Below are 72,089 nucleotides of genomic sequence, written 5' to 3'. Positions count from 1 at the left end.
ATACCGTGTATACATGTAAGCCATATAGTTATGTATAGCCTAAACGTGTATAGGTGATAAATCGGATCAAACAAAATACGAAGAGAAGAAAAACCCGTTCGTGGGTGGAGACTCGCTTTCATAAAAATATACAATTCTGACACTGACGAATTGAGACTTCATCTTTATAAACATAAATCGCTTTTGTGTTGTTATTATTATTATTTTCTTCTTAGTTTGGTACTCTTTTTTTTTTTGTTCCATTATACTCATTTATATTATTTATGTACATTTCGTATGTGTGTATTTGTCTCTTCTCGCGCTCATCTATGGGCAGTGTATTAGAAAAATATACACATACTTTGCTATATAGAGACTACGTTCTCCTCACACTTGCCCAGCATCGGGAGGATCCGTTGCCCTATTGTTGAAGTATACACGTGAGATATATCCGTTTAGTTACGCATCTCATTAACATAACGTACAAGAACGATATTAGAAAAATAAAAACGTTGACCTTTTCTCTGGCATTTATTTTTGTACTAATTAAAAAACGGTACACGCGATGCGGGCTGATTGTGCCGGTGGAGTTGTTGACGGAATATTATAATTTTGTAATTTATCGTCGTATTATTTTGATTTGACGATAATTTATTTTCTAATAATCAACTTTCGTTTGTGTCGCCGGCAAATGAAGTCTTACCAACGCGCGTATTGTGCGTACAATAATAATATTATAATTACACATACGGCGAAGTTTGTCATTTTAATGTTGTTGTTACGTGTGCGGCGGGGCAATGCTTTTTCCTAGTAATTAAGGCGGTACAAGGCGCTTTTATTTTACTCATGCATGTGCAATATTACAATGTTATCTGGCATTTCTGCGTACATCGATAACGAGATGAAAGGAAACCGCTTCTGTATAGGTAAAAACCGCGTATAAATCGATATAGATTCTCATGAGAGTTGCAAATTTTCAAAACGCTTTTTTCTAGCTATTTTTTTTTTCTTTCATCCGTCTTAAACGCCCACACGGTGTATCGACCACGGTCGCCGACACACTAGCTCATAGTAATTATAATATTATTATGTGCGCGCATAATTCGTTAGAGATTCATATTATATTTCTTTGTGAAAAAAAAAAATTAAAAAATTTAAGAAAAGAATCCTCAAAATAACATAAACGCCGTGGCTAATATGATTTTAATGGAGTGTCAATTTTGCGACGACGTTTGCCATATCTCCAGTTGGTTTTTTATTCTACTGCAGTTACTCGGCCGATGAAGGGACCGTTGAAAATGTTTTCGATCTGTTCGATATTCAAATTAACGATATCGATCGAATAACATGGCGGTTTGGTTTTTATTTTATTTTGGAAGACAAAACGGTCATATGCAAACAGCACACGGGGCCATGAGTCATTATTGCGCGAGGGGGCGGTAAATATAATTGCAAAGAACCCTGTCAAGGGGTGTCGGTGCTGGAACGACGAGAAATGTTTGACGCGCGCACGTATGCAAATCAAAGACCCACTAGAACAACGTGCTCGGTGCACAAGGGAGAGCGGAAGTATGTGTGTGTATATCTAGACGCAAAAAAAAGGGTCCACGTTTTACAGTCGTACACGCGCGTTAATTTTTTATTCGACTAACGCGAGATATTATTTTTTGCGGCGATGTTTGTTTGTTTATGCGAGTACTTATTGTAATAAAATTTTTTAATTCTGGTGCACCGTTGACGACCGCTATCGACCGAACTGGATATCGTGTTACGCGCGTCAGATCTGTTAATGGTATGAAATCTAAATAATTAGAATTATTTTTCTATGGTATTGAATAGACCAGACGAAAACAACAAAAAAAAAAAAATCTCCGAACAACACAATAATACGCTTTTGTATGATCGGGTGGGCGATTTGCCGGTTGACACGTTCACATGGAAAACTACTGCAGTTGTTCTAGCGACTTGATTAGCGTTGCAAGACCAAAGGCAGCCGTTATAACGAGCTGTTTACACACGTACAGAAGGAAAAAGTAAAATAATAAACTTTCAAAGCTCATAAGTCAGTTGGCTCGTTGCTCGGGAAAAGTGTCTATTAAACATTGTCGAACGAATGCGCATATAAAATTAGTTATGGGAAAACGACGTGTGTCGCTTCAAGGGAAGAATAAGTACACGAGACGAGTGTTCAAAAAAAAAAAAAAAGTGCATCTTTGACCGGTGTTCTGCCAGCCGTATAATTAGAGTCGGTGACTATAGCGCCGTGGTACACGAAAAAAAAAAAAGGCAAGCGAATTTCTTCGTACATCGTTTGTTATCCAAATGACAGGGCCCGAGATTGGGTGCGAGTCTTTGGGGAAAAAGATGTTTTATTATAAGATGGCTCGTTCCTCTCGTCGTCGGTAATCCAATTATTAACGCGCAAAAGAAAAATAGAGGAAATAAAATCAAACTCTGGCCGAGATTACATATTTTACAACGTCGTGAGGTCCCTCTAATCACATCGCTTGTTCAATACGCGCATTATATTATTATTATTGATCGCAGTGGCTATTTTTGCACCGTCTATCCTTTCACAATGAGCCGCATAGATCAGCCAGCTCGCCGCACTATAATAAGTACCTCGGGCACGACACGGCGGCGTCGGCCAACAACAAACTAACGTTATTATATGTAAAAATAGTGTCGCCCTATAAATTACAAGACGGTAGTATAAATCAAACGAGAATTATTTTACGATCGTATTGAGCCATATGCATTATTATTATTACTACCTCTTTTTATTTTTTTGTGGGAACAAATGCTACCGGATAGATTGGAAGGAACATCGCACTGATACCGATGGCGGCTAGGCGACTCGGTTTATCCGAATTATTAATCAATTGTCACGGAGGCATAACCCGATTTGTCAAATGCGACAGGTCGGGCCGCAACCGGTTTTCCACATGGGTTCACTAACCCCTCCTCAGCCGCAGTGATACTATTAATACGTCAAGTGTTGCTTTAAATACATTTTTCGATAACTACACGAATAAAGCTGCTCCGAAATGGAAAATTGACAATAACGTTGTTTCAATAACGCGAATTCACAGAGTCGACAGCTCTCTGGCAAGAGATCATTGTGTTATGATAATGTGCTGACGAGATACGGTATACCGAAATAGTCGTTTTGGATCTATTTCAAAAGGGATCTGCCGCCGTCACATGGATCGGACGTGCCACTTTAAACAAACCGATTATTAAAAACCGCATTAAAACGTGTTTAATCCGTGTACGCCATTAGTTTGAAGACGACGACACCTACAACTCCTCCGGGTCCGCATTTGCCGGGGGAGTCAAAACGGGGGGTTCCGTTCCGACCGCGTAAATTATCATGTTATAAGACTGCAGCGAGCAGAAGAGCGATGGAAAGAGACGCGCTATTTCAGTACTGCTGTCAACGCACTCGTCATGTATATTTTATAGTTGCTCGTATCATACCGGCGTACATTATGGTGGGAGTTTATTAATATAATTAGAGTGCGCGCGCGTGTGTGTTTTAAGTCTTTCTAAGCATTTTGACACAACTAACGTGTGTAATTATTTTCGATCTGTATTGAAAATAAAAAAAAAGAAGGCGCATATGTCACCGATATATTATATATGCGTATACATGTACACACCGTGACGAGTAGTGTGTGTGTTTTTGAAGACTCTCGCGCGGCGTCGGTCGCCAGGTCGGCGCCGAGAAAATCATAAATTTCCTACATTTTCGTCGTGCATTTCCCGGAGAAAAGCACTAAGTACAGCTGCTTTTAAACGAAAATGTGTTATGATGCCGGTACGTGACAAGATGAGTCTGTGTGTGTGTGTGTGTGTGTGTCCTTTGTTGTTGTTGTTGTTAGTGTTAACGCAAAATCCGTGGGACCGTTAGCCGGCCGGCGCGGCGCCTACCACGTGGGTAATCCCGCGGTGTGGTCGACACTCGTTTTGAAGCAGATACGCCGCGCCATCTGTCGTACGGCCTTTGTGGCGAACGGCCGTTGTCGGCAGATGATTCACAAGGAGATATACAAAAGATACCGCTGCGGGTTCATAACGAGGTCGCCCTCCAACGCCGAAATTGTCGTTTAGCAGTCACGATAATCGTTCGTGTACGACAACGTGTATTGCTAATGAGCGGAAATTCTAAAATTAAAATTGCCGATGAGTTGCCAAAATATAATATTCTGTTAACTAATAATTCAGATACATCGGAATAGTGAAAAACAACTTTATTATACACTTAGAGGCGGGATTAAAAATAAATAAATTGATGTGGCTAATCCTAATGACTTGATATTTATTCGTAGGTTATATTAACTCGGTATATTATTACTCTTAGTTTGCCAAACGACATCGCTGTTCTGAGCCGAAAATAGTGTTATTGTGTGATTAATAATAAATTTAATCGAATGACATAAAAAAAAAAAAGGAATGATAATAAAATATACAGTTTTTAAAGNTGATTAATAATAAATTTAATCGAATGACATAAAAAAAAAAAAGGAATGATAATAAAATATACAGTTTTTAAAGTTTAACATTAAAAATGAGATTAATAGTTTTAAACTCGCTAAGATTTGTGTATTTTCTTGATGACACGAATAAATAATTTATTGTGTTCTCTGCCNAGTTTAACATTAAAAATGAGATTAATAGTTTTAAACTCGCTAAGATTTGTGTATTTTCTTGATGACACGAATAAATAATTTATCGTGGTCTTCTCTGCCTCTTAAAGTAATTTTGTCGAATTCTATTTTGGACTATTCCCATTACACCCACCAACCTGATCGACACCCAGTGACGCGCAGTTCGGTTGACCGATCTTGACCAGTGGGCGTATTCATAATTTTAGACATGTGATCGTCCTAAACGACAATAACGACCGGTCGCGACAACATCGAGTTGGGCAATCACAACGACCGCTTGACAGAAAAAAACAATGGACTTAAACTTAAAGCGATGGTTCCAGTTGGAAATCGATTTTTGCGCCATGGGCTCGACATATTTCAGTGTCAATTTACTAAACAAAATACCTAGTGGGCTACACAGTGACAAATGTGAATTTTCATGGACACTTTTATGTCATACGTTTCGTGTAAAGGAATTTGATTGCCGCCGGAATTCCGTTGGAGTGTCGCCCTCGTATTGCCGGCCGGGCGCGACCGACTGCCGAACCAACGCCAAAAACAACAGAGTGTTGAAGATTTTTATACATTTTTTCGTCTGTCGGTCGGATAATAAGCGTTTTCAGTGCGAGGGATCTGTTGCGAAATTTAGTACGCTCTAACGCACTAGAAACATTGTCCCTCGCATATTCAACGGGGTCGATGTTAAATCAAATAAATACGACTGTAGTAATCGTTTACCTGTTGCCAAAACTGAGCCAATAAGTAGATGCGTTCTTTTTTGAAGAGCCAATCCATAGACTGCATAGCCTGGACGTCCATATCACGTGTTACTCATAATTACCGTGCGGAGACACAATAATTATATCGTACACGCCGCAATGGAATCGAACGCGGTTTGCTTGAATGGCTCAACGCGTAGCCCTNCGTACACGCCGCAATGAAATCGAACGCGGTTTTCTTGAATGGCTCAACGCGATCCGACAAAAGTCAGTCGTAAATTCATCACGGTTTGAATTTCCTGCAAAAAGAACGAGAAAATTATAAAACAAGAGCCAAAGAAAAATGTTTATAACACCATAAAACGCAACAGTTGCGTGAGTGCTACTAGATTGCATACCTAAAACGCCTGACAATAACTTTGCCTATTCGTTTCAGCGCTAATTGTTAAATTTTTATACATTTGTTCAGTTCACATTAATTATACGTTAGAAATTATTTTTAAACGAAATTTAATCATTTAATATTGCACGTGTCTGGAAAAACGATAAGTGTACGAGACTTATGAGTCAAACTCATGGTCATTGACTATCAATCTATTTAATAAGAAGAACTATCCGGTGTAATGCTGACGCATACAAAAAACTATGTATGGTATCGTTAAATATTATTTGATTTGAACAAATAGATTATAAAATAAAAGATGGTCATTGTATTAACTAGGTATATTAAATTCACGTGTCCTTGGACTATCAATGACAGAAAAAAAAAATACTATTGCCAATAATTACAGTTCCTTCGCACGACATTAGTGCAAGTCAAAAATTAAAAAGTAGTCAACTATATTAGTAATTACGGTGATTTTAAGTAATAATAATCTTCTAATAAACATGACGCACAAATTATCATCATAAAAATTAACTAAAAAAATGTATTTCATTAGTTAGTTTCATCGAGTTAATTATCTCGATTAGACATGTAAAATATTGACAAGGTAAAATTTAGAAAACATATTTGTCGGTGAACGGAGAAAAACTGTAAATATTTTTTTATCGTAATCCGAGTGCGAATTTGTGTTATGCGCAATAAAATAAAATTTCGATTAGCAGACCAAAATATAATTTTGTCAATCGTTTTACGACAGTAAGATAATTTGAGCGTTGCAAATATTATGGTGGTCGTCGACAACGTTACCAGAACGGTTTCCTCCGGTCAACTATAATTGAACAAAATGTACTTTATTGTTTTCGATTCTCGAGCAATCGCTATTGTTCGACGTAGTAAAAAAAAATTATTAATTGTTGAAATTTTCGAAACGAACTTTGCTTTTGCCCAATAAGTAGGCTATTGTTACAATAATATTTTTATTGAACTGTTAAATATTTCTGACGTTAGCGATTTTTAAAATTCGGTGCACTTGTTGTTTAAGAACTCGAGAGAATATTATTCCTTCCGTGTTGTTAATTAGTTTTGTCTTTAGCTTCAGACATAGCAACGCGAAAAAGAACAAAAATTATTTATCGAAAAAACAAAATAAATAAACAAACAAAAATCTACATCCGCGTGTTAAAACGGTTAATTGTTTTTCAATAGACTGAAATATCACATACACACGAATACTATAATAAAGAACAAGGTTCAAGCAAAGAGTCCGAGCATACCTAATAAGTTAATGTAAACATGGAAAATAATTGTATAATGTTTGTCGATTTGGCCGTGAAAACAAACAACTGATACATATTTTTTTTCTCTGACAACCCGAAAATTATAGAATCCAACTGGATTTTTATTGAAATTTCGCCGAGCTATATTTTTTGTTTATAGTTGAAAAAAAAAAAATTTGAAAATATTTCTATTGAGATCTAATCAATAGTATAACGAATCGATTGTGATGTTTTCATTGACCATGTATGATTTTCAATCATAATTGAGTATAGAGAATAATTGTGCAGTGATAATTAAAAAAATAATTAAGCTGACCTGTTTTTTTCTAATATGTATAAAATAAAAGTTTAGAAATTGATTGAAAAAATAATTTCAATAATTTATAAATATAAAAAAAAGTTGTGAACAATATTTTCTATGTAGAAAAAACATTTTATTGTTGAAAACAGATTGATTTGATAAGATTATTTTAGACGATAAATATTTAGATTTTATTTGTTCTAAAAAATATTTTCGGACGAGTTTAGCGTTAATTTTAAAGAATTTTTTTCTCTCGAGTTGAATGTATTATTAAAAAAAATCGTGTTTTTCCATGTGAAAAAATAGAGTTAAAACATTAAAAAAAAAAATTAAAAACGACCTAACTGAATAACATCATAACTTACTTGATATTGGTTTGAACCGAATACTTCGACAATCACAGTGAACAGATTATTTTTTTCAATAATTATTCGCGGAATGTCTTGAATATTTTCAATAAAAAAAAACAATCGCACAATCTTCTAAGACAAAATCACGAACACTACACTCGTACGGTATCGTTTCAAAATCATTTGATAAAAATTATGCGTTTTACAATTGAATATAAAAAAAATCTCGTTTTCCAAAATAATTATTAAATATTTTCAAAACACTGTCGATACGAAGGCGGCGGCGGCGAGCACGACACACACTCACACCACACGACTGCGACCAACGGAAAACAACGTACGCGTGTCGACACCGCGCGTACAATCAGTGACGACTGCCGAGCGACGGCCGGCGGCACCAGGTCCTGCGATGTCTCTCCTCGGCGCCTCGCCGGCACATCACACAGTTATCGCGGTCCCCGTACGCTCCTGCCCTCTATTGGCAGCCGTCGGCCACCGATCGCACGGCGCACAATCCTTTTTTTCCGTTTTATTCGCCTTCTTTTTCTCTTTCTTCCTCCCCCGCCGCCGTCTCGACCGCGCGAGCTTTTTATTTTTTTTTTTCTCTCGTTATACCTCGTTTAGCGTGCACACCGCTCGCCCAGTTGTTTCCTATTATTTTTAACCGTTCCCGCAGTTTTTCGCCACCCAACGCCCTTCAATTCCCTATCAATCACGCCCAGTACGCATCGGTCGACCTATAGATACTCGATACACTCAATCGTCACCGCACTCCCACGACAGACGCCGTGGCCTATGCAAACCACCTACAACGTCCGTTTGTAATTATGCCGCATTATATTTAAATTAGTTTCCGCGTCTCGCTACAGTCCCAATGAATTTCATTTTTCACATTATTACAAACAATTCAATAAATTACTATTGGTTTGCTTTGCATGCGTATATATATTTATTCGGATTTTAGGCTTCGAAGTGTTGATTATAATGCAATTGGTTACGAATTAAATTACTAGATAAATTATTTTTTTTTTTTTTAAATAATCTATTAATAGAAACACGACGTTAGATTCAAGTGGACGAATCAACTACTTGTCTGTGTATGATTTTTCAGTTTTCAATGCTGAAAACAAAATGACAATATGTTTAGCTATTTATTTTTAACATTAAAATTGAACCTTAGACTTTGCATCGGTTTTTAAGTAGCTCATTGATTTTGACTAGTTAAATATTTATGTGAAAAATGTTGTCATATTGTTTGGTATTAACACCTCAATGTTTTCAATACAGTAGTTTAATATTTAACAAAATAAATCACAGTTTACAAGTGGAATCATTAACACATTTTTTTTTTAACTAAAATTTCATAAAATTATAAGCGGAAATGTTGACTTTGTTATTAATTTTTATGTCATGACCATCAAACTCTTCTTGATAGGTGTTTGTTCATTTTTCAATATTTATACGTGCAATTTGTTTTATTAGATAAATTAACGATAACCAACCNCCTCAATGTTTTCAATACAGTAGTTTAATATTTAACAAAATAAATCACAGTTTACAAGTGGAATCATTAACACATTTTTTTTTAAACTAAAATTTCATAAAATTATAAGCGGAAATGTTGACTTTGTTATTAATTTTTATGTCATGACCATCAAACTCTTTTTGATAGGTGTTTGTTCATTTTTCAATATTTATACGTGCAATTTGTTTTATTAGATAAATTAACGATAACCAACCAAAATTACAAACCGCTCGCCAGACGGACAAGTATTGACTAACGACCACAGTGTCATATTGATTTCGAGGACAGCTGGTCCCACAAAAAAAAGCATGTCATCTGCCACAATTGTTATGCATATTTGTAAATAGTTAGATTATTTTTATTTGGTAGAAAAATAATAATATTATATTGTACATAATAAATATCGTGCAGACCGTATAGGCCGCTTATTATATAAATAACATGGTGCGTACAACATTGTTACAGAGATCATGTCGATGGGTACATTGATTTTACGATAATTATTGTCGATTATTTGTTTTGTTTACTTTGTGCACTGCACGAGTAATAATTTAAAACTTTAAAAATAATAAAAAATCCGTTGTCCTCGAATCGGTTGTACGACAATTCTCAGAAAAAAAAAAACGAGAATTATCGATAGTAATATAAACATGTAAAAATAATAACGGTCGTATCGTACCCAGCAATCTTTTTCGAAAATATTTTTTCGAATTACCGCAAATAATTATATTACAGTCCGTCATTATTACATACTGTCGTTGTTTTTTTACCAATTACAGTTGATTTCGATTAAACGGATTTGATGAAGCAATTTTACATATGTTAATATCCGCCGCAGCAGCACATCTCGGTAAAATACGGTCCTTCGCGTGTACCTGATTTTATTACGTTGTTTTTTCGCAGACTGCGACTGCATTAGACGCGCAAGTTATACTTATGTGGGGCCGATTTTGCGGTTCAATTATATTTTATTGAAGCGTACAATCCGAAATGCCAATAAACGTTGCACAGTCTAAATTATCCGTACACACTGCGGCAAAGGTTTTACATACTCTAAACGTTACCCGAGAAATCGGTGGGCTTGTAAAACGTTGCGGCGGTTTTGGATCTCGTTTGACGCGCATTTTGTACATTAACGTCTGAATATTGTTTCAACGGATCGTTCTACATTAATTAACTTTACATGCTCGCATCAGTTATTGTAACGTTCATGATGATTTTAATGTCGTAAAAAAAAAAAAGAACGAGTTCCGAGAAGTCGAATCGCGAGGATGAGACCGGACGGACTATTAAAGAAAAGTATACGGGACTTTTAGCGTGCAAACATGCAGTTCGCCCGAGTTGTGCCATTATCGTTAAAACGCGAGAGGTCTCAAGGTCGCATTTAAAACAATTTAATAATTTTCCTCCGATAGCACATCAGACGGCGTGTATATTTAATTCGATTACACGGGGTTGTTTTAATGGAGATAAAAAAAATCAATTCTTCCGAGCGATAACCGTTTGGAAACAATGTGTTTAATTCGACTTTATTCAAACAAACTACGACGTTACGGGGGCTCGCGTAATTCTCAGCTTAAACGATCTTACCCACCCCTGTCCAAAACAAATTATCGCCGACGAATATGAAATTGGATTAAAAAATTATTCAATTTGTTTGCCTGTTTTTAGTCCGGCGCGGCGGCGACACAGATATGACACACAGAGTTGATTATTACTCTCACACACAGCGTGCTCATCTTTTATACACTTACCCCTCCTGATCGGTCGAGTGTAGTTTAGTTGGGCAAACGCAAGGGGTCACGCACGTACGTGTGTGCGGCATTTGTGTGGGTGCAACACGCGCTCTTTCACTGCTGATGCACTTTACGCCTACCTATACTGACGTTATTAAACGATGTAATTATTTGCGAATAATTAAAAAATAATGTATGCGAAATTGATTGTGTTCGTATTATGTCTGTACGATCAGTAAACAAATGAACGCCTTTGTATACTAATACGGGCACGTGTAAGCTTCAGTCTGTTGTCGCTGTCGTTTGGCGTGGGATGAACTCTTTTTTTTTTTTTTTTTACGCATATTAAAATGCATTTCTACTGCGCGCCCTTGACCCACACGAGGTGACATCAACGAGAGTAGTGTCCCCTGAAATACACATGTGTACGTTGCGTTGTTTCTTTTGGCGGTCGCGAACGATAAGAAAAAAAAACGTGAACTCATAAGGTATTAATAATTAGATTTGAAAATAATAAACAATAATAGTCAAAACTATAAACAAGACGAATACAATACAAGTGCAGATAATCGATTTGAATAATAATAAAAAAAAAAACAAATTTACATAATACTAACAATTTTGCAATGTTTATACAGCGCAACCTCCAAGGTCACCGATGCCGAAATTGATCGTCAAGCTGAATTCAATTAAGTCACAAAAATCTGCTAATTGATATTTAAGGCTACGTCGGAAAATCGAGATGTTCAAAAAAAGAAACTCATCGCAGTAATTTGCCATCAAAGCAGTTTTTATAAGATTAGAATAATTAGCATTGACTCAATTAGTTTAGAAACTAATAGGCAAAACTTGGACAATTTCAATTCGAAAACCTTTTTTCATTAATCATTGCTTCCGGCTTGCGATTCGGACGTGACATTGACATCAAACGAACCATTTGAACAAACACATACACATAATGCAACACATTTGTCAAGTATTTGTATTATCAACAGATTATCAATCTGACGTTGTTAAATACTCGTTAGTGCGCCTCCAATGGCCGAGAACACCACCGTCTTTACCTGTGTTGTTTTTGAAAAGTCTTCCTGTATAATATCGTTACCGACTCTAGTTACATTATTATTATTATTTTTATTTCAATATTTGTTGTTGTATTGTTCTTGTTGATTTTTCGGTTACGATTATTTTATTTTCGTATCGTTTCGCGTCAACATTACACAATTACCGTAGTGCACTTTTGACTGAACTGAATATTTTGCATTCTTGGCAGGTCACATATGACAACTGCCGATGAGCTGTGGTGTGCATCATAAAGTACTCTGAAATGCAACCGATCGCTTCCCATGAAATGGATTCACGTGGAAAATGTGCACAACAATAAAATTCATAAGCTTTCGCAACACAATCACTTAAGGAAAAAATCGTATTGAATTTTGTGACGTAATATTAATTATAAATAAATGATTTTAATATTTATATTCGTGTTAATCGTTCAAATGTTCATCGTGCGCAATTATTCAAAGCTTTAATCGTGTTTGTAAATATCATAAAGAAGCAGGGAAGTTTTAACGGATTTTCACATTTAGCGCTTCATGTAAATCATAGAAAATTACACCAAGGAACTTGAGTATTAATTTAACGAATCGCTTTTTTGTACAATGGAAACGACAACCGATTAAACGAGTCTGAATGCTCAATTCAATTCTAACAAATGGTTAATTGAAACGGCGTAGGAAAAATAGATACGATTGTAAATTCATTTCCGGTGCGCGAAATGAGTCAAACCCACATTCGAACCGATTGCACACGAGTACACAACAAAAATAATCGATTGCGAAACGTGACTTGGATGCAACAAAAGGTGAAAAATATAATAAGTTAAAATTAACTATATTTGAACCCATTAATGATTGTTTTCACAATATTGTGCGGTCGTTGTAAAGATTGCGCGCACAAAATAGATGTTACCGCACAATAAAATGTGTATGTAGGCAAGCGAGTAATCAAGGAGCATTCTCCGGCGTACATAAAAATTAGTACCTACACTATTGTTCATTAGAATCTAAAATTTAATGAGACATTTACACCGGCACTTGCTTTTATTACTGTGTAAGATGGAATAAGACAGAACGGTACGCTAAAGCACTGGCAAACACCCATCAAACCAATAAGGAGGCTATGCGCGTTATTTGTAATTTTTAACAATATCTTAAACTTCTCCTCCTAATAAAGTACGAAATAACTGGCGTACGGTAGGTACTAGACATGTGTTATTAGATATTATTACTATTTTTTTTTTTTAGAAGTAAATACATCATCGGCAGTAGATCGGCGGCGACTACCGCCATGCGGCCATTTTGAAATCGCTGATCCGTAATTATCAGCAATGGTTGATGGGTCCGTTTTTTTATTCAATTTTTAACGGTCATCTGACTTATTATTGCCATGAATTCGAATGTACTTCTAATTCGCCGCCGCCACGGTCCGAGGCGTTCGTTTCCTTCGACTGTAATCACCATCGTTGTCCCGCTGCCCTTCTTGTAATAACTTCATAATTAGACCATTAACTGTCTTATACCATCTACTCTTATTATTATTATACCGATTTACACGGTGGATAAACTACTTATAAGTTGCTACGTAAATGCGTAGGAGTATATAAATTAACAATTAAGATACGAAGCAAGTCCAAGGAAATATGTGAAGCAAAATAAAAACAGTATACTCGATTGTTACGTTTACCACCACCTAATCTCGTTCAAGCCACGGCATAGGTTGTACAGAATGCATTACAGTACCATTACCTTTAACTGATGCACGAAACTAATAAGCCAATTTGTAATAAAAAAATGTCTATTTTTCATATACCACGAGTATTACAAAACAGATTATTTTTAATATATTTAATAACACATTTAAAAAAAAAATTGGAAAACTGTGATAATACAAAATATTTTATAACATTTGATATGAGTACATGCAAATGATTTTTATCTTTTTTTATTGTCCTATTCTTTATTACATCAATTAGAATTGTCCTACAAAAAATGTACATTATTATTTTTACTTGTTTTTAGCATTGTTTTCAATGATGACTATTGTTGTGTAAAAAAATATAATTTTTTCTATACATAATTTTCTATTAGGTAACTCATTGTATGTTTTGTGTAATTCGCTTATTACCTATAAGTGTAACAACTATGCAACAAAAACTATATTAACTCTAGTTACATAACAGTTATCTTTCATGCACTTAATAACAACCGTTACTCGTCAATAACTATCTTTGATCATCGTAGACGAATAAAATTAGATGAAATATCGTTCAAGCAAACTAGTGTTGATTGTTTTTTGAGCTTGTATTGTTTTCTTATTACATGTATATTTGAAAACTCAATGTTTTAAATTTAAGAACGGTACGAAAAATCAAACCGACCTTATCGTTGAGTAGCTAATGATATGAAATGCATAAAACACCTCAAACTAACATTAAGTGATGGACTATTTCCATTATGACTTTCTGGAGGCAGCGCGTTACGCAATACAATAAACGACGCGGACGCTGAGCAATCGTGTCGTTGTCGATATTTTTTACCGAGAAATGAATTCGTGCAATTGTTAAACGTAGACAACGATCTGAGAACGCCTGAAAAACTATGATAGTAATAATTGATAACTGTCGTTCGTCCGCACGGCAACGTATTGCTCTTCAAATTGTACAACGATGTGGGTAGAAAATTGACCGTGAAAATTAGGTTAGCCGAGTGTATACCGAACCCGTTTATTACAAATATTGTATTATTATTCGTATCAAAAAAAAGTTGTTACATTTCCGAACACGGCAATGCGTCTAATATGGTTTTCTAATTATTATTAGGAATCTGTGATGCCACAGAATCTGCACCTCGGCCGGCGTGCGACCCATACATAATTTCCAACGGTATGCCCGTGTACGATACACCGATTTATCGTTAAGTTATCATTAATATGTGTAATGTTTTCGAAATCTGGGTGTGATTTCTTTCCTGTACGGACGATTCGATCGATAGCACAGCTAAATTACACTGATTTAACACCTCGACTTTGTCATTATCGATTATCACCGGAATCCCTCCCAGTTAAACGTTCTCGAACCCAATCATTACTAGTTTTTGGAAATATACACAGCCATTCATCCCACGTTAATCTATGGAAACCGTATGCTATCATCATATTACACATGCCGGCATATCATTTTCCGAAAGACGCTTTACTTGATTTTTATCGTCCACAAATCGTGAGCGCAGTGGTATTGAATAATTTTGTTCGCGAACATATTTGAATACCATAAACTGGTACCAATTGATCAACTCTATTAGTACGTGTATGCTTAACAGTTAATAATAACTACAGAGCAGGTTTTTTAAAGAAATTTTTGTCTTTTTGACAATTATTATTGTTATTATTGTTACACTTTTTGTTTTCTAAGCAGCTAATTATAGTCTTTGCGTTAATGCATTCAATGTAACGTTGTTTTTTTTTTGTTTTGTACGCAGTAAAAAACATCTAATTGATAGTTCTTATGATTTTTGATACAATCAAAATTTCGCAATAATGTTATCTAAAACAATTTGTGCATTACTAGACCCAAAAGCATAGTTTTTGTTATTTATTTTCAATAATAAAAATAATATTTTTGATTATTTTAAAATAGTATTTTCAGAGCTTTTATTACGAACAATTTTTGTGGGTCGATAACTTTAGGACGAGAACTTATTGAGTTTTAATATATGGAGTGGGTACAGCTGGTTGGGTTCTCTCTATGTATTAAAATAAACGTAAAAAAATGATAATTTTAATTATATCAAAAATTATAAGATTTGTCAATAAGATCTGTTCCATTCTGTATAGTGGTGAGATGTTTACTTTTTTAACGTTTGATTATATAACTTAGAATATTTTTCTTTGAAATCATGTAATTAATTCTGTTTAGTGCAATTAAAAGATAAAGTCAGAGTATAAACTTAAAAATTTTTTAATTAAGTTCGTTTGTTAAAATAGGTAAATAACTTTGTCAAGTAACTTAACAGAAAAAAATAATTAAGGTCATTTACATTAATTTTTTCAAATTAAACGGACCAAATATCTTTCCTACAACTGTGCACAGTATAATATAACTTTATTCATAATTTTATATTTCTTAAGCTAATAATAACAACTTTGTGCCACTAATTGACCTATTACGCAAATTTGTCTCATACAATAAACTTTCAGTTAATGAAATGAATTTTTAACATTGTGCTATTTTTTATAATCATTTAGATTCTAAAAAAAAGTTTAACTAATAAAAAATGTGAATGTCATTTTAAGACTGCTGATCCTATTTTTTCTCATATTAGACTACTGATGTCTAATATCTGTTAATCTGCAGTTTAATTTTATAACACTTTTAAACAGGAATTAATGAAAATGTAAAAATAAATTCTATAATCTGTTAATTAGAACACAAACTTTATGGGATCGATGATCGTATGCTTAAATAAAATGTAATGTGGTTGGAGCGCATCCAAATGACTACTTTGATTTTTTTTAGAAACACTCGCAGCGCTTATACTGCTTTCAGATCGTGTGATATCCATTTATCGTTCGTTTGACGTTACTGAACAGTCGAATGGGTAGATTTATTTTTGAGGGATCTTATTGTGGATATGATATCAGATAGGGATAGTTCAGCAGTGTTTGTCTAGACCTCTTAAAATTTTTTTCATTAACTAATTTTTGAAACTCAAACATTTCAATTCTCTGGTATTTTTTAATGGATAGTGAAGAGTATTCAATCCACAGGATACGCACAAAATTTATGACGGCTGTTTAAGACTTAAAAATATCAAAAAAATCCGACCGCGCACACCTGTTTAGTTGCTACACCAACTTAAGATATCTAACCGCTGAAGAATATATTACACGAGAAGTTACTTCCGACGTTCGATTCTCAGCACGAAGAGGAGAACCCGTTTATGGATTTCCAGGAGCTATACGTGTGTAAATATTGATACGACCAATTGACTCGCTTAGTCTTTGCGCTAGTTTGTTTAGCACTTCTGCCGTCGACGAGTACCGCGGCTCGAGTCGGTAGTTGTGCGTTCATTAGGTAATATACTAATCGAGGGGGCTGAAGCTCTTCCGTCGGTGTTTTAATTTTTACGGCCAGATAAGACCCGTTTTCCGGTGTGTGTGTGTGTGCTGCCTCGTAAGCTGTATGACAATCATAAGTCATAAATAGATTTACCTACAATTATGGGTAAACGCACGAGTCCACAGGTGAAAAGCTACACAGCCGATTTGCAGGAGACGGACGCGTATATTTAGATAATATTTACATCCTTTAAACGTTCGTTATACGTGTATTAACCCTCGGGGTGGTTGTAGTAATGCATAGTATGTAGGTGTGTGTACTCGTAACTGTAGCAGGTGCACTTTTGTGTCCATACCTATCCGGTTTCGCTCACCTGTATGTATACGAGCACACAAATTATTATTTTATCAACGGCGGAACCAATTAACGTTTTAAAATATAATACTCGTGCTCAATCCTATTATTCACTAAAACTGTGTTATAGATTTGAGACCCCTAAACGATAATAATTATTGAGCATGTTGGCGATGACAAATGGGGTTAGACAGCAGTTATTGATTTGGGTTTATGAATAAAATTATCTATCAAAATGATCATGTCTCGTTCGGTGCAATACTCATTTCCACACGTTACCGCGTACACGTCTATAAACGGACAAGAGCCCCCGCGATGACAGATGAAGGTAATTTTCCTGTCTTTCAATTGTGTGCTTAGACACCGCGTGTAGATCCGGATCGCGTGCATTCGAGAAATAAAGAAGTCCACGAGGGTAAGCATAGAATAACTGACGGTTTTTTTTTTTGATCGACAAGGAAATATCTAGTAATTCGAGCTCGATGTGCGTGTGTGTATCTTATAGGAAGGCTATGTAGGTGTATGCAACATTAAGATACCGTTTTTTCCCTCGTTTATACAATTATACGTTACCTATAATTTTATCATTGTTATTTTTTTATTGACGATTCTATACTACTATGGATACGCATTACACTACGCGGCACGAAGTGACGTTCACCTGTCATCGGCAGCGTTGCGAAAATAATTTAACGGATTCATCATATTACACCAATGTTATCCATTTAGTGCGAACCATTAGGCTGATAGGTAATAAACACACTCGGCGTTTATCGAGGAAATGATAAAAGGATGAGAGTGGAAATTAATGCATGTAATTTGATTACTAATACAATATTTCTAAGTGTTTCTTATTATTGTGTCAAATCCAGTTTTATGTAAAATGTAAATTATTTTATTTCTGTATAATAATTCTGATTTCGCATCGTTCTACAGTATTTTAAATTTATTACATTAATTATAATAATAGTAATAATTTACTGTTAATTTAGATATATTTTAATTAACAATTTACTGAAATTCTTTCCGCATGGAAAATATTAGTTTGTTTTTACTAAGATATATTTTTTTAAGAAATGTTTGTAAATACTATAACTAGTGTAAAATTTTGATCAAGTTTCCTTATTAAAATCCTGGATTTGAATTTTATTGACGTTTATTAAAAACAAGCATATTTTATTTTGAACATGAAATAAAGTAAGTATAATCATATATATTTAATGAGGCAACGGTAAATTATTCATACATCTATAGTCATAATTATAGATTAAAAAATTATATATATTTTAGTCTAAACAAGTATTTGCGTCTAATATAGTAAATCATATTCACTATTGTAGGAGATTTTTGATTATTTATTCTTTTAGACTATTTTACCTTTTTTTAGGACAAATAAAATATATGATTTAAAATTATTGCGTCTATTAAATTTTTTGGGTAAGTTTGATGTGTTTTATTTAGAGTAATCTTCTATAAATGATTCAACTGAACGAATATATAATAATCAGTAAAATAACTAAGAACGGTGNGCGTCTAATATAGTAAATCATATTCACTATTATAGCTGATTTTTGATTATTTATTCCTTTAGACTATTTTACCGTTTATTAGGACAAATAAAATATTTGATTTAAAATTATTGCGTCTATTTATTTTTTTGGGTAAGTTTGATGTGTTTTATTTAGAGTAATCTTCTATAAATGATTCAACTGAACGAATAGATAATAATCAGTAAAATAACTAATAACGGTAACTATGACTGTTTAAAAAAATATAAACATTTGTAGCATATTTGTCATAATATTATTTCTTAATAATAAATTATGACCATTGGTAACATGTTGCATTAAAATAGTATAATTGAACACTAATGAACTTCTGTTGTTAATTAATTTTACGAAGATAATATTTTAGGGTACAAGAAACCTAATCATATTACCAAATATTGTAAATTAATATTAATGACACTTTTTGTACGTATTTTTTTATATTTTTGTCAATTAAAAAATGTTTGTTTAGTAAAATATTTGTCAACGTATGCTGTTGTTTATTTTTATTATTATGGGTTCCATCTATTACACTTATAATTTAAATTGTGTATACAGACTAAGTGTCTTAACATGTACTAAAAAAAAGTATTAATAGTGTGTAGTTTTAATGTTTTATTATTTTTTTTTTTTTAGTTTGTAATGCAATACTATTTTAAAACTAATGTTTATTAATATTTCCAAGTCTAAAAAAACGAATTTTTTATCTAATATGATGATGTCATTTACTGCGAGTAAATGTATTAAATGATATTTAACAAACTCAATAAACGATTAAATATTGTCTAAATCGAAATGAATTATCAATTATTGAGTAATAGTATCATGGATCCGGCCGAGCAATATTTTTGTACTTTAAAACTTGCATATTGCCAAAGAATAATTTTTAAATTAACAATCGTAATGTTATTAATTTTTTTTTTTAATTCATCGTTTCATTTCTTTTTTTCTGCGTTATTGACAATTTCACATGAAAATTAATATTATTTCAGGTGATTGTCCTCTTTCCTTATTTCTTCACATCAATATACTTGGAATGATGCGTCTCTTTTTAAAAAACACAATACGTACACTCATATGCTCTTAAATGATGAGAGGTCATTATACTCGATGTTTCTTTTCTTGTTTTCATTTGTGTCTATTTCGATATTTGATTTGTATTCGATTACACTGATTTTTCTAAAACACTTTGCAATAAAAAAAAAAACATTAGTAATGGTACATATTGTGTATATAAACGGTGAAATGTTTTGCTTTAAAGAATTGTATTTATTAACTATCACCGTTTCGTCTTCAATCGAACTGTGTGGAATGTACTTCAATGTCTTTCATCTTCAGAACTTGCACTGTTGTTCATCTAAGCAGCTGTTTCGGACTGGGTTACTGGGACCCAGAAACCCAGTGGCGCCGATCTGTCTACTATGTACAATGATCATGATGTGTTGTTTTATTATCCTTTTGCATATTTTATTGAAATTAGCAAATTATATTTATGAGGAATACAATTATAATAAGAGATCAATATCATAAGCATATAATATAAAAAAAAATATATTTTAAACGGAATAATAATTATATTAGGTAATAAAAATATAGTTGTGATACTATAAAAACGGTGTATGAAGATACAGTTGTATTTCGTTATAAATAAATATTTTTTATTATTTAATTTTAATTGCTCAGAATATTTACATTTAAACAGCCAAAAGAAAACGAACATAGAAACTATGAAATATACCTATTAATGAGCGCATTAACTTTTAATAAATTATAACTTGGACATTCCTATTGTTTTACTAGAATAGTAAAAACAGGATTTTATTAACTAAACCGAAACAATAATGGTGAGAATTAAACAATTTTTTCGCAAGTTCTAAAAAATGTACTGTATTATGCACTTGTACTAGTACAAAATAACCTAATTAATATTTTTGTAGTAGTTATAGCTTCAATGCTTAAAGTGAACACACCTGTACTGAAATAGATATATGTTGTTACAAGGTGAACACGAGATGGGTTTAAATGTAATTAATTTCGGAACATTACGATTAGGCCAGTCGGGCCGGGTCATTGTTCGGCTATTTGTAAGCCATATAGTGTAGAGGATGTCTCTTCTTTAAGCAAATTTTACATGAATATGTTTTACTACAATAATCGTCACATCGACGTGAGAAAGCTTGCCAACTGTTCTAGTAATTGCCCTGTAGTGTCTTTAAGGCGAATCGATATTTACAGAATTTTGATTATTCGCAGACCTTTACAGCATACGCCAAGTAACGACGAGAATATTTTTGTTTGCTCTTTATTGGCCTCAGTAAATTATTCTTCTTGAGGATTTGACCTCTACCGTTGTAATGATCGCAATTGAGGATATTTTATCGTTTTACCGATTGCTCGTTATGGTAACGAGGGTCAATAATAGTAATAAAACTGTTGCACCCTGCAAACCCGCATGACCACCTCTCATCGTATGAATATTCGAAGACAATTTGATATTTGCGGATATAATTCGACCATTGTTTCAATTAAAAGGCATACACGGCAAGTAGTAAAAAGCGATTGAGACGTCCGATAACGCGTGTCCGGTGTAGGAGTGTGTTTTTTCAGTGGCAGGTGAACCGGAGCGACTCGGTCGTCCGCGTCGTCGTGCATGCGAGTCGCACGTCCACCCGCAGCAAAACAACAACGGTCGGCTGTGCACTGGCCGTATTGGGAGAGGGTGGCGAAGAAGTGATGGCTGTTTTATTAACGTCTTCCGACACTCGTATAAATGCCCCTGGTCGGTGGTATCTGTGTTCAGCGTCTATAATCAATATAATGTATGGGTTAAAAAAACGAATAATAATAAAGGACGAATAATACGTATGTATAAAAGCACTTGAAATAGACAAATAACCGAACACAATCAGGCCCTCTGCCCCGCAGCCCGCCATCCCTTTTGAATCGCGTTTCCGGTTCAATTTACTACTCTGTACTGACGGACCGACCGGTTGCGATAACGTTCGTTTCCGTTTCTGTCCTGCTCTACGTGCACCATTACAATATTGCCGTCTACTTTACTACATGACTACTTTGACTGCGAAAACAATGGACTGAACCAGTGAATCGTAACGGCCGTCGATGTCAGTAAGTGGACGGTGGAAGAGTCGGGGAAGGTATTTGCATTTTTCTATGTTAACCATCAATTAATTCGACCCGACTGGTTTTTTAGGAAAAAACGACGCACTTAAAAAAAAAAATTCATCGAGTCTATTCAAACAAGTCAAGGTCTCACGTGCTACACGTTGTGTTAGCATATAGTGATTTTACGATGTTTTAGAGCTACGTGTGTAAATTTATTGTTATCTTAAAGAAATCAATATAGTAATTAGAATTTATTATGTATAACTTAACGAGAAAAGTACTAATCACATAGATAATTAAATGTTTTTAACACAGTAATCGATAATTTTCTAATTGAAAATAAAAACAGGAATACAAAAATGTCGAACATTTTTTTTTATTGTTTATGAAATTTATGCATGTAAACAGGGCTAACACCGAGAATGCTTATTTCACTAATTTTCGCCAATGATATATGAACAAATTATCTACCATGTAATAATGATTGTTAATTAGATAATTTTTTTTCATCGTTCACCTTATTTTTCTTAAACGTTATTGTTATTAGCTCAGAAAACAAACAAGTTGCACCGTTGATGAAAACAATTGGTATGAAAAAATATAAATAATATCAAGTATGTATACAATAATCTACTTACATAGTTGACGGGTACCTATTCATCGGAGTTTTACGCGCATACAATAACATAAACGAACAATTAAAAGTGCATGAACTATTTTAAATTACTTGAGTCGTGTGTATGGATTATCATTACATTGTTTCGCATACCACCACGGCGACCTTGTATAGAAAAAAATAATTTTAAAAACAATTTGTCTGATATTTTTAAAGTAGAAAATAAACAAATATATTACAACAATCAGAAGTCAGAACAATACTTAAGCGTTTAATACAAAATCAGTGTTTACCAAATCATAATGATTGTTATTATTATTATTTATTGTTTTGAAGTCTTGACTTTTAATGAAATTAAATATTATAAAAAAAAATAACAAATTGTTTAAAATATCAAACTGGTTTCGTCTAAACAAGTAAAAAAATCTTATCGTAAAAATCGATTACAATTCGTTATGAAAAAGTGAAATATTATCTGGCGCCATCACGTCTTAGGCTGAGAATGTCTTACGGAAATCCAACTGCGGACAGACGAGTCGTGGCGAATCATCCGTGAAATCTCAATCGCAGAAAATAGCGCGCTTATAATCTCTTTTTACTTGCCTACACGGTGTTGTTATTTTTTATTAAATTAAATGCTTTTTGGCTAATCTAATTTAACGATAATCCCGTGTCATAACAATAATACCTAAGCGCCCCCCACCTAGAGACAATACGACCGCATCGGCCGTACACGACTTGTAGTTATTGAGAACGGTTAAATGATATCGACTCGATCGCTTGTCATTGTGTGTATGCGAATCACCTGTTTTGTTATAGAGACGCTCTACAGGTGTGTGTGTGTGTATGTGTGTATGTTCATGTACCGTCTGTTCACGCGAGCCATAAACGGTTTCAATAAATAACAATAAAAAAAAAATTCGTATACGTTACTCTAGCGGTGTTATTATTTTTTTGCCGATACGGCTGCCGAATCGAATTTCCGTTAATTTGATCCCGTTCGATTGTTTCGGCCGACGCGGTGTTTTGACTGACTTAATACATTGTGTGCGATTGCTATCTACAACATTGTATGTATACAAATTACAAAACGTATGTTTTATGTTACTCGTGTGTGTATTAAATGCTCTTCTCTTCTCGGCCATCATCGACAATGGCATCTCCATGTGTACCATTCAATATGGCAATTAAATATAGGCATACTATAAACGTGTGTTTTCATTATGTTTCCTAAGAAGAAATAATAATCGTACCAAAAAAAATGCTATTTATGTTTCGCACGGGATCATTAATGTATATAAAGTATAATGTGTTGTTCCAACGGAGCGGAAAAAATAATAATGGTTAACAGCTCTATTTAGGATTTTAATTGGTTTTCAAAGACTCATCGTTCGCCGTATTTATACATCTTACACATCATAATGAACTCGATGAGCACGGCGATACAGTTTTGCGCCCATGGGTCACGCCGTATGTTTTATAAACATTAATTACAGCAGTTGTGTAATGCTAAAAATGATAATGATGACGTGAACGCGTATCGTGGTATTTAAGGTGCTGAACTAGTCTGCGAGAAAACCGTTCAATGACTCGCACAATAACGTTGCATAAGGTAAAATATTGGTTTACGAGTTGTGTAGGTGTAACGAGTGTAATTGAATTTTAATTATAATTTTGAGATGCTTATTGCCGATACGAAACCCGATCGTTGCGATTGTTGCTTAGTTAGTTACCGTTTTGCCTGAGCACGGCGATTGCTTAATAATATTTCGGCTGTATCAATTTAAACACAATTAGTAACGGAATCAAACGTCTCATAATCATCGACCAAAAACAATTATTCAAACGAGCAAATCGACCGTTGGAATAATACATCCGACATCCGACGCTTTTAATGTTTCCCGAAAAGTTTTTAGTACAAACACATAGGGTCGGTTTTCTATGCGAACGAGAGTATTGAGTATACTTAATACGTGTGTGTACACAAGTTTAATAAATAAGTCGTCGGTAACTGTTCACTTAATTATGTCGAACTAATGCAGCAAAAACAAAGCATATTATTATGTGTCCATAGGGTTACCTATAACACAAGAATGTTTTGTTTTACAATTAAGCGGGTTCAGAAATTTGAGGTTTGCGGTCGCCGCGAGGAAAGGGTTCAAAAAGGGTCACTTCAAAGGCTATTAGGGTTTGTAAATACCTTCATGTAGAAAATCGAGTGAACAACTAAAAAATAGGCGTATGCGTTTTATTAACTATTATTGATAAAATATTTAATTTCTAATAATCTTATGAAGTAAAAAAATTCAATAGGAGTCTCTTAAATGATACCAACGCTGTGTTACTTAGTTTATTTATTGTTACCTTTTTAACATTTATTTGTTTGGTTCTGTTAGTATAATCATATTCTAAAAAGATCTTCACTTGTCAGTGAATAATTTTTGTCTCCTAAAATAAGTGGTCAGAATTTTTACACTGTGGTCTTGGCACGTCATTGTTTTTGTCATAGCGAACTGTCAAGTAACTGTAACGGTACTAGGTAACGAAAAACAAAGATTGATTTTTTTCAAATTAGAAAGTTTCTAAAAACATGTCTCAACCAAATAATAGATACAATAAGATTATTATTTTTTATTGCCGCGTTGGCAGTTCCATGACCTTTTACTGGAGGGATGGATGTGTTTTTCATAGAATCTAAGCTTATAAACACAGTATAACCAACTCAAATAATATATGTTATATCTCGTTAGTCTTGTAACGATATGCGTAAGGTGGAGGGGGCTTAAGGAGAGCTTAGCTCCCCGAAAACGTACCGAAATAAAATTCATTGTTATATGAAAATTATTTTTGAAAAGGAAAACAATTAATTTAGCCCCTCTTCCCTCCAGTCAATGTGTGTTTAGAGTGGATAATGGAAACATTGTTTCCGAAATACGTATCCGCGACTTTTCAGTAATTTTTTGTGGCTTTTGAGTTTAATATTTTTTAGTTTGTAAATTAATAATATTTTTAATACAGTTTTAATTTTACTTAAAATTAATAGTCAAAACGTTTCCAATATATTGTAATGAAACAAACAAACAATTAAAGTAATATACTGTTTTTGTATTAGTAGTAGTAGTGTACTTGCAACGTTGAAAAAAATTGCTATTATTAAATTTAAATAATAACATACAGGTTGATTTTTTTAACGTTAACCTTTCAATTTTTCTTGAAATAATAATTTTTTTTTGGCTTGCTAAAAAACCATATCAATTTCTTAAGATTATTGTACTACGAATAGTTTCTCTTTGTAGTTATACAAAAGTAAGAACTTTCTATAAAGTAAATTTACACGTATAAACTTTAGTTATGTGTTCATAATTTTGGATGATACCTATGACTGCTTTAAGGTTTCCCATTGCTGCCGGGAGATGCAGCCACCCCTGATGCTCCTACAGGGCCCACTACTGTATTGCCGACAGAAGATATTTCATTATGCTGAATCACTTGTATTTTACAGGGAATAATATTGGACTCATGCCCGGTACTGTTTGGGTGTCAACTGATAGAAACGGCAAAGTCCGAACAATAATGAGTAATGTGTGGACTCGTCAAGACCCAAATAGTTCACTCAAAGGTAAATAACCGGGATAGAAACAGGAAAAAACAGCCATAACCCTTGGAAGGGTCATGTGCTCCTATCTCCGTCTGTTCGTGGCTGTCTCTCATGCGGGCGGGTCTTTCACCATCGTCGTCGTTTGCGGTTTATTGTTCGACAACGTCGCCGCCGCATAATAAGACAACGACCGACGTCAGCGTGGGTCCGTATGTAAGTGTGTGTGGATACCCATTTTTAATCCTATTATTCTCTCATTATTGTCGTTTAATCAACGAAGTGCTGTATAGAATAATAATAATAAAAATAATATGTATGTTAAAAATAATCTAAAGAAAAAAAAAAATTATTAATAATAAAAGACGCGCTTTCAAAACAGACAATACACGGCCATTAATACCGTTCCGTTTGTATAAAAGCGAATTTTTTTTCCTTACATTTATTACGGCCCGTAGTAGTGTCTCTTATTATTTATAATTTCTTGACGAGTACGGACACGAATATAATATGTATAATCGGTTTATATTCAAAATAGACGTTTCAAGGACAAGGACCTATATGAGCACACACACAATAATGTTCACATAAGGCCTGTCGTCGTGCTCGCATTATATCCTCTTGTTATTATTGACGATGTTTTTATTCAAATTTCGTCCGGCGGTTTTACCGGATGCTGTTGCGGCCAAGTCGACGACAACGCCTGACACTGCTGCAGGGAACCCGTACCTGGTCGCACCCATCACACTGGTCGCCCCTTAGGTTCCAACCCTTTTCTTCTTGTCGTGAAGACTGCGCGTATTTAATTTAGGAAGATGTGCTCTATTTGGGAACTATTTAGGGCGGCGACGATAGTAAATCGTATTTATTGTTGTTATTATTCAATGCCATATTTTATCGCGGTTTCTAACGTACGTTTCGTTTTTTTTTATTGTCAATCCGGAAATAAAAAATGAGAACGACCATAATCGACCCCTTTTATCGGCGAGTGCGTCGTCCGACACTTACAGCATCTTACCGATTGTAAACCAGTTTTGTCACACGACGCTGTGTAATGTAAACAGCAGTTGTAAAAAGTTACGGAGCCCAGTAAGTATACAACACCTATATAGGTGTTGTATACCTTTTATGCTAATAATAAATTCAAAAAGCAATTTTAACTTTATGATTTTTAATCTTTACATTAAAAAATAATAATCAGATTAGCATAAAAGGTAATTAACGACCAAAGTACAATCATTAATAATTAAAATTCGATTATTTTAACTTTTAATAAAATCGACTGGCGGTTCGAATGATTTTTAAGAGCATAATTAAAACACTAAAAATGGATAATTTAAAATACTTACCAATTATGTGCAATCGAAAAATATATGGCCGGAAATTAATATTTTGAAATGGATTACTATGATTAAGTTGTTCGTGAAATATTGATTACGAAAGTAAACTGACAAATACAATATATAGAGTGTTCACTAAGTAAGGAAACAAGTTAATTGTTACAAAAAATGAAAACAATAGATACCCTTTTCCTTACTTATTGAACACCCTATATATAAATAGTTTTAGCTTTGCCCAAAGCTCAGACTTAGTTTATTGATTTATTTTTAAGTGTTCTTATTTTTTTAGAGTCGTTTAAAATTACTTACACAATATCTTTAAAAAAATGTATTAATTATATAACGTTCATTGAGGTTATTTTCGTGTATTCTTTACTTAAAACCAGAATTGTTAAACAAAAAAAAATGAAATTAAGGAAGTAGACATTTGAAATTAATGTTTCAAAAATATTAAAAACAATTTAGTAATTGAATTCTAAAGAATTCGTATAAGACGTTCAAATAAAAATTATATACTTTTCAAATTTTGTTTTTCTAATCAATTAGTTCGTCTGTATATGGAAGCATTAAACATTATAGACAAAATGAAAGTAATCCGTTTTATTAAAACTTCTTGTATTAAAAAAACGAAATATTGATAGATATACAGGTGGCCCACCATTCACTGACAACTTAAATAACTTTTGATCCAGTTAATATCTTTAGCTGATTTTTTTTTAAAGAATAGTTATACATTAGGTTCATAGCTATATCTCAATAATTATTTTTTTTACATTTTATTAAAAATATTATTTATTTTTAAATTTTAAACAAAATGTAAAAAAAATCTAAAATAGCTATTTTGTAGAGTAGAATTTAAGAAAAATTTTAGTAAAAAAATATCTTATTAATATTGAGTAGTAAATATTCTGTAGCGTTTTGAAGTTTGTGAAAATTTGAATTTTCATGTATTATTTTACGGTATTAAACATTGAAATACGTATTGAGAAAAGGACAGAAGAAAACGCTATCTTTTCATGATTATTGTGTATACATATGATGATAATGTGTATACATTACAAACTTGGCATTAATACCATGATAAGAAATTAGATAAGGCAATTATTACTTATCACTCTCATTCAAAAGTATATTGAAAAGATAGCGTTTTCTTCTGTCCTTTTCTCAATACGTATTTCAATGTTTAATACCGTAAAATAATACATGAAAATTCAAATTTTCACAAACTTCAAAACGCTACAGAATATTTACTACTCAATATTAATAAGATATTTTTTTACTAAAATTTTTCTTATATTCTACTCTACTAAATATCTATCTTAGATTTTTTTTTTACATTTTATTTAAAATTTAAAAATAAATAATATTTTTAATAAAATGTAAAAAAATTAATTATTGAGATATAGCTATGGACCTAACGTATAACTATTATTTAAAAAAAAATCAGCTAAAGATATTAACTGGATCAAAAGTTATTTAAGTTGTCAGTGAGTGGTGGGCCACCCTGTATACCACTGCCTCAGAATCGATTGCACAACCAAAGCAGTAATGTTAGCTAATTACCGTTTTTGACAACAAAGTATTGCACCATTACTAACAACTGGCCACTGAGTCAACTGGTCTTAGCGAAGTACTGTCTTGTCTGAGTACAGTTCAGTATTGGCAGTCAGTACTTGGCTACGAACTATTTGAAAATCCTTAATTATTGTAATAAAATGTAATGTTTGCAACATTTTAGATCACGTAGTTATGCGAAAATAAACTTAGCTTAGCTAAAATTAGATTGGACAATGGTTATAATATTAAAGATAAATAAAAATGGGATTTAAATTAATTCATTCGCTCATTCTTAACACATATACATTCGATACAAACTCTAATTTCAATTAGAACCAAGAAGATCTTAAATTTATATACTCCGATAGAACGAAAAATATTTTCGTAACAATAAACTTCCCAAAAGTTTTACAGATTTTATTAACGCTCTTATATTTTTAAACGAAGCGAGTTGCAAGTGTAACTGGACTTAAGTAGTTGCTTAAGTAATAAATTTGCCGAATAAGTGCAATTTTTAAATCGAAACTCCATATGTTTAAGTAAAGAGAGGGGCCGGATTAAGGCCACCTTAATCTAGGGCGGTACCTTGAGATGAACCCTTATAAAAAATATCACTACAATAAAAAGAGTGATGAGCAAAACAGAAACCAGCAAAACTCTGCCACTAATTATGACTAAATTTGAGATAGTTTCCTTATGCTAGTTGGCTCTGAGGCGTTCCTCTTATATTACATATTCGATAAAATCCACAACGGTTTACTTCCAGATATATTTTTTGAATTCATTTGTATTACTTTTCATATTTAATTTATTAGTAGATCATTGCATAATAGTAGTAATACAATTAAAACACATAGTTGTTTACTCGACATTTTTAGAAATATTTTGTACAAAAAATATTGCAACTATACCGTCTACTGGTTAAATTCAAAATACAAAATATAAAAAAATTGTTCAATAATGTTTACCTAAATAATTCTAAACAATAAATATTTCAGTTTTTTTTCTGAGATTTTTTCGCTTAAATAATAATAACAGTATTAATAACATTCGACACCGAAAATCTATTGTACATCTGATAAATTATAGCGCAATTTAGCATAGAAATTTGAGTGCTAAAGCCGTTCTTATGTAAATTTATTAATCCTTCAGAAGTATCTGTTTTGATTTATTTACGGATAACAACCGGCATCGGTCCCCTAGATCTCTCGTTCCAGATATTTTCATCTTCGGAATATTATATGCAAATGTTATTTTTTTTGAATGCAAAAATATGTTCCCCCGGGCCGCGGCCGCCACTCGAACGCCACACTCTCATCGACTGCAGCAATACACTACCGCATAATTATTACTATTATTGTTATTATGTTCATTCTTTTTCTGTCGTATTGTTGAGCCTATATAAGAATGCTATGCTAAAGATTTACGGCTGTGCGAACCCGATCCTTCGGGATTATTAAAATGAGAGGAAATCTGATTTCCTCGTCCGTTAATGTGATGTTCTCCTATATACAACGGACAAGGACAGTCTCTCCCCGTGTTTCACATCAATGCTTTTGTATAAGAATCGGCAAAAAGAAAATAATAAAATCCGAGGAATTATTCAACTGCTCTTGATCAGAGATGTATCTAATCCACCGTGGAAAAATATTATCATTATTTCTTTTTTGATAGATTATCATATTTTTGAAAATAAATAATTCTTTACCCTCCGTTTTTTAAAGATTTTTAACGCATTTCGCTGCTAACCTATGTTAATACCATATTAATCACAGGATAAATAAATTATGCTAGATAAGTGTATTAAGGTGTAGAGAAAAAATTTGTGTCGTGACACAAGACAATGTAATTGATTTCATAGGAACAATTTCAAACAAATTTTTGGAGGTGCTTACTATTTATAAATTCTTCAAATAAAATTGCTTTTTATATAATTTTTTCATGTGGTTTCTGAAAATTTGGAAGGACTAAGTTTTTTCTAGGTTCTCTATTGGTTTTTACTAATTTTAAATCATTTATTAGGCAAGAAACGAACATTATAAAAAGATCTTATTTAATTTAATGTTACATACGTATAAAAATATTTGTTGGTATTTTTGGAAATTATTTCTACAAATAAATTATAAAGTGTATAACAAGTTAGTGATTATTGAACTAAACTAAAGAGATTATAGATTATATTAACATACACAAAGAATCATTTAGAATTTTACTTAAATAAATATTAGTTTATTTTGTTTTGAAACGAGTTTCTGTGGTTTATAGAGATTTTGTAGTATAATTCTTGGCTATTATATTAGCATAATTGTTATATTGTTATAATTCACTCAGAAATAGAAAGTATATAATAATGTCTTGTTAACTATAGGAAAAATCGCGTTTACCAAGATCGACTGTCGTCTTGTCTGTCTTTTAGGAAGTTTTATTTTATTTAGTTTTGTAGACAATAAGGAATGGACTAATATATTTCTGTGGTACGTTATTTTATTATCTTTTTGTTTAGTTATCACTATTGTATTACTTCATTGTTTTTACTTTGCCTCATTCAACATTCATTGTACACAATAGAACAATTTATGTAGTGTTATTATATCGACAACCGACCAATTGTTTATTTTATCCTTACGAACCGGTAGTTTCTAATTAGTTATAGGCTATTAGTTACAATTTATCTTATCCCTAATTATCTATACAAGTTAAATTACTAATAGTGATGCAATTTCCCCAAAAATAAAGGATTTTAATGACTCTATCCTAACTTAATTGTCATAAATCATAAAATTATTTTTTTTTGCTTTGATAAGTTTATACAACGAGTTAATAAAATAACATTTCTTGCTCATAAACACTATCATTTCTTTTAGTTTATTCTAAACATTAAATTATTTTTATGGGCATTTCATACATTTATCACGATATTGTAATTTAATGTTAATTAATTTAAAGAAAAAAAAAATTATAAATTGTACTGTTTCACTTTAAAGTATGCAGAGCAATGCTTGTTAAAATATAAAATACCATGTGACAATTTTGTATATCTAGTTTTTATAATTTAGAAAATGAACTAACTTTCTTAATTCTTTGATATTGAATTGAACAATTGCAAACAGTGGTAGAATAAATTATAATTTCGAAAGGGTTGTATAGCTTAGAGAATCAACAAGGGTTCATTTTCACTGTACTTAAATAAGTACGTGGTTCGTTTTCGCACAGGTATTAACGGGGTTGGATATATTATTCAATTACCTAGAATGTAACGGTACTCGATAATAACCAATGAACATAGAGTTACTCAATTTGATGCGCTTAAGTTTTAATGGTTTCTATTTTTTATCCTTAATCAAGAGTTCTAATACTTGTAAATCATAAGCTTACATCATTGAAATACAATTTTAAGTGTTATTTATAAACAGTACATATTTAATTGTATAGGATATACAAGTCGCATAAAAATATTAAAAATAAAAGACACAGGTTAAAATATAAATGTTTACCTAATAGTGACAATGTGTTATCATATTTATGTGTAATGGTAATTATTTTACAATTATTTGTCACTTATTTTTTCAAAATAAAGGTTATTTATTTAAAAATCTAACTATTTATAAAAAAAATGATGTCTAGTTATAAGTTTGATATTTTCATAAAGGGTACTATATAAATTTTTGTATTTCTTAAGTTGAACCCTCATAGTATTGAATAATTATTATAAAACATTTCGGTAAACGACAAGATTTTCCTTTTAAATATTTCAAATTAAATTGTATAATTGAAAACTAGTAAGTTTTTTAAGTTTGGAATCCTCGAGAAAATTACTAAGATAGGTTTCGAATCTCAAGAAAGTAACATATTATAACTTACTCGATAATAATTACAATTAAATTTTAAGATACCAAAATATTTAAGTTTATATCATAGAATTGATTTGAAAACTATTAAATGAATAAAGCTTAGAACTACAGTGACAATTTGTACCAAGAAGAATGTACTAGTAAGTTTGTTAATGGAACAATTAGTTTATATCATTAGCGGTTACTACTTTGTAAAAGCGAAAATCTTACACTCATAACTTCAAGTGTTTTTTAATGAAAAAAACAAAAGAAGTGATCTAAAAAATCGGTATCCTTCAAATGTTCGAGGCAACGACAACCGAAGGATCGGATCTGGCGCCGGCGGTTACGAACTTGACTAGAGTGCACAAGAGCAGTCCGTGTAATGATATACATTGGTCCTCTTAGTCGTCTGCTCATTAGAGACTACCGTGTCACCACGGTTGCTGTCAGTGGGTTTGCGAGGTGTTGGGCAAGATTGGACCCCGGGGCCGTGTCGAGGGGCACTGAATAGATAAGTACATATTTCTGCCGCCGTGGTGTACGCGAACAGTCTCAAGAACGATCCACTCGACGACAGTCATCCAAGAACGTTTCAAAAAAAAAAAAATAATAATAATAAACAATATATATATAAATATAAGTCATTGTTTTATACGTCTCGTTGACGTTTGTCAAACAATCCATTTTTTGTATATCTATCCTCACCCACGCGATGACAATAAAACATTCGACGTGGGGGGGTTAGTCTTAAACCTAGCGCGTCCTCTCCTGCATTTACTAAATACTCTTGGCTGAGTATACTTTACCCACTATAAAAATATGTAGAATCTAAAAAAAAATCCAAGTGTAGAATTAAGACCCCAAGGCTGTCAATCTTTTGTTTTCGGTTTTGTATTATTACAAGAAAAATTTTTATTTCTTGAAATTAACAACAAATAAGTATTCATAACCAATTGGTGGACATAGTACACCGGGATAATGATTATGAAGCTCGTGTACAATACATATGCTTATTACCATTCCAAGTTGGGTCATTAAAACATTGCTAAAGGCGACACTCGATTTGATGGTTGTCACATATACAACATAATGAACATGGAGTATCGAAAGTTTTTTTTTCTTGTTATGAGAGTCAACCTTTATAGCTGTAAGTATAAATTCAGTTAAAAAAAAAATGCTTTTTGTAGTATAGTATAATAATAATTTTATATATTATTTATTTTGTATTGCATATCTGAATATTAAAACACACGCTGAAGGTATTTTAATGAAACTTATGTTACACTATAAATATACAAAAATGTATACAAATTCTTAATTATTTCAATAAAATTTAACAAATTTAATCCTTACAATTAAATTAATAAAAAAACAACTAAAATTTAAGAAAATATAATTATCCAGGATTCATTAAATCTTGTATGACAAAGTATAATTTGTTAAGAATACTATTCTTTAATGTATTTGTTCAGTACTGTTTTTATTTTCATAGAAATAAACTGAATAAAGTTTTACTTATTTTTTGAACTATAATATGTATTAAATTTATTGTGAAAAAACCCATTTCTAAGAATTTTTTTAAAAGAAAACTTTCGGAAATTAAATAGAAACATTTATTTATTTGTATATAATTTTAATGGAAACCAACTATAAAAATGTCGACTAGTCTATGTGTTTTTGAGTTATAAGCATTTAAAGATGTAGACAATAGTAGTACTTGGCAACGCTTTATTTTTTATCATAACACACAGACTATGTTTCGAAACCCTTTCACCAATACCTAAAATTACATTAACTAAAGAAATAATGTTACAAAATTAGTTGTCTACCAGCAATCAATTTATTTAGTCCTTTAGCAATCTAATAGAATACAAATAGTTTTAGATTCTGACTAAGCTTTCGAAAGTATCCCTAAAACCAATCCTTAAAAATGTTTATACATTTTGAATAAAGTTTAAATGTAATATGGTTCATAAAACACATCGCATAATAAATAATCAATGAGACAAATAAAAATCAACGTCATAATTTTTTATTAGGGCTCGCTCTTGTTAATAATTACTTATTTTAAAAATCTAAAAATTAATATTTATTTTGAAAAGTAAGCGAGCATCCCTGCTAGCTAATTCACGGGATATCCGCCGAAAACCATTATACGTTTGTTTTATAGACACAATAAGTATAAATCATAATTAAAAGAGACACAAATAAAAGATTTTACAGAAATAGAAGTTTGCCTTTTAACAGTATGGGGCTGAGGTTATTGAAATAATTTAATTATTAGTCTGATATTTGTGTCGGGTGGTAGCTTCAGGGTAGTTCTCAATCATGAGCTATTATTATAAAAATTCTATTTCATAAAATGAATAAAAAAATTTTCTGAAGTATGATTTTATAGTTTGAATTTAAAAGTTGCTTGTCCCAAGTATAAGTAATAAATATAGGATTAATAATTAAAATATTTTGATGCAAATTAACTCAATGTTAATTGAGATTATATTGTGTATATACACGGTAAGGTAGTATTTTAGAAACTACTGATAATCACACTACACATTTTCATTCACAAATCTCTTAATTTGTCGTTGATTTCTATTTTATAACATGAAAACTTATTTTCGTTCTTTTGCAAATCCTATCTTAGTACTAACGAATTTTTAATAACAACCCTATAACATCGAAAAATGATCGATGTTTGTCAATCTGTTAAAAAAATATTACAGATAAAGTACAACGAATTTTGTGAATCAATACTATGCACTTACAAATTTTTCTAAAAATATTAGTTAATTATATAAAGTTACATTTGCCTTTAGTTTATTCGCCAAAGAAAAAACGATAAGGTCAAAGCATTGATAAATAATTTATTGTTTTACTAAGGTTTTTTTTAAGGTATCAGCGGCAAAATTTTTGAGGGCGATATCCCTCTTAACCGCAATAAAGAAGTTTTTCCAAAAAATTACGATTGTTATAAGTCAATATTTTTCTTGTCGGCGGCACTTCTTTTTTAAAATCTAACCATTAATCGAGGTACTATTAGAATGATACAAAAACCATATCAACTTTTTTTTTCCTTTCAACTTTTGACAATGTTCCATAAATCTTGACTTTGTTATATCAACATCAATTTAAAGCTAATTTAATATATTGTAAGATAAAAAGAAAGGAACAATCCGAAATCTCGATATGTAGGTAAAAAAGGCCGATTTTGAAGTTTTTTGCATAACATGAGAATATCTACAACATTCAATATTAAATCAAATTATAACTTATTTAATATTAATTTTATTATTACTATACGATTAAAAAATAATGTCATTCTGACGACTGATATTATATGAGTAATGTCAAAAACTTTGTAATCTATGGAAGAGATACTAAATTTTTTTTAAAATTGTTTCAAATACGTTTCAATGCGTCTTACGGCAGCGATTTTAATAACTGTCAGATATTGACACCAAAACTGTTAGTTGAGGAGTGGGTGCAAATATTTTTATTATTTTATTATTAAGAGCTAGTGAAATATGTATGTTGCCATTAAAAAGTTGATATTCTTTGTAAAGAATTACTTTTAAAAAGTAATTATTAACTGATAATTTAAGAAATATACATAACTATAAAATAGCAAAAAATTCTTACAGCATTATATTTATTTTGAGTAATTCAATGGTTTTTAATAAACCGATCACTCTGTATAGTAAATTTATTAATCATAGTCAAAGCTTAAAAATTTAATTATAAATAAGGAATTTTTTTATCAGTTATCGGACACAAAACAAAATGTAACACATAATAAGAAACCGAAATAAATTTTCCAGTGCATCCTGCAATATTTTTTAATAGAATATTTAATAGATTTTGTTAATAAAACAATGTAATTATTTTCGATATCCAATGAATATATTAATAAAAAAAAACTTAAAATGTAATGTATATAATTGCTACTTAAGTTAAAAAAAAAAATATAAGTTTCTTTTATTAGTATTTTATTTTTTATTAGTACAATTGTAAATATAAATTATTCAATAGGCGTTATAATGTAATATTAATAATTTACAGGATGTGGTATGATATTCATTAAAAAATAGTAATAAAGTCTTTTATAAAATGACTTTACGTCATATAAGGTCAACTAAATATTAGCACCACTTTTGTTCAGGTATAATACTAACTATAAATTGTAATTTTTTTTAATGGTTAAAATTAATTCACTACTTGTAGAGTGCGTTAATTTTTTTGTTTTTTTTTTATTGCGAGCGAAATAATTTTGAGGAAATTAGACTTTTTAATGACGTGAATAATTTTTTTTTAGTTTTTCAGTAGAGATAATATTTGCGCCTCACAACTATGTAATTGTCGTTATTATTTATATTTCATTAATGTTACATGTATTTATAAATTTTATTCGTTCAATAATTTCTGATCTTATTTTCAAATTTTATATTTTTTTATCAATTTTAATTTGTAGATTTCAAAAATTATTATCTATTGAAATTCACTATAATATTTTGTATCAAAAAAGTTACTATTTCAATATTTTTTGCTTTTGTGGCTAAATTTTTTTATTGATTTTCTTCTATTTATTCAACTCCTTTAATAACATGTATCACATTTTAACACAAATAGATTAAACATTTATTAATCATAATAAATTGTTAAAATGAGATAATAAATACTTTTAGATTTAAAAAAATATATATAATTTTTAATTTAATCACTGCATTGATTGAAAAGGAAAATGTAATAAAAAATAACAATCCAAAATAAATTTTCTGTTGCATTCTGTAATAATTTTTTGTTAAAATTGATTTTGGTAGTTCAAGCGAAATAGTAAAATTATCTATTGTTTTTAAATTATAAATAAACACAAAAGAATTTAATTAAAATGTGTTCTTAAATAGGAACAAAAAATTGTTTCGTTATTTTACTTCAATGTATACAAGGTTGAAAATTGTAGTAGCCTATTTTTGTAAAGTTTTCAAAAGAGCAAAAACAAATTTATAAATTCCTATCCTTTTTATGATAATATAACAAAAAGAGACGCTTTAATTTCAGCAAAATAACTTTTAATGAAATGGTTATCACTACTTGATAATACTGCTAATGAGTTATGGAATTAAATCATAAAATCAAAATTAAAAAAAGTTCAGTACAGTCGAGATCCAAGGCAGTTGAATTGAGTGAATAATAATAATTAAATTTTTTTTTTTTTTAATTTATTTTAGTATTATTTATTTCTTAATGAATAAGTATTTAAATAGTTTTTTGGTGCATCCTTTATCCTTTACAAAAGGTACTAACTTTTTTTTTTAATGACAAGATAAATATTTAAGTAGCTTATATGATAGAAAATTATCTAATTAAAAAAAATAACTGTTCGATGACAACTTTTATAGATTACTATGGAAGTTATAACATTTTAAAATATAGAGGAAAGATGAAGTATGGGTTATGTTATTTTTATCATCACACATTTCCCTGCCATGCTACATATCCGACTCAAATATAAAAGTACACAATACTCTTATGCTACTAGTTCTAATGTTGTAATTTACCAGACGTTTTCTTTATTAGGTCATTTTTTAATATTTAAGATTGTTAAATATGTATATTGCTATTTAAAAAAAATTAAGTTGGTATTTATATAAAGAATAAGAAATAACATATCAGGCATATTTAATTACTTGTACTTTGAGAAATAAAAATACTAAACAAAATAAAGAACATATTCAAAAATTGGTGTTATTCTAGGAGAAATTTAGTGGTCAATAATAAAGCAGTCACTATATAAATTTAAAATTTAAACATACCAAAAATAATTTTCTTAAAATAATTATTACTTTAAGATAAATTAAGCGACTAATAATAAAATAATCACTCTGTATTTCAATAAATTTAGAAATGGAAATATTCATATTCTATTAAAAAAGGGCCATGTACCATTCAAAGCTTTAAAGCATTTTGTTGGATACTATTTCAGAAAATTGTTTAGAGCCTATAGGAATCAGTTTTATGTTATACAAATAATTCATTAAAATTTTTATTGAGTTAGGAACTAAAATATTTCCTCTCATTATTCCATTTTATCTCTTTACAAATTGATAGTTGAGACCGACACAATTTCAATGTAAACAAACAAAAATGTCACGTGAGGGTAAAGTCACCGGATCAACCTAACTGTATTACACAATATATATCTAAATTTAGATGAGTAATAATATTTGAGATTGTCGTGTAGGCGTAAAACAAGAGTCTGGCGCCTAAAAAATACCATGGATGGTGGAAAATAACTTTAAGAAAATCCAGTCGCGTCATGGAAATAACGAGGAATCTTGGATGTCTATGATGACTTGCAACTATGCTGCACATGTACAGTTCGGTCGCCGTCTGTTATTTATTTATTGTTAGGTGTCGTCGTTAATGTCGCCTGTTTGGGTTTCTATTATTTCGGCTGTGTTTGTATGAGTGTGAGTACGTGGTGGTTACAGTATATGATAACTATTGTAGTTATTATTATTTTTTAATTCACGTCATGTATTGTAGTCCATCATCATTGCCACTCGTTGTCTACAGCACAGACAAACAGAAACAAATGACAGCAATTAGTATCGAAATCGTTCACACGAATTGAATGCTAGGAATTAAAAACCTTTTTTTGCTCAAATAAATACACACATACATTATCCTCTTGTGACACTGAATCCGAAATAATTGTTGTAGCTGTAGGTATTATTATTGTTATTATTAAAAAGATAGAACATATTATAGGTGTAATTATCATTCAGCTTTATGTGCTTATTATTTTTCTTATAACACTGTGACGATTATTAGAGTTGTGTCGGAGGAACGCATTTCCGCACCAAGTACGTATAATGCAAAGTCACAGTAATTTTAACTCCTTTAACAATGAAATAAGTAAAACAACATCTAAATGAGCTAGCTGTTCGGGTTTTCGCAATTTTATATTCTCACATGAGCGAACTCATTGTAACGAAATTTCAATTACAGTTAATTGCCATTACTCAGTAATGCAGCCGTTAAAACAATAATTAGTATTAGTCGCGTCGACACATTTCCCAATCTCGAATAAAAACGTTTGTGTTCATATTAAAACATACTTCGGCCTTGGTTGCATCAGTACAGAANAGTCGCGTCGACACATTTCCCAATCTCGAATAAAAACGTTTGTGTTCATATTAAAACATACTTCGGCCTTGGTTGCATCAGTATACAACAAAAATAATTTTTTTTTCTGTGTAATAATATATTATATTGCTACGATTAATTTCTTTAATTGAAGAACAATACAGTATGTTTTTGATAGTTATTATACATAAAATCCTTCAGATTTTTTTTTTATTAATTCTACTGTTTTTTTTTTAACTAGTATTTTAATCAATTTAATCTTTACATTCATTTTTCAGCGTACAACTACAATAGTCAGTGTCATCCAGTTAAGAATGAAAATCAGTAATATTACACTATAAATTAACCAATCCATTTGTTACTTTATTATGTAGTTTTTAAATAATTTATGAATTTAAGATGTATCGAAGCAATTTCTTTTTTAGTCTAGAAAGGTGTTACGATTTATAATTAATTAGTAAGTGCTTCAAACTAGAATTAGTTGCGTGCTCGTTACTTGGGACCAATTTACCCAAAAACGATTATGTCCAAGAGTCACGTTCGACAAGTTTTGTAATTTTTTTTTTTTTTTTGTCGTTCATTTTAGTCTGTACTCTAATGATGTTGATATTATATTATTGTAACGACAAATGAATATCGCACATTAATTTTACGCAAACCGATTCAAGCACGCCACATAACGCATACACAATTGCTGATTAATTTTTTATTAAAAAAAAAATAACCCAAAATAGTATTCATTCGGCGTAATTAAGTTTTTTCTCCGACAAACTCCAGCGTCGTATAAAGTACACCATATTCGATATGGACGTGTTTCATTACTATTGTTTGAGGTACGAAATGATAATAATAATATAAATTTTCTGACCCTTCTTCCACGCACTCTCATTTTTTTTCAAAACGCATCCTTACACAAGCGTACGTAATATTTTCTGTCGGACTCATCTCCTGTTTGGCCGGACAATGGCCCAGGAACAAAAAGCAAAAAAAAAAAAATAAATGTAATAAAATTATGTTTGACTACAAACCGAATCAAAAGGGATCGTAAAAGGTCCATGAACTATGCAATAGAAGAATATAAATGCTAATACTTCTGCAAAAATATCTTAGGGAGACGAGGATTGCGTTGACCGTTTGTGGACATAGATACGTAGCCAGACGGCTCGTGCGTGCGTGAATATTGCTTAAGGTTTTTTTGCCCTCCTGTACCCACCAGGTATTCATATAGAACAAACGAAATGTAAATTTTCACATTGTTTCTGTGGCCAAAGGTTTTCCTTTATCCACTACAAAAACACCAGCCATCGACCGACCGGCTGTAGTCGGTGCACTACGGCCACCGTGTATGCGTATGATCCAAGCTTTGTATTTGTTTTTTTTTTTTTTTGTTCAAGTTTCTTATTGTGTTTGTGGGAAAAAATTAATTTAATTAATTACGATGGTGTTGGCGTGTACCGTTACCCGCATGCTCCTTTTCACGTGCGCGCATAGAGAATAAAAGACGGTTGTAACGTTGAAAAGAGAGGAACAGAACTTTGTTTTAGCGAAGGGACGATTAATGTTGGTTTTCAAACCCCTTGAACCGAAAATATCTAAAATTTACGACACAAACAGTTAAGACGTGCCGGACACCACTTACCCGGACCGTTCCGAGTTCTTGATTTAGATTTCCTTTTCTGGGACAGCACCGTTCCGGCAAACTCATCAATCGTCTCTTTTATTTTCCCACTGACTTTTAGTAAAAGCTTCGTAAAAAATAAAAGAAACTTCTTGTTAGTTACAAAATCTAAAGCTTGATTTTCTAAAGTTCTTTACATAAATAAACTATTTAATTAGATTTCATGTGATTTATCGAATTTACAACTAATGGTATAAAATAATTTATGGAGACACGAAGGAAAAAATTTAATTGCCGCGTGCAAATAATATAATTAAAGATACTATAGGAGCTCAATTATAATGATTTTATAGGTAAATACAATATTTTTTCACTAAATTAAAACTATGGCTAACAATCAATTATTTTTTCTCGCGAATTCGTTATTTACATTAATCCAATGTATTGATTTAGTGAAACGAATTTACTAATAAATTTTCAAATTGCTTTGTCTAAATTTCATTTGAATTAATGTAATCATATAAAGATATTTTACTTAAACAGTCGAGCAAAAACTATATCCGATCTAGTAGAAATGTATTTGTCGTGATATACAGTAAATAGTTTTAGCCGTCATGTTTTTGCCGCCTGAAAGTTACAAATTAGTTTGCGGCTGCAAATTTGCTTTTCGATACAAACTCTAGGGTCTTACTTGAACGTTTTATATGTTAAGGAAACCCCGTTACCTTACCTCTTGTCTATTCTTAATTTACTATTATTAATTCTGCCGGAGAACCCGCACGAGATGAGTCGGTGTTACGTTAGCTCACCTGAGAAACGTTTTTGCTCTTACCACCACGTCCGTTCCTGCGAATGGCATGTCAACCGTCTTGGGATCTATTAATTGCTATTAGTTAATATAAATGATCTTCGAACCCATCAGCCCGGCCCGCATAATTAGCGGTATCGAAAGCGAGAACGGTTGGCGTTATTAAGCCACGAGGGTAATCTCGGGCTCGTGACATGAGTGTATGTGCACAAAATTAACCCTTCACTTTATTAAGCTCCCAACGCTGACCTCTACTGACCGGAAAGTCCTCAACTCGACTTTCGAAATGTTACACTGTTGTTAACTTTAATGTTATAATTAATTATAGCGCATTTGCGAAACCTAGTGGATGCTTGGAATTTATAGTATTTGAATTTAGCCATCAATTGTAAATAGAAATTAAAAATTTAGAAAGTATTATTTATAACGAAATTCAAAGGATGAGATAATTGTCCACCCTAACCAATATTTTATTTGAGCTAACGCCAAGAAGGTCCTTAAGGGGGCCTAGCATGGTCTATTCTTTTGTCCAAGATCTTTTTTTTGTTATATTAAGGTCTTGCTTGTACAAAAAGTAACATAGATTACATCAAAATTATTATCGCCGAGGAGCCAGCAAACCTTAAAAATTACCCTGGATAATACAAATTTTTCCAAAAAAATCAGAAATGTTTATCTGTACATAATTTTATCACATTTGATACTTAAAAAATATGGTTTTTACACATAAATAGATAAAAACCCGATATTCGAAGGACGAAACGCAACCAAATTAATATTGTTACCTGAGATATTAAAAAAAAGTCGTTTAACCTTCAAATTTATTTTTAGTCTTCGTTGAAGTTGATTTTCTCTGTATTTCTTTGGTTTTGAACTTTCTTCGAGTTACTATATCCATGTGGACATTTTTTTTTATTTATTGCACCGTTAATAACAAATTACAGGGAAATTAACTATTAATCACTTTTAGTTTTATAAACTTTGGGATAGCTGTCTTGAATAATTTTATACATCGTGGTCATTTGCCAACATTGCTGGGCCGTCTGTAGGACTGCTATTGTTCAGAAAACCATTTGGAGTAATAAAACACGTCGTTGATTAAACCCTACACCCTGTCTATGTTTCTTGCGATTCGAGTAAGTAGAGGGTCAACAAAGGTATGTGCACGGTCCGTGATGCCCAAGAACAATTCCGAATTACTTACTCGACATGTATACACACTTTTTCCATCCACCACCACCACTTCCGTCGTATATATCTATGACTGTAGTGAAAACTTCGTTGTGAAGTCCCAGTACACTAAAGTCTATATGTGGGAGTCTTCTCCGCCATCGTACTGTTGTTTTTGGGTCATTAAGCCGCTGCCGCCGGTCCACCTGCTAATAACGCTTCACGTTTACCCTTTTCTCTATTGTATCTAAGTGGAAATAGTATAGTACTAACCAAATAGTGACTGAGCTATAAAATATCCCCTTTAAGGTTAATAAAACGAAACATATATAGAGAGGTCATTTTATTGCCCTCTATTCGATTGTCCCTTTGAATACACCGACGCCGTACGGACACTAGGTATCAATCATCGGTGACCTTTTAGTATGGCCCAAGTGGACCCAAGAGGTTTATCAATTAACCCCACGGGGCTGCCGTTGATCCCTGTCCGGGCCATTTATTTGTAACTTTTTTCCGTGATCCGTTCTTGATATACCTAAAACTTACCGACATTTCAGATTATAGGAATTTTATTTTATTTAATTAGATAAAGAATTTGTTTTAAATTATAGAGACGTCATGAATATTATTAATGGTGCACTGCATTTCATGAATAAACTTCTGACATAAGAATGTAGAGTATGGTTTCAGTATTCCCAAGAACAATAAAAATGTGTGCAACGAAAATTAAAAACACGAGTGATACGTTAAAAGTTTTTCCGCTCTGTTGATGTAAAAACTCTGGTAAAAAGTTTTCATTTTTTTTTTTTAAGCATTTGGCCTTGTTGATCGAATACATCATCCTTGATCTCATATTTATCATAACGTATAAAACTGCTATGTCGCCTTATTTCTTAGACTTTCCTCTTGCTGAGGGATTAAACCCCGGGCATGTTTCCATTTTGAAGATTAAAGAAATTTTATGTATTACTAGGTGCGAGTGTAACGGCGTGGTGGCGCCGTGCCGAAAGGTAAAGACGGAGAAGTAGTCATAAGAGTCGCTTATAAATGTTTTCTTCTTTCTCGCTCGCACTGTTTTTCTTTTCATTTCTTTTGCCTATCTTTCATTTTTTTTTCCTCGTTCTCTCTTGCTCCCGTCCCCCATCATTATTATTATTTCCGTATCAGAAGTACGCACTATGTTTGTGTATATGTGCGAATAGATGGTGTGTGTTACATGCAACAGAATGGCTGCAGGGATGACGAGCGGGTGTTGGTAGAAAATATATCGCTTTTCATACACAGAGAACGGTAGTGCTCGCTTACGAAAAATAGCTCTATTGTCGTTTTCTTAAGAGTTTCACTGAATAAGTTATGACCGAAATACACAAGCGCCGACTACAACGGGGTATTGTTGTTCGTGTATAAATTTGTATTCCTCGTCTGCCCATCCCTCGCCGGTCTTCAGCTACTTATTTATATTTTTTCTCGGAAAAGTGAATTTTGTATCGGAAGTATTCGTATAACTCATAGTGCCAAAAAAATATTCAAATAAATAAATAATAGTCACAATAAAATGCTTCATCCGATTACAGTATCTTAGTGTCTTTGCAGAAACGTCTTTTGAACGAATAAGATTAAAATATACTTTTGGCCACTGCCATACTTCGTATTAAATTGAATAGTAAAACAAAATATTTGTTATGTAATTTATTACTTTAATCGGCTTTGGTTTATGTATAGAATATATTTCTGGAATAATAACAAAAAAAAAAATAAATTCATAAGAATAAATTGTTTTTGTTCGCATAAAAAGTCAAAACAACAAATTACAGGATTGATCACGACAAATTAGAAATTGCATTGTATTAATCTTGTTAAAATATTTAATTATTGTGTATTTTTTGAGTCGCCATAAAAGTATTACAACAAAATTATAAAACCAAGATATTTTCTTTCGAATTTTTATTATTTATAAATAATATATTTGCCACTAATAGACAGTAATTATGATCTGATAACTTAACAAAAATAATAATAATAGCTGTTATTGATGCATGGAAATAATTACATAGAATGATAATTCCAAGGTAAATAATGGGAACAAAACAAAACAATTGATTAATTCTTAGATTTTTTAGATTTGTGCCTTTAAAATAAAATATTGCTTTATTTTTTGAAATACCGGATTATAAATATTAACAGAAACATATTTTTTGAATACTGTGTAATTTATACAAATTAAATTCGAATTTAATATTTTTGGCATACATTTGATGAAAAACGTGTTGCGAATAGAAAATATAATTGACTAGTATAGCCTATTAATTTTAGTATTGTTATTATTATTTTAAAAAGAAAAAATTATTTTTGGTCTTAACTAACACGTTTAAGAAAATTTTTCTTGTAAAATTTATTATTTTAAATATGGACTATTGTGCCTACTTGTTGATGCGAATCCATAGTTATAAACTTATAGATGGTTCATATAAGTTTAGTATTCACAACGATTCTTTTCTTGGAGGCATGCGATGCTTTTGTTATCCAATGACCCTTTTTGTGTATCGTCTTTTCATTACATGGTAATCCAACGCCCACTAAAAGTATTCTCTCCGTCGATTCAGCCTAGTGTGGATGGGGGGGTACAGGAAGAAAAGAGGACCCGTATGCCTGGGCGTTCGAATTGAAATCGTTCGAGTGCGAAAAGCTCTGTCTCATGCATTTTACAACTGTTGTTATTATCATTTAATTAAAATCCTCCGAACTGTTCCTTCGTCTGTTTGACACACACTCGCCGCCGCTTGTATTTATATGAATAACCTTTTACTCTCTTCAGAATGGCGTGGGGGTGATATGATAGACGCAAAAACCGAGGCGAATCCTCGACTGCTTTTGACATTATCGAACATCTGACTTGCTACAACCTCCTCCATTTATTCCTTTTCTCATATATTGTTATTATAAACGGTACAGATAATATTATTTTGTTCGGTGTGCATATAATATGAGTTTAATAATAATAAACAATGCCATTCAAAGATTAAATATATTTTATGGGTTCAGATCGGGCAATTATAATTTTACAAACGGTATTTCTTTAGCTTGTATAGTTTATTTTCAAAACAAAAGCAGAAAAAAAAAATGTCAAAAACATATATTATTACAAAGTACTACTCGGTAGTGGTGGCGGAGGTTATTTGATAGCGAAAAAGAAGAAATGGTAATCGATGAGGAAAAACCGGGCCACATATTTGCGCATGTCGTGACTCTCTACCGTAAGTCCGTGCAAAAATCCATCGCCATCGCTGCTTATTTTGAACCACCGAACTCACTCCAGCCGATCATTCTATCGAATTTTTCCAAATGTGTATTTATACAAATGTGAGACATACACTGCGTCACCACATAGTGACTTCAAAAGTTTGTATCGCATTGCTTCCAAATTTAATTATTAGCGATCGGAACAGTAAAAAAGTTATTTAAACGCTAGTTAGACCCTAAGCCCTTGAAAATGCTTTTAACAAGATATTTTGTTGCGAATAGTAATACTAGTTTTGGATGTTTTTGTTTGTTAATTAAATTGAGTACACAGTCAAATAAAAGTAATTATGTGTCAAAAGTATGTGTGTGTGTGTGTGTAGGTATACGAACATTTATTTGACTGCGTTACATGGGAACATGCGTTGAGAAAATTAACTATTTTCCGTCACCTTTTGGACGAGATACTTGTATATTTCAAGTATATACATTTGTATATTTTACTATCACGTTTGTGTCATCTTAATTATATTCCAAAGAGACGCGGGTTTGTCGACGAAACTAATTTGTGTATAAGATTGTAAATATCATTGGGACGGAATTGATTATAAAGTATGTTGATTGTTACAACGAGTGTACATACTTACATTTAGCTTGATGAACGAAGGCAAAGGTATTAAGATTTTGATCGCCTTTAACACATAGTGATAAGGTACACAGTGCACTTACCTTATAAATTCACTAACCTATTCGATTTATGATCATTTTGAAAATTAATGTCGATGATGTCCAAAAAAATAAAAATAATAATTAACTTAACGTTGATCACGAGACTTGTTTTTAACATACCTTAGCTACTGTTTAACAGCTTATTTCAATATAAATGGTATGAATTACGTTTTTATCTGATAATAAGTATGCTTCTTAATAAATAATAGAATTGTACATAAATTGGTAAGTTATTTCTAAATCCTTAAGCTGTAGTATAATTTGATAAACTCACTGTTAAATATGATCTACTGTTATCACAGTTATAATTAACAACGTAGAGTAAAGTGTTTTAAACTTATTAATAGATACCATGAACATTTCACATTTCAAGAAATTGTGTAATACAATTATACTTCTAGGCTATATACTGCTTCATAAACATTAAAAGAAGTTTGGGAAATTTTAAACAATAATGAATGATAAACTTAATAGACAAGCAGTTGGTAGTTACGAGGCAAGCCAAGAAATAAAAGTAAAGACGTTACTTATACCCATTGTTGTGACCCCAACAATGTTTTACAAACAAAATTAGATGTCGAAATGAAATTTAAACAAGTAAAACTTTTACGTTATTACTATTAGGCAGTATTGTTCACAACTGAAAAAATCTTATTTCCCTACTTAATTTATGCTACTAAAAGTTAACCGTTAGCAGACAGATATCATATGTTCATGTTGAATTATACTAAACTTATTTAAAGACAAAAATGTTCAACAATATGACAGGTTGATTTCATAGGTCTCTATGAAATTGCTTTGGCTTAATTGTTTAGGCGTCTAAACAATTATCAATTTTCTTTATAGTCCATTGAATAAAAAATATTATTAAAGTATTACGATAATATATTTTTTTAAATAATGCATTTATACGTATAAAAATTCAAATATTGAATTTTATTTTTCCAAATATCTAAACACATCTTCAGAAATGGTTGTAAAATCCTAAAATAAAACACGTTTATTACTTAGAATGTATTAAAAAATACATTTAAATATATATAATTTTGATAAAATCATTTTGCTAATTGAAACTATGGGTGTCATTTTTATTTTTTTAATGTCGACATATATATTTAAATATTTTTTAAATAAATAATGATCTCACCAAGTTAAAACTATTATAAGGTATAAGAAATTATATAAAAAAGTAATTAACAAGTGATTATCGAGAAATATATGAAAATAAAAAATATTAAAAATAATTTTCTTAACATAATAATTATTTTAAGGGAAATCGAATAAATAGTGTTTATAAGAATCATTCTGTATACGAATTTTGTTAGATAGCTTAAAATTTGAATCAACAGTAAAATGAGATGATATAATGTTCTTTGAGAAAAGTCTATAGACATTTGAAGTATAGTTAAATAGTAATTGAACAACTTTTTTTTAGGTTCTATTAAACACTCATGCTATTAAATCAGCTTCATTTTATGATTTAATTAGCTAAGATTAGCAAAGCAATCATCTAATTTAAATAGTACCTTGTATATACAAAATTATCTCTTATCATAAACCACTTAATTAATCAAAAAATTAAAATAATATTAATAATTTTTATTAGATTTTTTTTAGTTCTATTTTTTTTTTTAATTTATCAAACATGAAGTATTATTTATATGATATCTTTTATACCATATTAAAGTTCCAACTTTGAACTCTCAATTGGTCAGTGATCTAATTAAGAGAGAAACTGGTTTAAAACATATTCTGAATTAGTATTTTGAAAGTTATTGAAATGTTTATACTTAGGTGGAAGGATGAGTATGGCCATGAAATATATAGTTATAAAAATAGAAGTACCCATTCTATACTTTCAGACATATTAAATTGTTAATAACTTCTGAAATCCAGAATTTGTTATCGATCACTTATTTTCTTGATTAGATCATTATCAAATAAATGAGCTAATTAATGCATTGCCATTTAAAAAATTAAAGATAATTAATTATATAAGGGATAAACATAAAAAATACTTAATTTACTTAAAATTTAATTAAAAAAAAAAAATTAATAAAAAGTTATTAATAATATTTTTATTTTTAATTTATTATGTGATTATATGATAAGTTTTTAACACATTTTTTTTTTATAGACTATAAGATATGTGTGTTTAAGAAATTGATCACGTGGGATTTTATAGTTAATGCTAATACCAAAGAAATCTGTGATGAACCTGGCGGAGACAGTGTGCGTTGAAAATCGAACGACTACGACGATGACGCTGCTACCAATGCCGTTATTGGGTCATCCCGTTTTTGTGGTGGCAAGAATAAATAGGAAGGGTGAAAAAATTCTCCTCTTCTATTCTTCCTACCGTCGCTAGCCTTCTCCTTTTATACACTCCCCGCAAAGCTTCGATTCGATATACGCCCGTTCTCCACTTGGAACTCAGGGTGTTGGGTTTAATGCGGCATACGTATACATACGGCTGCCCTTCTTTTAACTAAAGGGGGGGTATATAGTGAGTGTTTTGCTGTATGTGAGGAAGGTTAGAACGGGAGGGCGCGGGACGAAACGTAAACGGCGAAATGCCGATAATAGGATGGCCCGGGTTTTTCTCTTTTTCCCACCTCCCAATACATCCTGCCTACCCTTTTTCGCTCCCCCCCTGATGCCATACAACTCCCCTGTTGTCACTCTACCGGCAAGCTTAGTCCGCCGGGGCACACGCAGAAGAATATATTTCATCTCTAAACCGAGAAAAATGCGCAGCAATCAAGCCGACGATGACAACGGCCAAGGCACAGAAACAACTTTAAAATTGCAATATTTTTTTAGTCTTTGTGTAACATGTTATCTAAGTTACTCAATAGGAAAATCACTGAAGATGGGAAGGACTTTTGACGATACATTTTTATTTTCTTTAATTTAATATAATAACTTGTATTATTGAAATAACATTTTTCCAGAGAAGTCATTTATGAGTTTTAATTATTACACATTTATTTTATTATTGAAGTCAATCAATGTTCAATTTTTGTTTTGTGTCTATCTTCAATTTGACAATCTAATTTTTCATATTTACATAATTTTTTTTCTTATGCAAATGACAAGCTTTTGTTCGTTAAAATAATTGGCACATAATAATTTAATTTTTTTTGCTCATTCTACATCTCCCATATTTCTTTACAATATTTAATAACTATAAGATAAATTTAATAAGTATATCAAATCAAAAAAGTTTTTTATAAAACACAAACTATGTGAAACATTTAAAGAAAATTCCGTCTGCGACAAAGGGAATATAAAAAAAATATTGTAAAATAACCCATTATAAAATAAATTAATACTTATTTTTTTATGCTAGTGTTAAGAATATTTTGTGAATAGATCAAGTTGAGTTTTACAGCTTGACGATATAATAATAATGTAATAAATTACTTTACAATTCTGCAGTTATTTATTATAATTATGTTTCATGTAACAATCGTTCTATAAAAGCTATCACAGCTATGTGTTACTGTAAAACTGCTTTTAAGTTTTACTATTCACATATTAAATGTACGAAAGTGTACTCTATTTTAATTGTTTATAGAATTATATTAAAGAATTTGTTTGAAAATTAAATTTCAGTCGATCAAAATAACTAATTTTCACTCAGCTTCGAGTATATTAATTAGCTCTAAAGTACTTAATTTATAATTTACATTATAAAATTCCTAAAAAGTTTGTGAAAACAATTGCATAATCAATTGGCTACGATAAATCTCGAGATCTAGCCATGTAGATAACTTGGAACCATTCATTATATTATATTGTTCTTACTAATTTTAAGTATCTCGACACATGTTTATTTTTCTATTAATATTTTTTTATGGCCATATACAGTTATGCAGCATAGATATGACATTATATACCTATAATAAATCTAATGTTAAGTATGAAATTCAAAACAGCTTATAACACTGTTGTGTAACATAAAGTATGTGTAAAACTCTAAATGCTGCCATCGCCACAACTCGTTTATGTTGGAATGTTCTCTTTTTTTAGAATCAAAGTGTATATCGCTCGCACGTACAATATATAATATACAAATGACGACGCGCTAGGTCATTAGGGAGCCGAACGTCTTGTGAACGTGAAAAAAAAAAAAACTATTCACTATTGGCCATAGACACGACGATGTATCATTTATTTTTTGGTCTAACCCTCGGGTTAGTCGTCGTTGGAGGTGGCGGCAGCGGAGCTAATATTTAAAAATGGAATTTACTAGCGCTCGGGCCAAAAACGTGATCTATCGGAAATGTACTATAATTATACATAAGTAAACACATTCGAGGCAAACACCTCTGGCTGGCGCGGGCACACACACACTAACACCTATTTAACGTTGAGAAACTCTACTCACATTATTATCTTTTACTGTCCAACGCCTACGCGTTTCATTCGAAGTTGACGGTGTCATTTGACGAGTTGGTTTCTTTTGAATGTGCCGGTGAAAAAAATAAAACCAACGACACAATACTACCGGTTGACAGTTTGAAGTCGAACGAGACGACGGAGTTTGACTGCCGAAATTGTTTGTAGCGTAAAGGGCAACCCGGAGCAGTGGTAAAATATTTACAAGTCGCTCGATAAATATGTTACACGATAGTGCATTGTGATCGGTGTAAAGTTTAAAAGGCCACGTGTCACGATAATAATTACTTAACCTCAAATCTTATCTAAAGAAAGGCGAACCCGCTAAAGGAGGTACACATAAAAGCGCCGCGTTGTTATTATAACATTTGTCATGTATAAAATATGACGCTCGGCTCGTTGGAAACTTGATGAAATCCGTTCACACCGGCGACGGCATGCAAATGAAAAGTTTTTGGGGCTTGCCGATCAAATCAACGCTCGCTCGTGTATGTTGACTAATCAATTATGTATAAACCTCGTGGAGTGTGTGTACCGTTACAACAACACGGGCTTCTATTTGTCGAAAAAAATAACTAAAACCCTCTCGCCGTCAATAATTGTCGCGTGTACGCTGATTATTTGATTAAAATTTACAGTAACAATAATCATCACTATAACGATATTATTACGCTGGGCGCAGGGAAAACGCGACTTTTTAATTAAACTTCTCTTTGGATATATTTTCGATTGTTTTACTGTTTGCATACACAATATACATTTGCACTCCAAATGTTTGAGGCTCGCGATTGGAATACCGGAAAAAGGGATAAAAACCGTACGTACGTGCATACATATATTGATAGGGGTGGGTAGGGGAAGGGAACCGATCGGATTGCGTATTGTGAGTGTTTATAGAGGAGGAGTTTTATGCGAGTGCCGATAAAACGGGGTGTGGTATATCCGGGGAAAATCGGTACGTGGGTGGAGCGATCGGAAACCCGTTGGGTATCGATGAGCACATCGCACGCAGTGGCTACACCGTGTGCATTATGTATAGACGTCTACATAAATATATATATATATATACGCAGATAGAGTGAGAGAGAGAGAGAGAGAGAGTGAGAGGGTCAAAGAGATGTGCACGGTAAGTATATATACCTGACCGTAGGCGGCTAGCAGTAGGGGAAAAAAGCACCGTCATGCGCGCCGTTCTTTTAGCCGGGACCGATTGATCGGAATTGGCCCGTCGCCGTCGCACTCACACTGAACGGCAGCAGTGTGCTTAGTATGTATCGAGGGGGGGCAGTAGTGGCCGCCCGTCCGCTGCCGCCGCCGATAACCGTTCGATCGGTAAATGTACGGCGACCCAACCTTTTCTCTTTGATGCGCCGACTCCGCTTTGTATGGTATTTTCGTGTATTGCTTGGGAAAAAGGATGGAGGGGTGGGCAAATAAATTCGTATCGACGATTTTCCAATACATACGCTCCCACGTGGACTTGCTAACGCTTCACGTGGTCCGAATACATTCGATAGGATTTTAAAATGAATTTTTTTTTTTTTTTAGAGAGATTTAACAAATAACTCGCTTAACACCTAATTACTCATGGCTTTTACTGTTCTGTTTAAAATATGATTAACGTGGAATTTTTAATTAACATGAGAAAACTTCGTTATGTACGATAAAACATTTCTAGATCAAATTAATACTTCACTAGCAATTATTTCTCACATTATTTACTTATTTGATTTCTATAAATGATTAATTGAAAAAACAATTAGCAGTAAAGTTTATTACTATTCAATATAGTTTAATGTACTATTCATTGAATCTCTAATAACGTAAATATATGTATAATTTGTCATTAATTAGGCGAAATTTACTAGACATCTCAGTAACTCGATTCGGTTGTAGTTTGTTAATATGAATTTTAAAATTATGAAATCAGCTATAACAATAGTTCAATAGACAACGATTTAGCTCAAAGATAAGGCAGAGTAACGAGTAGTTGAAAAACAACAACAATCACATTAATCACCTCGTGGTGATTAATGTGATTGCGAAAATTATCGTTGTAATCTATACTTATTTGTACGACTGTCGTCAAAGTTTTTTATTCAACTTTTAATTGTATAACAATGTCATTTTTATACTTGAAGTTTCTTAATTATATCATAATAATTCAAGTAAAATAGAAGGAAAATTCATTCATTTTGCTAAAGACATTTTTGTAATTATTTGTATAAACGAAATAACTCAAATTTACTTCTTGCCTACAAAAGTCTTTAATAAATATGACGTAAACCGTTAAAACAGTCATATTTTTATATAATAAATAAAGGCACCTCTATATTATTAAAAAGTTTAAAATTATATAAAATGTTTTTCATAAAACCTATGTGCGTTAATTATTAAATTTCACGTGCATTTTGTAATTAATTATAAATTCTTAATTTACATGAAGTTGTAGTCTTAGGAAGTCTATTCATGTAATATTATGACGATTTTATATTTCATATGAGTAATAGTGTTCAGTAATTCGTATAGAAACAACAAAAAAGTGTACATAGTAAATAATTTCCTTAATTAAAACGTATTTTATTATACAAGCACAACGAAATTATTGACTCTACCTAGAAATAATTTAACTACTTTTAGGTGGACTTTTTTTTAACTTTAAATTTAATTTAACAAAGCGTTATTTGCTCGTTACTGTCAAAAAAGCCACGATAATATACATGTAGATCATAATAAATTGTAAAAAGTAAACTTGTAAAATAATTGTTTCTGTATAGTAATTAAATTATCGAGATAATTTTTTCAAGTTAACTTTTTACTTACCCTTGCTCAATTGCGTTAAAGTTAGCAGTGTGTTTGCTGAAATATTCTCGACGGCCACCAATGTTTTATACACAGCTCTTGATATAAATGGAGTTTTGCTTTGAATCGTTAATATTCTAGTGATTTATTGTGAAACAACAACAAGGCGCCGCTTCCGCTTTCTGTGTCGATCTGGACGAATTTTCGTTCTGTGCAGTTATGTAAACTTTTGGAATTTTAGCGTTGGCAAACGATTTTTCAATTACAAAACATTAAACGAAAAAATAGCATTTTTATTTTCAAAAAAAAATAACAAAATCACATCTTGCTCACAAAAGGCAAATGAAATAAAGCGTTTACACGGATAAAAAAAACTCTCTATTATATTATCCGCATAAGAAAAAACATGTGTATGCATAAAAATTGTTCAAAACTTTGGATTTTCAAGAAAATTGTCACGCTCCACCATCGCTAAAAATAAAATAAAGTGGTAGACATATTGTTTATAGAGGAAAACGAGTTTTAGGAGAAAAATAATAATACCGAAAACGCTGTAACTCATATTTTTCTTTTGTTATTTTACCAAAAGAGGTTTGCGTATGAGAGTTGGGCTAGCGCCGCGCTAGTGTTTAACAATAATTCATTCGACCGAATCGATTTTTTTGCTTTGTTTTATTTTTCTCGAAGTACTTATAACGAATAAACGCGTTAATTCCTTTTCGCGTCGTCGCCGTATCACGGTGTCCATATAGAAAGTCTGAGCACATTATACTCATAAAATGCTATTATTATAGTTGTTATTAACTTATTATTACCACAAATGCAGCCAAGTGGACGGCGGATAAGCCATGTGAGAAGCAAGTACGGCTAATTAAATGAACACCATCGATCGTTATTACTGTTATTAGCGCTTTATTATTGTTCATGTTATTCGTTTCATGTATTATGCATTAGTCGAGAAATAATTTACACGACCAAGTCCAATTAAACAGGCGCGCTTTGTGAAAAAATTTATTTTCGCCGGAAATTTGCTGTGGGCCATAGTCCATGCATCTGTGCGTCGCTGTCTGAACAAAAAAACTCAGAAAACCAATATGTCCAATGATATTTAATTGATAGCGCACAACCTTTTTATGGTCATGTTTTTTTTTTTTTTTGACGATAAGATTTGTTTTAGTTTTCTTACGGCGCTACATACTTTTCATCCATTGACCTTTTATATTTATATGACATTTGATTACAAAAATTGAACGCGTCCCACGGTTTATCCGCTACCGCTTGGCCCTTTGGAAAATTGCGGTACGCCCGTTATCGATCGAACGCCGCCGCCGCCACCATTTTTACAGTTCCCCCCGAGAGGGGGCATCGCTGTTCTCCACCTCTATATTTATACGACCCGTATTGACGTCTTTCAGTTTTTCTCTACGACCCACACATATAATGTTATATACGTCCATGCCCAGAGCCCTGTTACGACACAGAAAGTATCCTTTGGCTGTTCAAAAACTAAGCCAAATCAAAAGATAACTACTAGCTTACCTAGAATTGATGTACAAACGTAATAAAAAATTAACTTTTCATTAATGGTTTTTAGTGTACTACACATAAATTTAAGTATTATGTACGCATTTTATTGGAATTCAGTAACTTGGTTAGATATTTCTTGTGCACAATGTCATCTCTTTATGTTCTAAATAATGTGAATAATAGATTGTTAATATTCATATAAAATAAAGTTTTGTTTATAAAAAATAAAAATGTTCTGAACATCTGGAATGATACACTAAATGTTAATAAAGTACATTATAATATTCTAACGATATATTCACGAACCGTGAAAAACTGTAATAGACCTGGTAGTTTCTGCACGAGTGTAATCTCCTTTAGAGTGAAAAAAGAAAATTTATCATGTCTGCATCAAACTTACTGTACTTCCCCTTAGACTCCTTATAGATAGTTACCAGACTTCGTTATTACTTGATTTATGCTTCTATTTTAATGGTTATGACGAAAATCATAATAATAATAAATGGATCTTAGGCTACAGACTCTTTGAATATACTTTAAGCACATGTAAAATAATTAATAGGAATAGACAGTGATCGGATATCCGGAAGCTCTTTTGAATTGTGAAATATTTAAGAATCAAACCACTACATACATGCGAAGTGGATGTATCTAGACTATGTTCAAAAGCGTTAAAGCTTCTTACTCTATTTAGGTATTTTTTTTCTTATTATTCAAGTTCTAAGAGACAGAAATAGAAATTTTACTATAAAATATTGTACAAATAATAGGCGATTTGTTATTTGCTAAAACACGATATATTATTTTAACTTTCTTAACAATTTTACTATCAAAAATAAATATTTTCTACACTAATTCACAATAAAAGTTATTTGTTTATTTAAAATTCCTGCTAACTCAATCCTTAAAATTACTTAATTTGGAAAAATCATGAAATAAAATTTCAAAGTTTAAATTTAACTAATTATTTGTTAATTATTTAAATATATGTTATTTACGCATTTTTGTTCTAATTCTCATTAATCCATACGATCAGATTATTTGTTAGCACAAATTGAAATAGTTATAAGTAAATGTGCTATCAATAAAAATATTATTACAAGCTGATTGTTTCTTAGGAGTAAATCGTTTTCGTTAATTAAAAGGTGGTTGTAGACATTACACTCAGTTCTTATAGTCTATTATACGCATCATACAACAAATTTTTGATAAAAATAGGGTTTTCATCGAAATGTAATGTGTTTAGTTAACAAGGAATTCCAGTTGAACATTTAACACCTATAGAAAATTGCAGAAAGATGCATCTAACTTGAGGAATAGATGATTTATTAAGTGTTTTACAGTTGATGTGGTTCATCATTAGTGCCCCCCCCCCCACTACTATGGTTAATTATTAGACGCCTAATTCTTATTATTAATGTTTTGAATTATCTAACGATCTTCTATGGAATTTCATTATTTTCATACACTTGTATTTATAGAATTTTTTTAACTAGATACGTACTGTTTTATAAGGTACCCTTCTTTTAATATACCCATCCTATTGTTATTAAAAAAATACGAGATAAGTCCAAGACTGCAGTACTCGGTTCTGTAATAAGGATTTATAATCTATGATGCCTAGATGCTACAGAGGTTCACAAATTCACCTTTCGGTATACAACTCTGTTGAAAAGTCTCTCTCACTTGGTATGGAAGGTTGTGGAACCTATTTGGTGTTTAAGAACATATATGACCATGCATATTAGTCCTAAAAATTATAAATGACTGATTTCACGTGTTTCCACTCTTACTGAATGACTTGGGTTCACAAGTCTTCATACAGCTCATTTCCGTGATCTTTAAGGATCCTTTGCAGTATTTTCCAAGGATAAATGTTTTGTAAATGTTATTGCAATAAGCATATCAAGAAATTATAATTAATGACGATAAAAAAAAAACAAGAATTAACAGTGATTTTTAATTGTATTTAAGAAGGATTTTTATTAAATACTTTAAATTACCTATCATGTAATTACTAATTACAAAGTAATAATTTTGATAAAAAATGAAAAATTTTTTGCCTTGATTTTTCCCTGGGAAATGCCCAAGGTTAATATGCGTTAAAATTAGTTAATGATTACAAGTTATTTTTACTTCTGATTTTAAATTTCGATTACAGCCATATGACCTTTTTGTATATTTCATTTATTTTACAAATAGTATAACACAAAGACATTGAGAATCTACTAGTAATAAAAAATGTTCATAAATTGACGGATAAAAGAACATTATTTAAAATGGTAAAATTTCCGTGCACCACAATTAATTAATTTTACTTGGTTTTTATTATAAGTAATGAACTATAACTATACTTACCATAATTAAAAGTCAATGGATAAAAATGTTAAATGAAATTTTGGAATTGTTCAGGATTGCTACTTTTTAACAAAATAATAAAAATATATGGAATTTTCTTTATATCAAATAAGTTATAAGATTAAATATCAAATTAGAGGTACTCTAAAATATACTACAACTTAGATATGACACTACTAACAATTTACTAAAAAATGTCAGTTAACAGTTTAATTCGATCATCTCTACAATTTATATCAAAAGTTTTATAATATTATTAAGAAAATTGTCGAGAAAAAATAATACATTAGTAATTTATTTTATATGTCGTAAAAGAAAATGCGGAAAAGTAAAGTAGAATTGAGAGTATTTAAATCAAAAATTTTAATTTTCAACGTATATTAATAATTAATATATTAGTTAAGGAAATAATTCAGTAATTTCACCAAAATATTCATTATTAAACTTGTGTAAGCTGGCAAAATATGATAATAATACTTATTCATAACATATCTAGGTGTACATAAGGAGTTTTTTTTGATCGGTGTGTCAGTGTGTGTTAAGCGTTAATAATGTTAACATTTTTCCCGAAATACTTGTCCATGATTTTTGGTAATTTTTTGTAACTTTTTGAGTTAAATTTATTTAACTTTTAATTTATTTATATAAGTAAAAAACAAGCATAGATTTAGACCAAAGGTGTCCGTTTCTACTTATTTATTACTCTATCAGTCTAAAACACTTGTTGCCCTTAATGATCATGTTCAAATGGATTTAATTTATACCGATTATCAAAAGGCTTTTGATAAAATAAATCATAACCTTCTTTAAAATAAATCATTTTTATTTGACAAATATGGTAAATATATGAAATGAATTAAATCCTATATTAGTTTTCGTACTCAAGCTTTGAAGTTATCATCATTTGTATCAAATGAGTTTTTAGTAACTTTATGAATCCCAAGGTTTGCCCCTTGGCCTTCTTTTATTTATATTAATGATCTATCTTTTTTTTTTTTTGATAGTTCGGTGGACATTCTTTTGCTTAACTATTTTCTAGGATTAAATATCCAGCTGATACCTTAAAGTTACAGTTAAATTTAGATAGATTTATTACTTGGAGTTTTCTTAATTGTTTATCTCTTAATATAAATAAATGTGGTGTTATAACTTTTACTTGTTCAAATAATGCAATTACCCATTAATTATAAAATTATCGATTGTATCATAAAAATAGTTACTCTGTCAGATATCTAGGGATTACTATTGTTTCCAAAATGCCTTTTTCATTATACATAGATAATATGATAAAAAAACTTTTTAGATGTTAGGTTTTATTAATAAGAACACAGAAGATTTTAAAAATATCAATGTATTTAAAAATTAATTTTTTTCATTAGTTAGATCTAATTCTGAATTTGGTTCAGTTGTATCATCACCGAGTTATTTTTCATATAGACAATTAATTGAGTATGTTCAAATCAAATTCTGTAAGCTATTAAGTTAGATATACCTAATAACTTACAATTATTCCGATTGAGATTCACTTCTTCTGAATTAAGGAGGAATTTTGCAGAGATTATGTTTTTATTTGTTTAATAAAAAAGTTTCATCGATTCCTATAAACTACTATCAATGATTAGTTTTACAAGACCAAAGCGTAGTTTAAGAAAATCTACCTTGTTTCATGTTCCATTTTATAAAAACATCAATAATTTTTTTCAAGGACTCTAATTTTAACTAATCTTATTTCCGAGAAATTTAATTTCTTTTTTTTTGTCACATAATTCTTCTAAACAAAATTTATTCATAGCTCTTCATCAATTATTCATTTCATTTACATTTTTAATGGTATATTATAATTTTAATACTGTTACTATTTATTTAAACTTTTGTTATTTGCCATATGCATATTTAATATTTTATCCTGTTCTAATTTTATACTTGCACTGTAAAATGTATTTTTCTAAAGGGTTCTTGTACCTGTTAAAAATAAAAAAAATGATTTATATATATATATATATATAGTATATCTGCTTAGATTTAAATAGTTCAAAATAATACAAATACTATATTTTAAAGGATACTGATTACGATGTTCTGGAAATAAATAATTATTAAAATTTTCTCGCTATATTAATTAAAATATTTGCTTTATTAATTTTTAACTGGAAATAAATTTCTTGAAAATTTTTAAATATTAAGGTGTTTTTTTCAATTTAAAGCTAAGAATTTTCATTTACCATTTTAATTGATACATTGGCGGATTTCAGATTTGAACGCAACTGACGTTGGGAAATCCAAATTTTAATTAATTACAGATTGTTTGACTGTGATCTTATGAAGCCTCTCGCTAATAGAGTTGGAATTCACTGTTGCTCGTTGTAATAAATTTAAAATAAGAATGTGTTTGCAGCAAGCGATTTGTATTTGCATACTCGCGATGTGTGATGGAACGGGAAATGTATAGGCCATAAAGAATACAGTGTTAGGTAAGAGAAATAGAACACTTCATTCGGTGTGTAATTGAGTTTAATTACTCCAAGAGTAATCTTTAGATTTCGATCTTTCCGCACAAATCACTCTGACATCCGTTCACATACATACGCAGGTACATGTAGGCACTTATATATACATGCGCTATAACCTACATATATCGGCGACATAATGGAAAATTGCCTCACACGCGTTGCTTTCTAGAGAGAAACAAAGCATAGGTACACTCAGATACACTTACCTCAGCTGTATTTATTTTATGCTTACTACCTATAGTAATAATAATGAATGTAAATTAATATTAATACTCGTGGCCCGTGTCGCTCAAATTATAGTTAAACACAAATAAAGCCTCTAATCTCGATGATTCGGTCGATATATCTTCACGGATTTAGATTTTTTTTTTTAATTAAACGAAAAACATTTATGGTCAGTTCATAAAACATGGCATCCGATCAACACCCATTATGTAAAGAGCTTATGGATAAAATGGGTCAGTTCATTGATTTCAAATTCATATTATGTAAATTGTCTTTTCTCATTTTGGAAACACAGACAAATCATTTTTCAAATGACAAAACATAACAGTACTGAACATGTGCTAAAATGGTAATTGATACTGACGTGTTCGCCGACTCTACTGAAATATCATCGATTGTTTTTAGTATCGTTTGAACCGGTTACGCTTTTTTTTTTTCATAAAAAAACCATAATCTTCCCGTTGTTGGCTTTAGTTTTGAAGGACAAAAATCTAGTGGAATCCGGGCAAACTGTAATGAACACAAAACTATAATAACGAATGGACGATCGATTTGTGATAAACGCGTAGAATAGTGAGCAGGTGTATAATTTCAATAATTGCACACTACAAACCGATGATTTACCAATAGCTTATAGCCGTTACTACTTTATATAAATACAGTAATTTTGTATCATTATTGAAAATAAAACTGATAATAACCCGTGGCGACACTTATGCAAAAGTTCAGCCCACGGAGTTTCAATGAAGTAATAATTCAAATATGTATTTATGATAATTACCCCTTTTTGAATGGCCTAAAAAGCAATAACCCAGGTCCTATTGTTTTTTAAATATATTATTGCAATGATATTGTAGTATAAAATTGATTTTTAACAATTTACTCGTTAAAAATATAATTTTAAATTATTCGTAAATTTGTAAATATCACTTAAACATATAAATAGTTTCAAGGTTAAAAATGCGATCACATTATTTTCAAAATATATTTTTTATGGTTCAGGTCTGAATATTTTATGATACTTTAAAACTATTCGTTTAAAACAGCCTTGTCATCCTTGGACATAGAATATTTCCTACGCCCAGGTCAAGATCTGATTTGATTTTTGTCGCTAAAATAAAAAAACAAATAAATTCATTTTAAAGTAACAAACGGACCGTTATGTACGACGTACAACCCTATAAAAACGGGCGTTCCATTATTTGTGTGTTGTAATGTTCAACTAGTCTAAGTGAGTTATTGTCACAGAGAGTCATTATAATTTGACGTCACACCGTAGTAAACATCCAGAGAGTACTAGTTTCGCAAATTTATCTGTTATTCGTCTAATACATATATAACCAAGTGAAAGACAAAAAACTTCAAATAAAACAATAAAGTAATCTCCAGCATGGAGTTCGTGTCCGCATTAATATTATTATACCTACTGCACTGCAGGTGTTGTGTTCTTCATTGCGTATACAGATTCTGGTCTTTGATGTAACACTATACAAACGAACAACGTTTGTGCGTGCAACCAGTCTTTCCAGCCGCGGATATCGTAATGCATAGTGACACAGGCGAATCGGAATTATTATAATGACATACGTAAATACCGATTGTTGATCATGAACAATAAGTACAATATCGTACCCCCCCCCGGTGATGACAGAAAGGAAAACTGTGAACGGGTTAGAAAAACAAAAACTCACTCTAACACGCTGCGGGAAGCACGACCCGAAGGATCTGTAGACGGACGATGACCAAGGTAATAATAATAATAATCAGAATTTGTCGTTCACACGGAAAATCAAGAGTCCGAATAATTCGGACCTAAAGCGCGCATCTCCTTTTTTTAGTGTGGCAATAACAAAAAAAAAAAAAAAATGACAACTGCTAACAAACGGAATCTCCTATTGTCCGTTTATTTTTTTTGTATTTTTCTACTCGTTTCGTTAAGTTTCGATACATTTATACTTTTATTGCTCGTCAATAGAACAATCGAAACATACGGCATTGCGTTCGCTTATTATTGAAACCCCCATCATTTATAATACATATATACATCTAATTCATTTGTTGTTGTATATAATTATGACGGCACGGAGAAGACAAAACGAATCGAAACGGTGACATTCCACCGATCGACAGCCGTGAGAAACCGACTGTTACATTCAGCGTGGAGTGTAGCCCATGTGAGCGTGTGTTATTGAAAAATACCAATATACCGAAACCATTAAATTTAACAGAAAAAAATTCCTTCTTTATTATCGTTACGCGCATTTTTTCTTATTAGTCTCATGGCTTGTTTTTTGTTGTATTTCACCGCATTCATTCAATCGAAAATTTGCAGGCAATAACGGTCTTCATTACCGCACTAAACGCCATACCGCCGCCACCACACGAAACTATAAACCAGTAATAACGTTGCATACTTCAAATGTTTAGTTTTAATAACGCTTTACTGATGCTATGTCAGCTTATCAAAGTTCTATTGATGAAAATTAAAAAGTTTTTTCGTTTATCTTGAACATTTGATATGTCTATTTGAGTCTAAACATAATCTATTGATCAAATCCAAAAAATAAAATTATATGTTATTAATAAATGAATACACGACTAGACAATGGATATTTTTTCGAGTTACTAATTTGTGGTATACGAATCGTTCGTACAAACAAAACAAAAAAAAATGTTGAAAATCTTCAAAATTAGACCCTGGACTGATGAGAAATATATTTTGCTGGATTGTCAAGTGCACAGTGTTTCGTTAATAAATAAAAAATACATGTTCTTTCCTTGTTTGCTATTTTTAAAAGAACGCTCCGGGCTGACACTTATTTTTATTATAGAATAAGAAAATGTATAAATACAGAAACAGCGGTGGCACTGGCGCCTGGAGTGTAAAATTTCGTAGAAAATTGTTACGAGGCTGAACTTCGGACGAGGGTGAAGAGGAAAATTGAGAACACACGGAATGCAAAAACTAATGTCTCTCGTTATTCGAAACCACTTAAGTAATAATTCATATATATCGCCTCCAAAGTTGTTGTTATAGTTGTCATCAGCGACAGCATAAGGGAAGTGCACGCCAAAAAAAAAAAGACAACAAATAAATAACTAAAAATAATAATTCTATTTGCGACTGTAAAAGAATACGATAATTGGTTAAAAGGGACTCGAAGAATTGTAATAACTTTCTTTCCGTTTATCTGAGGATTGCCGAATTTCAAGTGGGATACGTCATCCACCCTTGGCAATGGGATTGAGGTATGCAAAATTAAGGGAAAATTGAAAAAATGTTCATGAGGCATTCTAAGGCAGAGTTGCCCCCACCCAGTTGATCCCTCTGCTCTTTTCCTGCCACATCATGTTGCGAATAAGAAAGCATAAAAAACGCAATCCAATTTTGAAGAACGGCCCGTTTTTCAGCGAAAAATAATGATATTGTCATTGTTTCTTTTTATTATTAACATTTCGTGTAGATTTTACACAATTTCTGACAAGACCGATATACCCAGAAACCTTGTTCGTGAATTGGAATCGAGTAGCCCTAGTACACCTTACTATGGACACATATGAACACAGCGTTCTCTAAAACATTAAATGCGGTCTAGACTTGATCGCAGTGACTTGACCTCAGTGGTTAATTGCAACACTCCATTTACATTAAACATTTTTATAAGCGTTGCTTCACTTTATGAGTATTAAATGAAGTATATCGCTTAGTAATTTTTATGTCTCCATATAAGAATTCGGCAACGCTAGAAAAAATGTTAAAACGTTAAAAATGTTATAGATAAAAGTAAAAATACAATGTATAGTAAAAATTATGGGGTTTCTTTTATTTTATTGGTAGCATAATGTAATGTGTAATTGTGTAAAACGAAAAAATCTTCAATTACTTAAAGTAACATTTGAAAAGTTTTAACGGCTTTTAATCATTTGATGGTTTATTCCCTTTATTAATAATTTTAAGATGGCTATACAAAGTTTAACGATTATTGAAACTAAGGCAAAATTTTAACTCGTTTAAAATATGTGCATCAGAAGTTGGTTATATTGTTTTAACTTGTTGCTGTGGTACGTATTTTTTTTAATCATAAAGTGTTAAAGAAGTGCCCTCGATAATGTCAATAAATGTAATACAAACAGTGATTATTAAGAGCAGTAAAAAAAAAAACTATATTTTATGTACAACAATTAAAGACGCAGAAGGAACAGAAGTCCATCTACTGTATATACATACAATGATTACTGTCGGGTTTGTTTAAGGCGGTTTGTGGGGTAGCGGAATGGCCGAGAGAAGCGTTACACTGAACAGGAATCGAAAATTATCCCAAGGCTGAGTAGAAAGGGGAAAACTCCTTAAAACAGTTTTGGAATTTCTCGAAGCCGTTTTTAAGCGCATTAATTAAATTTGTTCAGAGTAAACCGATAATTTATGAAAATAAAACCATCTGGAAGCGGTGCTCAACAACTCTGTGTGTGTGTGTGTGTGTTCTATGCCGAGCAGCAGATAGAGAGGAAAAGATAAGCGTAAACTGGAGGGTATGCAAAGCCAATATTTTCAAAAGCGGCGAAGGCGCTAAGAGCGACGGGAAAAGTGTGGTTTTTTCTTAAGAGATGAAAGGGTTGAAAATATGGATAGTATTAAAACGCGAACCGATTTATTCTGTTCCCCTCAAATTCAGTGTGTACAGTTCTTCTTCTTCTTCTTAATAACACCGTGCCGTTTTTAAATGCCCACGTAAATTTAACAACTTTTGTCTGATCATAAATAAGGAATTATTGATTAAAAACAAAGTTGTTTAATGTTTAAAACGGACTGACGTTACACTGTGTAAAAATGTTGTTAATAATAATAAATGATAATTTCTTATACATGAGGAACATTTCATTTCGCAAATAAAAAAATCAACTATTTCTCATACCTGTTGTTACTATTAACTCAAAATACAATAATAATTTTTCAAAACATAATGAAACCTGTTATTATGCGCTGAAAATGTTCACAAGAAAAAAAAATTAGCAATGGCACACCACTTGCTTTTTTACTGTTAGCGAATATTTTTTTATAGAGCAACCAATGTTATGAACAAAAATTGGAAAACTGAGTATGCTATTTTACGAGGTAATAAACCTGTTTTTGTAGTGCTGTATCGGCCAGGGCTTTTAGACGAGTCGTAGTATAAAACATTATTGTACTCAAATATCGAACAGTAAAGGCATAACTATTTTATGGGTAAACGGAATGGACTATAAAAACCTAGCCCAACCTATTCTGCCGAAACCAAACGTTGAAATCGACTGGTTGCTGGACACAGACAATGTAAAAAATATAGAACGTATTTTTGTGGATGTGAACATTTCAGTAGTTGGAAATTTTGACAATGGTTCATTTGAATTTATGATTTGGTCCGCAAATTATTATTACGTTAGGTTGGCAACGAATCAACTGGAATTTCATTTCCAAGAATTCTGAAAATTGGAAAAAAAAAATTTTTTCACATTCACACGCATACTATTTTTTAATAGAATTAAAATTTTGTTTCGTATTAATAACAATAGTAAACAGTTAATTTAAAATTAATATTAATTTTATCGAGTTAGTAGGTGTTTCAATATTTGTTTTAATTTTCACGCAACCTTTTTTTTTATGCAAAATTTTATGAATTCGGGGAGTGGTCACCTCGAGTGGTTAATTAACAAAACACTAAACGACCACTCATAACGAGTCCTTCTGTTAATTATGCGACAGCTAAATCAAAATTCGTGTGCTTGAAATACTCATTTCCTGGAAGTTAAGGAACAATATCCATAGTGACTTTTTTTTTAATTCGGTTTACTATCAAGAGTCTGATCATAATAAATCTTAATTGTTATAGTTAAGCAATAGATTTCTTAGAAAATAAATCATACCTACTATCTAGAGTACGAGACGCATGCGGCTGTCTGTTTAGAATTATTTATATACTTATATAAATGCCGAAATAGTGTACTTATTATTACTCTACTAGCTGTATAAAAAATACTTTAACGGTGTAAACTTTTTATCAGTTAATCATCTCGCATGTAAGCAGATACAGAAGATAAATAATTATTTATACGTTTTAGTTGAAATTTATTTTCTATAATCAAGTGGTCTCTAAGAGATAAGTGTTTCAGCTTTGGACGTACACAATTCATTTCACTGATGACGTGATCCGGGACACAAGAATATCTGGTCTTGTACGTGCATAGCTGATATAATAAACCCTATGGTGTATAAGGTTTCTATGGTTAGAAATGTACGGTATATGGATTGCAATTAAAATTATAAATTGCGCGCGATACAACAGGACGTGGACGGATGAAGTATAATGACGATAAACAAGCGATTAAAAAAAGTATAGTCGAGTAAAGTAGGCAATTATTTTAATTTCGTGTAAAAATGTCAAGAAAACGGGTAATAATGACGCGACGAGCATTATTATACATTCGTTGGTGCACAGAGATATTAATCTGGATAATTGTCCTTGTAAGAGGACTAGTTTTCATTTCGTTTCACTCGGAAAAACTTGGGCGAAAATTGGTTCCTTTTTCGCTATCCATCTTGATACGATTGTGTTTACTACACCGCGTATATTATAATTATTATTATTTTTCCGTCTTTTTCTCTCTCACATCACACGGAATCGTCTTACACGCTCTAATGCAAATACGCACCTTGTCTTTCTATAGTCATAATGGAAATAATAATGATTATTATTGTTCAGTTGTCATATGTACTTGTCATGCGATGATATCGGACGCTCTCAAGACCATCAACCTGTAAACGAACCATTAAAATTTGTACTGGTATCAATTAACAACGGTGGTGATTCGTGGGCCGACAAAAAAAAGATGTGTAACTGATATAAAGCCAGAACAGTATCAGAGTAATAACAAATATATGTGTAATAACTTTTTTTATACTTGCAATACTTACGATATTAGTGCTACTCAAAGATTTTCTCATGTAATCGTAAAATTTTTTTCACAGTTATATTTTTTTTGTTTTTAAACAATCTAAATGCTAAATTGCCTTATAAATTTTAATTTAGAAAGAAGGAATATATCTGGTGAAATTTTAACAATAAAATATTTTTCAAACAAATTAATTTAATACATAATTCTTTAATTATTATATTTATAAAAATATTTTACATTTATAATTAAATGTAAAAGATATTGTAAATATTGTAAAGTTATAAATTCAAAACTCTTTTAAAATTTGCGATTTTATTTCTAAAAAAACGTATTTTTTGTATGTTCGTAGAACAAATAAAAATATATATTTTTGTAATTTATTGCAATATAATTTAATATGTTCCAAAAATATTTTAAAACGAGTAAAAATACACCAAGCGAAAAAAAAAAGTTAATGAGATAAAAGCCTGACTAAAAAATCATGTGATATCACATATGTTTAAATTTTGTCTTTTGTTTAGATTTACTTATTTTTTAATTTGTTAAATTTTTCGTCTCACTACCGCAATTTTCTATGCTTCTTTTACAATTCGTCTAAATGGCCCTTATAATATTTCATATTAAACTATATTATAATATATTATTTTCAATAGTATAACACTTATTTAAAATATATAATTGTAAGTATATATCTTCAATTTTAACTTATATTTTATTGTTATTATGTTATATCCCTACCATATTCTCCAAATATATTTAAAGTACATTACACTTAAAACTCACACAATTTTCAATTTTCTTTTACAATTGGAAATTTTAAGTCACTAAGCATAGCAAATTGCGATATTTAGACATCAAATATACTAAGTTAAAAAAAGGTAAATATTACTAATGAAAAATTTTGAATAAATATGATACATTTGGCCTATTTTTAGCTTAGCGTCTTTAAATTTTTTTTAAGTAGATTATATGACACGAAACTAGATTAGTAATTCTTTTTCTATGTATTTTGAAAGATTTTATGGAATGCTTGTAAAACGACACATCAATAAAACAGTAACAGCTTAGATATATTACTATTTCCATATGTATATATTATTGAACCATCCAATAGGTCTACAGTATATAATTCTATACACATAACATAGATAATAAAAATGAGAAGAGTAGTAAGTTGTGTTTAACAACCAGCATTAGCTGTTTGTGTACCAGACTGCAAATGAATGTCGAGTGACATATACTAATTATTTGACGAAATTCATTATAGTATTAAAACAATTGTTTTTTGACAATGTTTAAGTTTAGAGTGAGCCATTATAGTAAAAAGCGATCGTAAGAAGACCTTCAACAAAAATGAGTCACTGAAAAAAAAACCTTTGTTTAATTTCACGTATATTTACTTTTTAGTACTTAAGTATTTCAAATTATTCCAAGAAAAAAAAGACATTGGTCGCATAAAAGTAAAACAACACTAGAAGATATACGTACGCGGATAGCTATTAACAATAAACAATGTAGTGGTTGAAGTACACAAGCAGCGCGCGATTGTCACTGCCTGGAGATTTTGAAAAGTAAAGCTAACGATTAATCATTTCCATTTATATGTAAAATGTGGTACATATCTTTAAAATGTCTATAGATAATATTTTCAAGCCAACTTATTTAATATAATGCGGCACGTGTAGAGTTCATTGCACGAGATTTCATAATGTTTCAAAATGATATGTACATGAAATATCGTCAGTAATGTAAATAATGCAAGAGTTGTCAAAGGGTTGGTTGTTTTTTCAATATCTCACTGCCAGCGAAGGCAATTGTACCGGTGTTTATGAATTTCGGCGAAAATCCAATATGATACAATGATGTGTAGCCAGGTACCAATAAATATTTGCACGGAATACCGTGTCAGTATTAAAAAAGTTTTGGGTTTGTTCGCAAAAACAAATTGGTAATGTTTCAGTTAATAAAATGGAATCGGCTGCTGACAGATAGTAACGGCAAGTGTTTGATCGCAGGCCAAACGCCTAATGAGTTTGACAGCACTCTCTGCAGCAATGAAACTTTGTTTTGTGCCACAGACACGGTTTGCTGAATATAAATGAAATTTTAATGTTAAATATTTAATTTTTAGCTCACTGCGAACGCAATACGAAGCGTTTATTTTTAGCCGAATATACATAGTATTGTGATGTACATTGAAATAATTATTTTGAAAAATTGTTCTTATTATTTTCGCGATAAAAATATTTACATTTATAACTAGCGGGCTGATAAACATTTTAATTGATTAATTATTTATACACTTTAAATCCTTTGAACAAAATTAATGGCAAACAAATATAGTAAGTCAAAAAATAACGCACTTCAGGGCAGTAAAGTTATTCGAGACTGACGTTTTACTTCGATGATTAGCAGCCAATTTCTTAATTACTTGAATAATTAACAATGACGGTTGTACCCCAAAATAACTTTTTAATTATATCTGAAATATAACGTTACCAATTTAAAATAAATTTTTTTGCCTTACTGCATAATTTGAATAAAACAGTTATTTGGAGGTTACTATACAGACGAAATCTCAGTGAATCATAATTTTCTCGTATTAAAGAAACACAATTATGGTTTTAGAAATATGTATAAATTTTATTGTATTGTAATAAGTATTTAACTAAAAAATTGCGAGTATACAAATTAAAACACCGTTAAATTAGTTTGAATTTAAACTAATAAAGCTAAGAACAGACTTTATTTGAATTAAATTTTACAATTACCATTGTTATATTAAAATTTTGAATATTGTAATTTAAAACACTTAACGGCGAATTGTAACTTTGTAAGCTAATTAACAGCTAAAAAATTTTACCAAATCATTTCTCTTTTATTAAATGAAAATTGTAAACTGTAAATTCTTTCAACACCTGGCCCGTACAATTGTTTTTTTTCTTACTTTAAAACAATAAAAAGTTTAAGTTCAAAACGGAATTCCGGAAAAAACAGAAGCGTCGCACTGGTACAGATTTGAAAACAGTTTACTAAAGTAAGACAAGTAGATTAATTAAAAATCGAGAGAATTCTATTTTACTTTTCTTCTAAAATAGAAGTAGAAAAGAAAATCTATATGAAATGTAAAATATATTTTACACCGGTTATCACAGAAGGCGTAGACGTGTGTGAAGACTAATGTACTTTGTATACACTGTGGCTGTTCGTCATTAGTATTTATGAGTTCGCCGAACAAAAGGGTCTGATTAAAAATAATTATAAACATCTACACCACACCCCTTCTTTATTTCAATGCGAAAAGATCGAAGAGTTAATGGGAAAAGGGCTTAGCTTTTGCGTTGCAGAATGTGTAGTTTGTTTTAAGCGGAGAAGTCACATTTATAGTGATACAATACTATGACACCATAGCTGCTCCGGCATATACTTGCCAATATAATGAAAGCGGCACTAAAAAAAGAAAAGAGGAGTAAGGTAAAACAAAAAAAGTAGTAACGATAGTCGGGTGATAAAAATAAATCAAACTGGGCGAACTGAATTTGCGTATATATACACGTAAGATAAAGGGTATTCCGGAAAAAAGGGTTCAGAAGATAATGGTTTTTGTTTTTTTTTTTT

At 31.3% G+C, this 72,089-nt stretch overlaps 1 protein-coding gene and 2 long non-coding RNA genes across 6 annotated transcripts in view; 1 reads left to right on the top strand and 2 right to left on the bottom strand.

Annotated features, from left to right (window-relative positions):
* LOC126907564 (homeobox protein cut) overlaps nt 1-8,088 on the bottom strand; it is a 26,677-nt gene extending 18,589 nt beyond the window's left edge. Inside the window, exons 1-3 of one of the 4 annotated variants that reach the window (XM_050688924.1) lie at nt 7,679-8,088; nt 5,572-5,649; nt 5,370-5,512 (exon numbers count right to left, since the gene is read on the bottom strand). In XM_050688924.1, the coding sequence (XP_050544881.1) occupies nt 5,370-5,450 (81 nt within the window). In that variant the 5' untranslated portion in view covers nt 5,451-5,512; nt 5,572-5,649; nt 7,679-8,088. The other 3 variants (XM_050688923.1, XM_050688926.1, XM_050688927.1) reach the window with 3 other exon arrangements.
* Nucleotides 8,089-20,655: 12,567 nt separating this feature from the next.
* LOC126907576 (uncharacterized) lies at nt 20,656-55,525 on the bottom strand. The gene is made up of 3 exons (XR_007704567.1): nt 55,465-55,525; nt 54,943-55,392; nt 20,656-21,746 (listed from the first exon to the last, which is right to left on the bottom strand). It is a non-coding gene; the product is annotated as an uncharacterized LOC126907576 (long non-coding RNA).
* A 14,368-nt stretch (nt 55,526-69,893) lies between these two features.
* LOC126907577 (uncharacterized) lies at nt 69,894-70,606 on the top strand. The gene is made up of 3 exons (XR_007704568.1): nt 69,894-70,042; nt 70,111-70,345; nt 70,432-70,606. It is a non-coding gene; the product is annotated as an uncharacterized LOC126907577 (long non-coding RNA).
* Nucleotides 70,607-72,089: the final 1,483 nt, after the last annotated feature.

Source organism: Daktulosphaira vitifoliae, unplaced genomic scaffold (assembly GCF_025091365.1).
Source record: "Daktulosphaira vitifoliae isolate Bord-2020 unplaced genomic scaffold, ASM2509136v1 Scaffold_5, whole genome shotgun sequence".
Classification (NCBI taxonomy): Eukaryota; Metazoa; Arthropoda; class Insecta; order Hemiptera; family Phylloxeridae; genus Daktulosphaira; species Daktulosphaira vitifoliae.
This window is presented reverse-complemented; position numbering and strand designations above follow the sequence as displayed.